The sequence below is a fragment of the Phascolarctos cinereus genome, unplaced genomic scaffold (assembly GCF_003287225.1).
Source record: "Phascolarctos cinereus isolate Bilbo 61053 unplaced genomic scaffold, phaCin_HiC Scaffold_1;HRSCAF=81, whole genome shotgun sequence".
Lineage (NCBI taxonomy): Eukaryota > Metazoa > Chordata > Mammalia > Diprotodontia > Phascolarctidae > Phascolarctos > Phascolarctos cinereus.
Window position 1 is genome coordinate 175,559,795 of NW_027555514.1, and position 72,089 is coordinate 175,631,883.

General features: G+C 37.9%; 1 protein-coding gene across 1 annotated transcript; it reads right to left on the reverse strand.

Annotated features, from left to right (window-relative positions):
• Window positions 1-24,924: 24,924 nt before the first annotated feature.
• Window positions 24,925-56,801, reverse strand: CMAS (cytidine monophosphate N-acetylneuraminic acid synthetase). Its single transcript, XM_020994264.2, has 8 exons — window positions 56,434-56,801; window positions 37,967-38,109; window positions 37,444-37,599; window positions 34,402-34,535; window positions 31,357-31,451; window positions 30,606-30,777; window positions 29,567-29,720; window positions 24,925-25,560 (listed from the first exon to the last, which is right to left on the reverse strand). Exons 1-8 carry the CDS (start codon window positions 56,685-56,687, stop codon window positions 25,373-25,375), a joined length of 1,296 nt encoding a protein of 431 aa, XP_020849923.1. The 5' UTR covers window positions 56,688-56,801; the 3' UTR covers window positions 24,925-25,372.
• Between the last annotated feature and the right edge of the window lie 15,288 nt (window positions 56,802-72,089).

Sequence of the window (72,089 nt, forward strand, 5' to 3'; positions counted from 1 at the left end):
GAATTTCTTTCAGAAGGTGACCAGTCATTTTTTTTCCTATTTTTTCTGATAGTTTTCTTGAAATATGATATGTAGGCTTTTTTTTTTGGTCATTTCTTTCAGGTAGACCAATGCTTCTTAAATTATTTCTCTTCTGTTTCTTTTCCAGGTCAGGTGCTTTTGCTATGAGATGCTTTTATGTATTCTTTCATTTTTTTAGTATTTTGACTTAATTTTTTTTTGTTATCTCATGGAGTCATTAGCTTATATTTGGTCAGTCCAATTTTATGAGAGTTCCTTGGGTAAGTTTTGTGCCTTTTGTGCCAAGCTGTTATCTTTACAATTAATTTTCCATAGCTCTCAATTCTTCTCCCATTCCCTTCCCCACAACATCGCACTCTCATTTGATTCTAAACTTAAAAGAAAACAATTCTTGCTTTTTCTCCTCCAGGAATTTGAGTTGAACTCATTCCCAAGTTATCTTTTTCTTTGAAAATTTTCTTATAGATATTTGGAGCCATTCTCTTCTTCTGGGTTTTTTTTTTTCTTGAGCATTCCTGTCACCACAGCTCTTTATGGCAGGATTCTTTTTCATTTGTTCATTCCTTCAGCTTACTTCCTGGCTTTGGATTTTATGTTAAGGCTGAGCTACTTACACTTTGGGAAGGGATATTTGAATTAACCTTCTGTCCTCTTGAGTTATTTTGCAGCTTTATTGGGGTAGTTATTATTGGGGTTGTGCTATTCCAGTTCTCAAGGACAGGTCATCTGGGTACCTGCAAGCTTTCAGTGCTTCCCAAGTTGTCTGATCTAGGGCAAAGTTCTATCACTACCTTCACTTACTTTCCTAGTCCATGCTGTGTGACTTTCTGATCTTGGTTTGATTTTGGGCTACAAGCCCATGGGCTTGTCTCTGGTTGGAGTTCCAGTAGACTACTACTGGACTCAGATACTATTAGCCAGCTGTAAAGCTCTGCAGGTTTAGAGTGACAAAGCTGTTGGCTCCTCTGTGGCCTGGGATTCCTGACTTATTTATCTCTCTCAGGCTTTAGATTGGGCTGGAGGCTGGAACTGAGACTCCACTCCATGCCTATAGTCATTACCACACAGTTGCTGCAGCTTGCTTCTGAACTTCCTCCTCAGTCCACCCTAGACCTATGACCCAGAACTTGGTAGTGTGTTATATAGGTACCAGTTGGTAGTAGTTCCTGCAGTCTGCAGAGAGTTTGACCCCTCTATGTGGGTATAGGATGTCTTTTTGCCCTGGCATACAGCTTTAGTCCTTTTTCAGTTCCTATTCTGGAATGTTCTGCATTTTTTGCTGTTGTTGTTATTCAGTTGTTTCAGTAGTACCTTACTCTTCATGACCCCATTTGGGGTTTTCTTGGCAAAGATACTAGGGTGCATTGCCATTTCCTTCTCCAGCTCATTTTACAAATGAAGAAACTGGGGCAAAGAGGGTTAAGTGACTTGCCCAGGGTTGCACAGCTAGTAAGGCCAGATATGAACTTAGGAAGATGAGTCTTCCAGATTTTAGGCCCACTAAACCACTTAGTTGCTCCCAACATTCTGCATAGCTGTTTCTAACCAGACCACATCCTCACTGCCTACAAATCTTTTTATCTCCCTATGAAAACATAAGATGGTAAAATGACTCACTGTGATTTTTTAATATGATCTCCCAATTAGGACTCAATGTGGTACATTTTCTAGCTCTTTGAGGAGGATTTGTGGTGGGGAGCTCAGCTGTAGTTTGTTCTGTTGTTGGGCCATGTTGGCATTTCTGTGCATTTTTACTGGCTCTCCCCCATGCTTTGAATGTTCCCCCTCCCTCCCTCCACCTCCTGGCTTCCCTGGCTTACTTCGAGTCTCAGCTAAAATCTCACCTTCTGCAAGAAGCCTTTCCTAGTCCCTGTTAATGCTAGTGCCTTCCCTCTTAGGTTACTTTCCATCTACCCTGTTTATATCTTATATGTTCATAGTTATTTGTATATTGTCTCCCCTATTAGGATGGGAGCTCCTTGAGGACTATCCCCAGTGCTCAATACAGTTCCTGGCACAGTCAGTACTTAATAAAAATGCTTGTTAACTGACTGACTAAGCACTTCTGTATTAAAAATGAAAGTTGTGCAATCTAATACCTTTTTCTGTGGCTGAATCTCTAATCTGTCCATCAAAATGTTCCCTTACTAATCGTCAAAATACATAGTAGATTATATTCTGTCAAAATACTGCTCTACTCTTTGATGGATTTGTATGCAACAATTTCTGAATTCTTTTGTCCAAAATGACTGCCTGAATGCAGACAGACCACCCAACTCCTACTACTAAAACAAAATCCTGAAATTCACACTAGATTGAATTATGATAAAGAAAGCTAGTGACGAGCTATGACAGATAGCTTCTTCTACCGCAGTGCTACATCAAAAGTCAGCTAGAAGTCCATGAACCCATGGAAAGGGGCCCACCAGCAAACCAGCACCTGTGCTTACGCCAATAAGTTAATAGTCAACCAGACCAAACAGAGATGATCCAGAAATATTTGTAGAATGCAAGGCTCTATACCCAAGGGAGTAGCAAGGGATGAGGGCTTCCTCAAGAAATTCTGTTGGGAGGAGGATTCAGAAAGACCCGGAGTGTTCAGAAATCCACGGTGGAGACCTCAGAAGTCATAAGGCAGCAGGGACCAGTGGCACAAGATTATTCAGATGGAGACAGCCAATATACCCAGGGTCTCTGATGTACCTAGCACTCTGTCCCAAGATATCACACAGGGTCACAAAGATTTGGTACTCTGCTCCTTAAAGATCTATGTAGAATTCTAACATAGAAAGTGGATGTTAGTCCAGGAACCCAGGTGAACCAGTGTGAGAACAAGTAGAGCAGACCACCCCAACCAAAAGTGCAAGAGGACAGACTGACCATAGCACAAAGCTCCAGTTTAGGAATTAAAGCTGGAGACATGAGTAAATCACAAAATGCACCACTAGTATCTGAAAATAACTGGAGATATAAAAATGCCAAAAGTCCAGTCTAAAAGGAGGTAGTAACTTCATAGACAACTGAAACATAGACTTGAAGGAAAAAAATGGCATTTCCACAAGGACTACATTGATTACCCAGAAGAAATGAAGAGATACAAAATAAAAGGGAAGTTCTGGAAAAAAAAAGAATTAAAAGCAGAAAAAAAAGCCAAGAAGAGAAAGCTGTAAATATTTCCCAAATAGCTGACTCCCCTAAAGCTCAAATAGAATAGAAATCAGTGACTCCATGAAAGGGTAAGAAATAGAATAAAATTGAAAAATTGAAAAGACAAAAGGAAAAAAAAACCCAGAAAAGTTAAGATATCTGAAATAAAAAACAACTGACTCCAAAAAATGATACTAAGGAAGATCATTTGGGAATTATTGGACTCACAGAAAATCGTGACAAAAAAGCCTAGACACTACATTTCATGAAATCATAAACTTAGAAGCAGAAAGCAAAGTAAAAATAAAAAGAATCCACTGATTACTTCCTGAAAGAAATCCAAAAAGGAAAAGTTTCAGGAATGTAATATCAAAACCTGTAGAACTTATAGCAAAGGAAAGATACAGAAATGCATCCAGAACAAAGGAGTTTAAATACCAAGGGACTATATGCAGTTATGTTAACGTAAGACTTGATGGTTTCTACTGTAATGAAAGGACATTTTGGAACATAATATTCTAAAGGGCAAAAAGATATAAGATTACTGTGAGAATAATTTAACCTGCAAAGGTGAGTATAGTCCAGGGGAAAACCATGGAATGTCAATGGAATAGAAGGCTTTTAATAATTTCTGATGAAAGGAGCAGAGCTAAGTAGGAACTTTGAAATACAAACAGAAGAGACAAGAAAAATTTAGAAAACCAGAAGTAACTAGAAGGGGCTGTATGATGATGTGCTAACATTCTAATAGGAAAGCAAATGTGTTCCTTCAGGCCCTTGTTTTCTTCAAAGGGTATTGAGAGATTTAAATGAGAAAAATAGAGGAATACATTAGTGTAGAGAGGGGAATGAAGGAGATAGAATCTGTTATTTTTCATAACTGAGGTTAGACTGTACAAACATGGGCATGAGACGAACTTAGATCTTATTTGCAATGAATATAGAATGGTTGAAGGCAATGTGGTGTAGTAATACATCAAACTTAACTGGGAAATCAGTAGAGCAAGGCAGGGTGGTAAAGAGGGAAGATAATATTGGGGTATATGTGAAGGAATACAAAGTCACAAACAAAACTGATTTCCTGATCCTGAAGAGGTAATTAAAAGGAAGAAAAATAAAAATAAAAGTACACCATAATCTAAGGAAGTACTCATCAACTGGGGAGTATCTAAACAAATTATAGTGACTATAACAGAATAATATTATGCCCTAACAAATTACCAGTTAGATGATTTCAGGGAATCCTAGGTAGTACAAACTGATGCATAGTGAAGTGAGTAGAACCAGGAGGAAAGTGCAATAGTGATGCCAAAAAAGAGAGCCATTAGAGCATTTTTAAAAAATGAACATAAAAGAGGGGAGAAAGGGAAAGGGTAAACATTTATCAAGTGCCTATTGTGTACCAAGCACTTTGCTAAGTATGTTACAAATATTTTCTCATTTTATCTTCACAACAACAGAAGGAAGTTCAGAAGTAGGTACAGATGCCAGTTTTGAAATTAATGTGCAATTTATTGGTTTTTTTTTTAAAAGCAGGCAGTATGAAATGGAGATTCACAATTTTACATAAAATCTTCTTTTTGTATTCTGTTGTATATTTGGAAACACTCTTTTTTTAAATTCAAGTTGAAAATAAAAAGGTTTTTTTTTTGAGAGCGAATTGCTTGGGACATTTTCAGGTTCAGTGACTAGTCCATGTTCACAAAATACAGTTAGTTAGGAATTCAACTCACTGTCACTTATACCACAAAGGAATCAACTAACAAAACTAAAAAAAATTTTGAGTGTCTAATTATAGTCAGATTTCATAATTTGTAATTTTCCAGCAAACTTTCAATAATACTACAATTTATCATCTCTATACTAGACTTTGGATGAGTTTTAATTTTAAGTGACTGCAATAGATTGCGAAGTATATAACCAGGTTTCTCATTTCACTCCTTTCATTTTTCCATATCCCTCATTTAAGAGATCTTTATAACCACTGACAAGGTAATTAATTGGGTTTAAGGATGGTGCCTAGAATGGTGTACACACTGAAAAAAAAAGTATGGGCTCTTTTTATTTGATGAAAGATGTCAACTCATATATAACCAGTCAATTGTTCTGCATATATTTAAGGGAATTCTCTTCTCTGCTATATTATGAGTAGAATTTTTAAAAACTGTACAATCGTCTAATAGAAGATGGCATGATTTCCCACCTGGTAATTCTGGTAAAGCTCTATTTTGATGTGTTATTTTAACACAGAAATATTATAACAATATAACTATTATTAAAACATTTTCATTTATCCATTGCTTTCTCTCCACATGCAGTAATTCCAAGTGTTTATAATGCTCATTTTATTTTTTTTGTTTGTTTGTTTTTGGTGAGGCAGTCGGGGTTAAGTGACTTGCCCAGGATCACATAGCTAGTAAGTGTCATGTGTCTGAGGCTGGATTTGAACTTAGGTCCTCCTGACTTCAAGGCCAGCGCTCTATCCATTGCACCACTTAACTGCCCCTATAATGCTCATTTTAAAAGAAGATTCCAAAATTATCTGAGAAATGTACATCCATATACATATATACATATATAAATTCATTTAGAACCATTAACACAATATAATGCTGCTTCTGTTTAGCTTGTAGAGATATTAAAAATAAAGATCATGTATCTATGCATGCATATGTATAAACATTCATACATACACATATCCACATAACAGACGTATATGTATGTACACATATATAAACATACATACAAATGTATATACATACGTTGTTACTGTCAGTCTTTCAGTTGCGTCCAACTCTTCATGACTCCTTGGACCATACTGTCCATTGAATTTTCTTGGAAAAGATATTGGAAATTTTTACTGGACAAAGGTACTTGCAAAGTTTGTAATTTCCTTTTCCAGTGGATTAGGGCAGACAGAAGTTAAGTGACTGCCCAGTGTCACACAGCTAGTAAGTGTTGGAGGTCAGATTTGAACTCAAGTCTTGACTCCAGGCCTAATAAAAGTAGTTTAGAACCAAGGGCACAGGACTAGGCACAAAGACAAGGACTAGGAGTCAGAGGAACTTGGTCTGGGACCCAGATCTTTGTAGCAATTGTATAACCTTGAACAAATCACTTAACTTATTAGAGCCTCAGTCTCTTCATCTGTAAAATGAGGACTGATTATCTCACAGGGTTTTAAGGAACAAATGAGAGAATGTACACAAAGTACCTTGTAAACTTAAAAATTAATTTGTTATTATGATGATGTCATATTTCTTCTCTGTAACTCTCACAGAACCTAAATTCTGTGAGAACCTGGTTCTAAGCATATAAATAGAAGACAATTAATGTATACTTGTTGGATCATAGGTGAAAGATATTTTTCTGTATGATTAACATAAACATTTTAATATGAAAAAATTGTTTCAAAATGTATACATAAACAGACATGTCTCTGTTACTGCATTAATGAAAAGGAGTAATGGTATGAATGAATAATACAAAACTGTGGATATTTTAATGCTCACAATATATAGGCAGTGCAAACTATTAGGGTAGCTACAGTGTTGAAATATTCATACCACCATGGATAATTAAAATTTGATTTTTTACTGGGGATTGAAATGCATTACATAGGTCTCTGAATTTATCCATCTATATGGAAAATGAAGGGATTGGTATAGATAAAGTCCCTTCTGACATTAAGTCCATGATGCTTTGTTCATTTTTCTATTTGTTCAAGAAACATTTTTAAAGTGCTTACTGCCTGAATTACCTTTCTCAAGTTACTTATCTCTCTGGGCTCAGTTTCCTCTTCTGTAAAATGAGGGGGTAGACATAGATGGCCTCTGAGATAACTTCTAACCTTTAACACAATCCCTGACAAAATTAAAACCCTGGAAGGAGAGAAGAAGGGGGAGCATATATTAATGTGTGTGCCAGGCACTGTGCTGAGCACTTTACAGACACTATCTCATTTGGTCCTCACAACAAACCGGTGAGGTAGGTGCTATTATCATCCCCGTCTTACCAATGAGGAAACTGAGGCAGTCAGAAGTGAGACACTTGTCCAGACAGTTGCACAGATTTACCCAGCTAGTAAATGGAGGCTGGATTTGAACTCAGATCTTTCTGACTGTAGACCTGAATCACCTAGCTGCCTGGAGAATGATAATGCTTCAGGTGCCCTCCCAGCATCTTTCCTCCACCAGCTTCCACAGGTCTGCCTGCATCAGGAGCACAAGCAAACTTATATTCTTGTATCTAGAGCCTGTCTTAGAATCCTTCTGTAGTGATTCTGCAGGAATATTCCTTCTCCTAACCCACATCTCATCTCGTCAGAAGCAGCAGATACTGCTTCTGTTCAGCCCCAAGAATGAAAGAATGCCAGCTATGTCCAAGGCAGTGGGGATACAAACACGTGCAGTATAGTACAAGGACAATTAAGGAGGGAGAGTGTGAACAATGGAGGAGATGGGGCTGGGCTTCACAGAAGTGGCCCCTGAGACAAGATGAGACAACCGAGATGAGAATTCCAAAGGTAGCATTAAGGAAGGGGTCCATGCCAAGCATGGGAATTCAGCTTATGTGAAACCCTAGAAGAATATAAGGTCCAAGGGAACAGCTAGTATCACAGGGGCACAGATCTAGACCCAGATGGGACCTCAGACACCATCCAATCCTTCCCCCCCATTTTATAGATAAGAAAACCAAGGCCCAGAAAAATGATTTGCTCAAAGTCAAAGGGAGAGTATATGTCAGAGGCAGGATTTGAACCCAGTGCCTTTTATGATCCAACCAGTCTAGTAGTCTCATTGATATTGAATGTAGAGTTTGTGAAGCAGACCAGCAGAAGCCTGGAATTATATGTAGGTGGGAGCCAGGCTCTTAAGGACCTTAAATGCCAATCTCAGGAGTTTGTATTTTATCTAGTAGGAAGGGGGGAGTCAGGGAAGGTTTTTGAGCAGAGGGAGGACATCTTAGTCATGTGAATTAGGAAGATTGTTTTGGCAGCTCTGTGGAGGAAGCACTAGAGTAGGGAGAGACAGCAGCTTGTTGAACATCATTTAGGAAAGGAGTGACTAATGAGCTTTAAAATTAGTCTGTGTAGCTCACACAGACCGCTAACGTTTCACCAGCATGAAATACTTGATAAAGCCATGCTGGCTCTTTGTGATCACAGCTTCCTTTAATTTGCTGCCCCCACCAGCCTAAGCACAAACTGCCAGGAAATCTTCTTCTCCAAAACAAATCCATTTATAACCTTTCTCTGAAAAAAAAATGCTAGTTTAACATCTCAGATTTTGTCTTGTACTTCACAGATCTGTGACTTCACCGGTATGGGTGAAATCCCTTTTCACCAAAACAGATAGATGGTTTTTATATTTCACAATTGTAGTGGATGGAAAAAAAATTATCATTTGGTGGATAACATACTTGCAATGAGTCTCTCTGAACTTATCTAAGAGAAGTTGTAACTCAGGTAGAACCAATGACACTTTTCCCCAGCCTGGAAAATCTAGGAGTCCCAAACCACATTGTCCCATGGTTTGCTTCTGATTCTGTCCATCTGGCTTCCATTTGGAAGCAGTGGCAACCTCATTCTAGGGTTAACTTTCCTCCCCCTTTAGCAATGTAGAAACCTCCCAACCTTCTGTTTCCCCTTAGGCCTCCCCACACTCTGACAATTCTTCTTATCTGTCTATCTCTCCTTGTCCCTCTGTCTCTCTCGGTCTTTCTCTGACTCTCTCTCTGTCTGTCTCTCTCTAACATACATTCTCTCTCTTCCTTAATCATTCTGTCCACTCTTTCCCTCTCATTCTCTCTGTCTCTGCCTCTCATTTTCTCTCTGTCTCTCTCTGTCTCTCTCTCTCCCTCCCTCTCTCTCTTCCCTTCTGTCTTTTACATTCTCCTTCTCATTCTGTCAGTCAGTAGATAAACATTCATTAAGCACCTACTATATGCCAGGCACTATTCTAGGTGCTGGGGATACAAAGAAAGCAAAAGGCAGTCCCTGCCCTGAAAGAGCAAAGAATCTAATAGGGTGGGGTGGAGGAGACACCTAGAAGGAAGCTAAAAAGTGGTGGGGAAGGCGCTCAGTGTAGAGTGCTGATGGAGTCCAGAGGAGGGCAGCCAGGTAGGGAATGAAGAGATGGCTGCCCTGGGCACTCCCCTTAAATGACAGATATGGGAGGAGCTCTCCATGGTCTCCCTTCTCTCATTCTCCAGATACTAGAGTTTCCATTGCAAGGTTGTGTGAAGCCCTTTCAACTTGTTAGGAGATGCCAAAGATTTTATCACATGATGTGATTCATTGTAAATATAGGAATTTGCTTCAGGAAACCTATCTTGTACTTCATTAATGCATAGTTATAACAGAAAGGGGGTAAATACAGAGACAGGATTTATTCCTTCAAGCCATACTCTTCTGGGAAGGAATCATTTTTTATACAATTTCCTTTTCTTAATCAAACTTGCTATTGATGTACAAATAGAAGATGCTGTCACCATTTGAAATGTTTAAGTAAACAAATTAAAAATGTGGGTTAAACCTTTTGTACCCGAGAGCAGGATGTTTGCACCTGAATAATTGAATATGACAGTCATTCTGATATTCTTTTGGTGATATCTTATATGCTCCTTTTTGTAATATGCACTTGCTTTTTGAATTAAATTTCAACTAGTTTCAACTGTTGGTGATAGATTGTCAATATGTCTAAATAAATTATATTTAGCAAATAATTAAGTGCCTATAAGACATTTTTTAAACTTAACATATTCATTCAATAAGCATTTATGCTGCATCTCCTATTGGCCAGCTTGAGAATATGAAGACAAAGACTAAGTATCTCTTCCCTCAATGAACTTACCTTCTATTGGTAAGAAGACATATGTACACAGGAAAACACATACAAAGTAAATACAGTCATGGAAAGGGGAGGGCAATAGCAACTGGGAATGTTGAGAAAAACTTCATGAGCTAGGTAGCACTGGAACTCAACTTAGAAAAAAGCTTGGGATACAAGAGTCCAAAGTGAGGAAGAAGTATATTTCAGGAATGGGGGGAGGTGTTGTTTTTACATAGGCACAGAGATTGAAGATAAAACGGTTAGTAGGACATTTTTGTTCAGTATAGGAAATGTTAAATAGGCCAGTGTGTCTAAACTTAGAATGCACGAAGGGGAGTAATATAAAAGATAGATTGGAGCCAGATTGGGAAGGGCTTTAAATACCACAGTATTTGTAAGATAGCCTAGAAGCAATGGGAAGCTCCTGAAACTTCCTGATCAGTGAAGTGACATGGTCTATGCTGTGTTTTAGGAAGATAAATTTGGAAGCTCTTTGGAGGATGAATTGGAGAGGAGAGAGAAGGGAGTCAGAGACACCAATTAAGGGAATATTAAAATGGTCTCTTTGAGAAGTGGTAAGGTAGATAGAAGTGGATAGGTTGGAAAGAGAAGTCATGGAAGTAGAATTTATAAAATTTTGCAATGGATTAGATATTGTGGGGAATGGTGCTGAGGGAAGTGAGGCACTGCGGAGTACAGAATGAGTTCAAGGAGACTGGAAGGATGGTGGTGCTTCTGATAGAACATAGAAATTTTTAAAAGGAGTGGGTTTGGGGCAGCTAAGTGGTGCAGTGGATAGAGCACCAGGCCTGGAATCAGGAGGGCCTGAGTTAAAATCCAGCCTCAGACTGGACACTTACTAGTTGTGTGACCCTGGGTAAGTCACTTAACCACAAGTGCCTCACCCCCCCCAAAAAAAATATAAGGACTGGGTTTGAGGGGAAAGATAATGCTTTCTCATTTAGATATGTTGAGTTTGAAATGTCTGTAGGGCACTTAGTTCATAATATTCTAGCAAGGTTTGAACATGATGGGTTTTTTTTGAATTTATCATTTTTTAAATGTGAAGAAAATCTGTATCTTAAAAAGTTCATTCCCACCAGGCTGATTTAAACATATGCTGAGTTCTGAAGAGATCTCTTAGTAGAACATGAAGGATGCTTAAATTTAAAAGGCATGAAGACCCAGCTAAGCTGGAGGGCCTAAACCACTGTTTAGTGCAATTATCTTCAAGGTAAAAGTATTCAGGGGCAGAGAATATATTCGTATTGTTCTCTCCTTGCTGAATTTCCACCAGAAATTTGTTCTCTAATATTCAAGAAGTGGAGATTTCTTCTTAAGAAGTAACCATGAGAAGCATCACCAAAATTACCACAAGAAGCAGCAAGGCCAATTAAGACTTATCTTCTTCTGCACTGCCCATCCACCACTTGACAGAGTTCATTATGTTCCAATCTGGCAAGACAGCACCAATTGTTCTGGGCTGAGCCTAGCTTGGGCCAGTGGCCCTGGTAGTTTTAGTTTAATATTGGAACAAGGTGAGACACTTGTTGATCATTCAACAGTTAACAAAAGGACCTTTGTTATGCCCAAGTTTACTTACCTATTGCAAGAGAAGGATATTCAATAAGTCAACAGTCCCTTAGGCCCCTAAGCCATTCAAGTCTTAAGGAATGTCTAGGTACCTTCTAAGGAAAAACTAGTCTAACCTGCATGGGGGGGGAGAGGTTAAGATTTTAATCCTATTACAATTATCATATATGTAATACGTATATTGCCAATTTTCAAAGAATTAGAGAGCAATAAAATGCATGTAATACCCAAACTATGTAGACCATAATTCAATATTTCTTTGCTTTTGTTGAAACGCATTGGAAGAGAAGCTCTTCATATAGCTAGTTGTGTGACTTTAGGCATATCACTTAACTCCTTCAGAGCCTCAGTTTTCTCATCTATAAAATAAGGAGGTCAGACTAAATGATCTCTGAGGTCTCTTCCAGCTCTAAATAGTCTTATGTTGTTTTCTGGGGAACAGAAAAGCTCCCTCTCTACATCAGCCAAGAAATCAAATACAGAGATTTTCAAATAGACAGTAATGGATACCTTCTACAAGGAAAACATCCCATAATTGCTGTTCTTAGTTTGGAAGAAAGTCACTAATGAAAATCTAATAAATAAAAAAATAAGCTGACTTCTGATTCTAGGAAGTATAACGGTTTATATTGGCTAACCTCCAAAGAAACTGAAAATAGTTATAGCTGGTAGGTTTTGTGAATTTGAGAGAAAAATAATGTTGGGTCTTTTGCTACTGTAGAAACAATTTCACTATGTAGTAGCATTAGAAAATACTGTTATGGGAAAATCAGGCTCAGACATAATAAGGAAAAACATCAGAGTGGAGAAAAATCCTTTTATACAGGCAATTTCAAATCGGGCAAATTATTCTTATTAACCTAATCATAAGGAGTAAATTGAGCATCCAAGGTTAGAGTCCAAGTAAATTGAATATCCAAGATACAGAGAAATCTGAATGACCCCATATCATCAAATAACCTGAGATACTGTGTTCCTTATAAGGCTTCTTGATAAAACGTTCATTACAAAACTTTGGAATTTTTTTTCTTTAGGCTAGTGGATAGGTATGCACAGAGTATTTGCATAAACATATCCCAATGCTTCAAAAAGAATTTTGGTATATGTTGTTCTTAAAATTTGTATTAAGTAAAGTATAATCATATTTTTAAAAAATAAGTTTTAAGTTTCTTTAGTTTGATGAATAAAAGTAATGTCATTTATGATTGAATATTAAATAAATATTCAACCCTTAATAGGTAGACACAGTAATACAACTTTATTTTTTTTACAAATGAGGAAGCCAGAGAGAGGTTAAATAACTTAGGCTGATCGTACATTCTTGTCATGAATGCCAGTAGCAATTTACAGGAAAGATTTCAGGACCCATTTAGGTACAGAAATATGTAGGTGCTTAAGTGAATTTCCATCCACACCTATAAAAATTATATTAAAATGCGAGAACACAGCAGATAACCTACAGGTCAATTCCTTAGCAGAGAAAGGAGAAAGTAGGTCATGTAGAGTGATCCAAAAATTCTAGTTTCCCCTCTATGAATCTATAAAATTCAAGGATTGAACTAGATGATCTTTAAAGTTTCTTCTGTATCTAAATCTAAGATCCTTATACGTTACGTGTAATATATATGTTGTTGATGATGCATGAGTTATTAAGATATTTGCAATGTAAAGATGGGAATGGAATGTTGCTTTGACACTGCAGTGTCTCTGTTGTAAAGCGAGTCACAGATAACAATATAACTTAAATTTCTGCCTAAATTAGAAGTCATTTTTAAAAAGTCTGGCTAACAAGGTTTCAAACATTAACAGAATAGATTCTAAACAGGAAATGTGGCAAAAGGTAATGATAATTATAAATAATGATAACTAGTATTTACATAACTCTTCAATGTTTGTGAAGTATTTTACAAATATTATCTCATTTGATCCTCATGACAATACTGTGAAGATACCGGGGAGGGAGATGCTATATCTCCATTTTACAGAAAAGGAAACTTAAGCAGATAGAGGGTAAGCAATTTGCCCAGGTATGCATAGTTAGTATGTGTCTGAGACTGGATTTGAACTCAGGTCTTCCTGACTTCCAAGCCTAGCACTTTAGCCACAGGATTGCAGAGTGGGAAAAAGTTATTATTATTTTTAAAATGAGTCAATATAGCTTTTAGGGTAGAAAGTGAGAAGAGAACCTGAAGTGCAGCAGGTGAAAGAATATTTTCTGTAAATATTTTTTTCTAAGTGATAGAATTTGGCAAATCTGGCTTTTTTCCCCAAAGGTGACACACCTATAAGTAAAATCCTCTTTTCAGATGAATCACTATATTAGTGTAGATGACTTCTAAACCTGATATACAAAATACTATGATATATAACAGTTTATAGTTATATAGCATTTTCTTTACAATAATCTTGTGGGTCCTCTCTTTAAGTACTTGGTGCTTGACATGCAGTAGGTACTTAATAAATGTTTTTAAATTAGTGGAGTAGAGTATTATCCTTATTTTTCTTTTCAAATATATTTGTATTTATTTCGTTAAATATTTCCCAGTTACATGTAAAAATTGGGATTTTTTAAAATTAAAAAAAAATTTTGGATTCTAATTATTTTTCTCCCTCCTGCCCCCTTCCCCCATGCTCTAGAGAAGGCAAGCCATATGATATTGATTACACATGTGAAGTCTTACAAAACAGATTTCCATATTAAACATTTTACAAAAGAAAACACACACACACACACAAGAAAAAAAAATTTTTAAGTATGCTGCAATCTGAATTCAGAGTTCATCTGTTCTCTCTCTGGAGGTGGATAGCATTTTCCATCATGGGTCCTTTGGAATTGTCTTGGATCATTGTCCTGATCAGAGTAGTTGTCTTTCACAATTGATCATCCTTAAAATATTGCTGATGCTGTGTACATGTTCTCCTGGCTCTGTTCACTTCACTTTGCATGAGTTTATATAAGTCTTCACAGGTTTTTTCTACAACCATCCTGCTCATCATTTCTTATAGCACAATACTATTCCATAACAATCATATACCACAACTTGATCAGCCATTCCCCAATCGATAGGCATCTCTTTGATTTCTAATTTTTGTCATCATAAAAAGATCTTCCATAAATATTTTGGTACAAATAGGTCTTTCCCCCTTTGATCTTTTTGGGATAGAGACCTAGTCACTACTATTGGGTATGCACTGTTTGAAAGCTCTTTGGTCACAGTTCCAAACTGTTCTCCAGAACGGTCGGACTAATTCATAACTCCACCAAAAGTGCATTAGTGTCCCAATTTTTCCACATCCCCTCCAGTATCTGTTATTTTCCTTTTCTGTAATGTTAGCCAATTTGATAGGTATAAGGTGGTATCTCAGAGTTGTTTTAATCTGCATTTCTCTAATTAGTAGTGATTTAGAGCATTTTTTATGTGACTATTGATAGCTTTGATTTCTTCTCCTACAAATTGCCTATTGATATCCTTTGACTATTTATCAATTGGGGAATGGCTCATATTTTTATAAATTTGGCTCAGTTCCTTATATATTTGAGAAAGGAAGCCTTTATTAGAGTAAATCTGTAAATTTGCTATACACTACTGTAAACCCACCCACTTCCCCATTTCCTGTTTGTCTTCTAATTGTGGCTGCATTAACTTGGTTTGTGCAAAAGCTTTTTGGTTTCATGTAATCAAAATTATCCATTTTACTTCCCAAAATTTCCTCTGTCTCTTGTTTGTTCATTAACTCTTCCCTTATCCATCGATCTGACAGGTATGTTTTCCCATGTTCCCCTAATTTACTTGTGCTATCACCCTTTCTGTCTAAACCATTTTGACTGTATTTTGGTATTTGGTGTGAGATGTTGGTCTATGCCTAGTTTCTGCCAAACTGCTTTCCAGTTGCCCTAGCATTTTTGTCAAACGGTGAGTTCTTACCCCCAAATCTTCAACAAGGCATTTGAAATATAGAGAAGGATGAGTGAAAGCTTGTGGAAACAGTTATATATTCAGTTTGCTAATTAATAATTGGTAGGTGATAAGAGTTAATTAATTATCAAGATCATACATTTCTATGAATTTATAAGGAAACATCAAAGCAGATTCTATTGATTGCTTTAGAGGCCAGGATGGGAATTAAAAAGGAAAATGGACTAGTGGTACTTAAAACACCACTCCACTTGGCCATACATTGGACTAGTTATATCTAATCCAGTTACATAAGTATGTATGTATTACATGTGCACATATCTACTATGTAAAAATATGTATAATTATATATGATAATATATTGTATGTATGTAATGTACATGATTATATGCATATTCACACTTGTGGAATATAGATTGCTAGATAGATAGATTCATATATAAGGAAACACTAGAAACTACAATGATCTCTTAATAGTCATTCTTATTTGAACAGTTTTTGGTGTCTATATGAAAATATTCTCTGCTGTAATAATTCATGGCATACCCATAGACCATGCCAATGCATGGTTTGGTCAAGATATAAATAGCTATAGACTCGTTACAAATTACAAAAATTTGAGGATTTTAATGAGAAAAGATGTTAAAAAGAAATAATTTCTTGTTAGATTTTCATAAGTTTGGTCTCAATTATATTTATTTCAAAACAAAGGCAGTTCTATTCTGAAACCTTATCTTGGCCCAATTTCGACAAATATGCTTTAGTTTCAAATCATCATAATCCTCTAGCTGAGAAAGGAAGGCATTCTATAACAAAATCCTCATTATAACTCAGTCTTATTTAGTCAGGCTATTTTTATAGCCCTATACCACAGCCCCTGAGTATCATAATGAAGTTTCAATGTACTTACCCTGGGACTGTTTCATAAATTGTCAATTTAAAAAAGGATATCTATGAGTCATCACTTAACTTAAGACTCAGTACAAACTGAAAATGAATATGTAATGGATACTGGTCTGGAGTATACTAATTGCAAATGACTTTTTAAATTCTGTGATCCTCACCTATGTTCTTTCTACATGACTCCAAAATAATAGGCTGAATTGTTCAATCGATTCATAATGATCCCTCTCTTTTCTTTTCTTTTTTTTATTTTTTAAGGCAATTGGGTTTAAGTGACTTGCCCAGGGTCACACAGCTAGTAAGTGTCAAGTGTTTGGTCTGAGATCAGATTTGAATTCACGTCCTCCTGACTTCAGGGCTGGTGCTGTCTCGGCTGCGCCACCTACCTGTCCCAGATCCCTCTCTTTTCATAAATTAAAAAAAAAACAACAACCAAAAAACAAACAAACAAAAAAACAACTGCTAATACTTACGGCCATATTGTGTTCAAATCAACTTAACGTTTTCTTTTTTTAAAGATAGGTACAGAAGATGACAAAATAAGGTAATGGAAAATGAGCGTATGAAGAATGACAGTGTGGGTCAGTTCTGTAAAAATAATCACAGGAATACTAAAACACAGAAAGAGATGAACAGGTAAGGAAAGAAAAGGACCACAAAAGGTTAGGTTTTTTAAAAGCCATCTTGACAAAAAGAGGAGGATTAAATAAGAACAGTACCCCTGTCTGGGTTGGATGAGACAATGATAATAGACAAGGATAATAAAACAGCTCAACTGCACTTTGCTTCTGCTTTCTCTGTCAAAAAGATCTTTGGCGCAGTGTAAAGAAGCTCCTCCCTTCATTTAAGGAGGGCACCAACCCAATCCATCTCTTATTTTCTACCTAGCTGCACTCATTTGGAATTCTCCATAAAATCTCCCCACCCCGGCAGGGTACCTTCTCCGACTCCACCCCTTTCAGCTTCCTCTTGGGTGTTGCCTTGCCCCCATAAGATTGTAATCACCCTTGAGGGCAGGGACTATCTTCCTTAATTTTTTGCTTGTTTGTTTTTTGTATTTGTATCCCCAGAGCTTAGCACAGTATCTGACATATTGTAAATACTTAATAAATGTTTATTGACTGACAATTGATTTGATTTCTGTGCCCTGAGCAAGAAGTGAGAGGAATAAGGGAAAGAAATCCATATAGCCACAGGCAGATGGCAAGATGGCCTGCGGAGAGCTGACTACCAAAATATCAACTGTAATCTAAGGCCAGCCAGTAGACAGTGGCTGAAGACTAGTCTATGTTCACTCCAGTATTCATAAAGAAAGCTGGAACCTGGGGGCAGAGCCAAGATGGCAGAGTGAAAGCAGCAATTTGCTTGAGCTCTCCCCCAAACCCCTCCAGATACCTATAAAAAGGCTCTAAACAAATTCTGAGGCAACTTAACCCACAAAAAGACAGAGTGAAACAAATTTCCAGCCCAAGACAACCTGGATGATTTATCAGAAAGGTATATCTCCCTGGGCTGGAAGCAGAGCGCAGCATGGCGAGGGCAGGCAGGCCGCAACAAACCTGGAGCAGGCCTCAGAGGACTGAATCTCGGGCAGCTATGGCGGTTTCCAGACTCCTCAATCCACACATGCCAAAGACAGCTTAGAAGGTCAGTGGTAAAGTTTGTCTCTGTGGTGCTGAGAGAGGAAGGTAGGGTCTCAGGTCTCAGCTCCATTCCCCAAGAGTGTGGCCCTGCGGTGGGCAGCTACTTCCTGAGCTTCTGGCCCACACACTGAGGGGGAATCAAGTGGCTGATAAGAGGGGGATTGCAGGAATCTCTCTGCTGGTGCTGAGGCAGGAATCTCTTGCTTTGCCAGTGCTTGGATCTGGGTCACAGTTCTGGATGGGGTTACTGGGGTGAGGAGCACTGGCGTGGTGGAGCTTGTAGTGGCTGTGGACAGGAAACCTTCTTCACAGTTCCAGGGCAGAAAGGAGTGTTTGTGGTCACTAATAGACCACAGTACAGGCCAGGAAAGGAGTAAACACCTTGCCCCTTATTATACCACCTTGTAAGAACTGAAAATTTACCGGTCCCTACAAGTATCTCTGAACACAGCTATATAAATCCCCCGAAGCTTGGGACAGTACATTCTCCACATTGGAAGCAGACTCTTACCTTAACAAAGAGTTTAAAACTCAAGTAATTGGCTGGGATCATGAGCAAGCAGTGCAAAAAGAGTCAGACTATATTATCTTACTTTGGTGACAAAGAAGATCAAAATATATAACCAGAAGAAGACAACAAAGTCAGAGCTCCTACATCCAAAGCCTCCAAGAAAAATATGAATCAGTCCCAGGCCTTGGAAGAGCTCAAAAGGGATTTTGAGAAGCAAGTAAGAGAAGTAGAGGAAAAACTGGGAAGAGAAATGAGAGTGATGCAAGAAAATCATGAAAAACAAGTCAACAGCTTGCTAAAGGAGACCAAAAAAATACTGAAGAAAATAACACCTTAAAAAATAGCCTAACCCAAATGGCAAAAGAGGTCCAAAAAGCCAATGAGGAGAAGAATGCCCTAAAAAGAAAAATTGGCCAAATGGAAAAGGAAGTCCAAAAGATTACTGAAGAAAATACTTCCTTAAAAATTAGAATAGAGCAATTGGAGGCTAGTGACTTTATGAGAAATCAAGACACTGTAAAACAAATCCAAAAGAATGAAAAATAGAAAAATGTGAAATATCTCATTGGAAAAACAACTGACCTGGAAAATAGATCCAGGAGAGAGAATTTAAAAATTATTGGACTATCTGAAAGCCATGATCAAAAAAAGAGCCTAGACATCATTTTTCAAGAAATTATCAAGGAAAACTGCCCTGATATAGTAGAACCAGAGGGCAAAATAGAAATTGAAAGAATCCACCGATCTCCTCCTGAAAGAGATCCCCAAAGGAAAACTCCTAGGAATATTGTAGCCAAATTCCAGAGTCAAGGAGAAAATATTACAAGCTGCCAGAAAGAAACAATTCAAGTACTGTGGAAACACAATCAGGATAACACAAGATTTAGCAGCTTCTACATTAAAGGACCACAGGGCATGGAATATAATATTCTGGAGGGCAAAGGAGATAGGATTACAACCAAGAATCACCTACCCAGCAAAACTGAGTATAATCCTTCAGGGGAAAAAATGGTCATTCAGTGAAATAGAGGACTTTCAAGCATTCTTGATGAAAAGACCAGAGCTGAATAGAAAATTTGACTTTCAAATACAAGACTCAAGTGGAACATGAAGAGGTAAACAGGAAAGAGAAATCATAAGAGACTTATTAAGGTTGAACTGTTTACATTCCTGCATGGAAAGATGATATTTATAACTCATGAGACCTTTGTCAGTATTAGGGTAGTTGGAGGAAAAAATTATATGTATGTATAGTAGGTATAGATAGATAGATAGATAGATAGATAGATAGATAGATAGATAGATAGATAGATAGAGGGCACAGGGTGAGTTGAAGATTAAGGGGTCATATCTGGAGAATAAAATTAAGGGATGAGAGAGGATTATATTTGGAGAAGAAGAAAGGGAGAGGTAGAATGGGGTAAATTATCTCACAAAAAAAAACAGAAAAGAAAATGCTCTTACAGTGGAGGGGAAATGGGGAAGGTGAGAGGGAATGAGTGAATCTTATTCTCATAGGATTTGGCTTAAGGAGGGAATAACATACACATTCAATTGGGTAAGGAAATTGTCTTACCCTATGGAAAATAGGGGGAGAAGGGGACAAGAGAACAGGGGGATGATAGAGAGGAGGGCAGATTGGGAAAGGGGGTAATCAGAAGTAAATACTTCTGAGGAGGGACAGGGTCAAAAGAAAGAACAGAATAAATGGGAGGGCAGGATAGGATTAAGGGAAATAGAGTTAGTTTTTCACAACATGTCTACTATGGAAGTGTTTTGCATAACTGCACATGTATAACCTATATTGCCTTTTCAATGAGGGTGGGTGGGGAGGGAGGAAGGGGGAAGATTTGAAAGCTAAAGTTTTAAAAACATATGTTTAAAAAAAGTTTTCACATGCTACTGGGAAATGAGAAATACAGGAAATGGGACACAGAAGTCTGTCCTGCCTTATAGGAAAATAGAAGGGGAAGGGGATAAGAGAAGGGGGGAAGAGATAGAAGAGAGGACAGACTAGGGGAAGGGATATTCAGAACGCATGCCATCTTGAGGTTGGGGGGAGGGGTGAGATGGGGTGAAAATTTGGAACTCAAAATCTTGTGGAAGTAAATATATAAATTTACTTAAAAAAAAAAAAAGAAAGAAAGCTGGAACCTAAAGTGAGAGTTCCAAAGATAAGTGGATTCCTCAGGGACTACTGGGGGTCCTGGATTCTAGAGGATTAGGTCCAGGAGTTCAGGTTCAATGAAGAAGATGCTGATCTAGGTGAAGTAAAGTGTAATCAGAGGAGCAGACAGGAAGCAATTTAGTCTGGGAAGACAACTATACAGCTGGATAGGACGTGAACAAAAAGTATGGTCTGGGAGTGACTAGACTGATTGATAAGGGGAATTCTAAAAGTAAGTTTACCAAGACTTTAGCAAAATCTTTGACAATTTGTTAAAATCATGTAAGATTCCTTAAAAACAGATGTAACCACAAAGATAACTTAGACAACTGTCTAATGATACACCCTAGCAAATGATATACCTTACCTACGATATACTATACTTATGATATACCTTAAGCAAAGCATAACAGAGAATGATACTTATCAAATGTTTTTCCAGTGCCATGGAGAAGATTAAACATACAGCCCAAATGGAAGAGGGATTCCCTATACATGGAGAAGGCCTCTAGAAAGAAGTTCTATTTGCAGATGATAATGGGTTGATTGTTTCAAGTCCTGTAATATTACAAAGCCTTCAGAATGAAAGCCTTTATCACATAAAAAAGTTGTTCTGACTATCCACACAGGCAAAAATGAGTGAATAGCACTTGTTTTCCAGACTTATATGCAAGTGAATAAATAATAAATAGTTCATAAAGTAAGTTCAACAGTAGGTGTTTCTTGGATAGAAAACTGTCATGTAGCACAGGGCCACTGGGGCTTTGTCCTAGGCTGCCAAAAATTCAAGTACAGATGGGCTTCCTCAATGCAACAGTCAAGCTCTGCGGTTCAGGGTCCTTTAGAGGACTGTGAGATGTGGAGCAAGTCAGTACTCTTGCCCGAGGAAAGCACACCATTTCTTCCTTCCACCCTCTGAGGATCCACACTGCTCTCAGAGGTCTACTTTCCCCTACTGCTATACTTGTATGACTGTATCCTATTGGGGTAAGCTGCCCTTATGCCACCTGGGCTGGGATCCTACCCAACATGATGCACCCAGGATTAGTGGTGATAGTGGCAAATACTGGCTTTGGGTTGTTCTGAGGTCTGTCTTTCATGCCAACCTCTCTGACTCAAATTTGCCCCAGAATTCCTTCTTACATTAATGCTTGGACAGACACCACAGATGAACAAATAACTGGGCTCTGAGTTGAAGAGGAAGTTAGTGGGCTGGACTATAGTTTTGGTTTTAATGATCCCAAGTTTTTCCCTGAAACAAAGGACCATCTTTTTAACACCAATATTGTCCCAGTGATGCTATCTGGTTACAAAGCTGCAAATAGCAGTTTCTTAAGAATTTAATTGCAAGATCACTCAAAAAATGATGAAATTCATTGTGAGGATGAGAATGTTGCCTCTCAGTTTCTTTGGGGTTTCAAACCTGAATGATTGAGGATGGTTTCCACCAACAGAAATTTTTGAGGGTTAATTTTTGAGAGAAAGATTAAGTTCAGGTTTGTGTGCAGTATCACAGAATTTAGGGCAAGAAGAGGCCTTAGAAATCACTTTCTAGACCAGCGGTGTCAAACTCAAATAGAAATGGGGGCCACCAATCTATACATATACTGGGGTCCACATATTGACAGTTTTAAAATGCAATGTTATCTACATTTTATTGTATTTTTACAATTTTTTGTCCCAGTTAATTTTAATCTGGTTCAGACAACACTCGGGAATGTTATGGGCTGCATGTACATTGCTCAGGGAGTGTTTGACACCTCTCATTTAGACTAACTCCCTCTAAACAGAATTTGAGTGACTTGCACAGGAAGGAAGTATACAGGGATTTGAACTCAAATCTTCCAATTTCAAATCTAATGCTATTTGTGTTATACATTGCTGTTGAATTTGAGGGGCAACAAGGACATCCTGGTGTTACTATCCAGTAGGCAGTTGGGCATAGAAGTAGGGAGAGAGATTTATGGGTAGAAATATTGGTTTTGGTGACATCTACATGGTAGTGATAACTGAATCCACAGGAGTGGGCAAGATCACCAAGGGACAGAGTGTGTAGATCTTCTCTTCCTAGTGATATTATAGGCTACAATTTTGCCATATACTTCATCTGTATCCCTTAGTAACTATGATGTATACTATAAATAGAAGGTCCTTAATAAGTGCAGTAAGTCAATGACCTATCAATGCCTCTATATCTATCTTCTTAATCTCTGTGTTTTCCAGACTCAAAACTTTGGAGGCCTCTTTGATTTCTTGCATCTCCCTTGTGGCTTTTACCCAATCACTCATCATTATGTTATCTATCATATAGCTTATCACATCAATTCATATACATACAAATCAAATCATGATCCACGAACTATTAAAATCATACACAATAAATGTCCAATATAACATGGTTATTAGTCCACCAATATCAATATTAGAAAGGAATTCCATTGAAACAAAATTCAGGACAAATATGGGACTGAGGACTCATTGCTAAAAGAAGTGCTTTAAAGTGATGCTTGCTTTTTTTAAATATTGGAAAGATAATGTATTCAGTTCACACATACTCTTTTTAAAATTATATCAAGGACACCAAATGTTACAGTATGCAAAAACAAAATAATTCACCTACATTTTTCACCTTGCTGACATAATTTTAGAAGCTATTTCTCAAATGTTGAGATAATGAATCAAGAAATGGTCATTCAAATATGAAGACAAGCATAAGGAGCTTTCACTTCTAAGTTTTGCAGTGACTAGGGAGCACTGTAAATCTTTCACACTGGAATCGTCCATCTGTCTTGCTCCTTTGGTTTTCCCTCATTAAACAAGCAAACAAAAAAAACACAGGCACTCTGTAAGATGCCTACTAAATGTCAGCTACTAAAGAGGTCTAGGATCTAATTTGAAAATGAGGAAATTATTTAAATTTTATGCAACTATGGGTTATTTAATTTTATTCATTTATTTATTTATTTGTTTGTTTTACTGTTAGTCAACAAATAGAGGCAGTTTGGAATAAAAGTAAATCTCTAAATATAATTATTTTATCTTAGGTACCAAACATTATTTCTATTGTATGACAAAAATCAGAGCAAAGCTAAGAGATTTTTGTGGCTTAAAAAAACCAGAGAACGAGGGCAATTTTGTTGATACTCCATATAATGTCTTATTCTAGATATTTATATATATATTTTTAAATATAAAAATACTCTTTTAACAGAAGCATATAAACGGACAAGAAAAACATGTTTCCTGCTTCTCTCATATCTAATCTAAATGTTCAGACCTCTGAGATGTTATGTTCAGGACTCAATTACGTAAAAGAGGGATTTCTTTAAGTGTATAGGTGTAATTGTAGCAAAATATGGTACATAAAATTAGGATGAAAACCACCTTAGAGATAAGTACAAGTTGACTCACCGGTCCATCTTCCTCTCCCCATCCCAATTACATATCCAGTTCTAAGTAAACTTAAATAAAATGTAAGCTTTTACACAAATCAAGTTTTTGAGTAAGGTCTTTGAGATTAGGGAGAGTCTTATTTCTATCTTCTAGTGAGTAACACAATGTAACATACACAAGAAGTATTTTAGAAAGTATCTGTTGAATGAGTAAATGCATAAATAAAATCAACACTTTGTTAAAATTTTCACAGGATCATAGGTTCACAAAATTAGATTTGAAAGGCACCTTAATGGCCACCTAGCTGTTAGCCACCCCTCCGCCTCTCATTTTATAGATGAGGAAACAGGTGTAGAGAGATTAAATGACTTCCCAGGATCATACAGCTAGCTATTAAATGCCTGAGATAAGATTTGAATGCAGATCTTCCTGAATCAAGTCCACTACACTACACTACACTAATAGTGTCAAACTCAAATAGAAATGGATCACTGCAGGTCACATATTGACTTAGAAAACCACAAATCCACATCATCTATGCTGCATTGTATTTTCGTCTTGTAAAACATGTTCCAACCAGATTTTAATCTAGTTTGGGCTGCGTTTGGGAGTTGTGCCACTGGCTTTCAGCCAATTGGCCGTGAGTCTGATACCTCTTGCTTCACAGACGTCATGCTGCCTCCTAATTTGTAACTGATTCTAAAATGTATGGTCAAGCGGCAATCCGAAATGCATTTTAGGAATAAGGCAATGCTTCTGTTACCCTTTCTTTCCTACAATAATGAGATAGCTCTAGTAAAGTTTGTGCAATATAGTTTTATTAATTGATAGTGCAAATCTTACTAGACACACAGTCCCATAATAAATAAAACTCAAGGATCACTTGAATCACATGAACATGCAGTCTTATTTGGTACAATGCAAAGCTTTAATCTTTTGACAATATTGCAAATTGTGTTTAACAAAAATCTGGGAAAGACTGGAAGCTACCTTAGAGATGAATTCACATTAAGGTAACACAGATCATTCCATTTCTACAACAGGTTTTGGGCTAATGATTTCAGAAATTTTCATTTTAAAGCTATTTAACTATACCACAGAGCAAATCATATCTCTGAAACATTACACCATGGAAGTAAAACCAATAAAATAAAAGCAAAGTGTTCGAAAAGGGCTATAGTTTCATCTTCTTTTTTTTATCATCATCATCATCATCAACATTATCATAATCATCACATTATGTTTTATTTTTGGCATGAATTCACTTTTTCCATCAGTAGGAAGATGTGTTCTGCAAACTCTCGGATGGCACCTCGGCCTCCATTGCATTTGCAAATATACCCAGAAGCCTTTTGGGCAATGGAGCAAGCATCAGCAGGAACTCCGCTCATGCCAGCTTTTTTCAAGCATTCTTCATCAGAAACTTCATTTCCTAAAAAAAAAAAAAATACATACATATATATATATATATATACACACACACATATATATACATATATATATATATATATATATATATATATATATATATATATATATATATATATATATGGACATGGCAAGCCATTTAAATTCTGACTTCCAATTTAACTGATCCTTAAGTTGCTTTCATTACCTATATGAGGAAACTGGTGCTAAGAGAGGTTAGGTCACTTGCCTTGGGCTGCACAGCTATTAAGTGTCTCAAGAGGAGTTTAAACTCAGTACTTTCTGACTCCAAGTCTATTGGTGCTACACTGCATGGATAATAGGTCCACAAAATCTTGAGATTTTAGAGATGATTGGGGAGGTATTATAATACAGTATAGGGAAAAGAGTGCTGAATTTGAAGTAGTGGGTTTGCGTTCAAATCCTGCCTTTGCCATTTACCCTGTGATACTGGGTAAATCATTTCATGTCTCTGGGCCTCAGTTTCCGCATCCATAAAATGAAAGTGGTTTTTGCTCTGGAAGCATATCTACTCAAATTTAAAACTGAAATGATAAAGAGAAAGATTAGTACGGCTCATATGCAAGGCTGGCTCAAAAGTTCATGAAATCTTCCAGATTGCTGTTTTAATGAGACTGTATACCAGATGACCTCCTAGGTCTGTTCTGAGCTAAATCGCTATGATCCTTTGATCCATTTCCAACAGATGTGTCACCTGATACTGAGATACTTGCCTCAGTGAGTGAGGTCAGCTGGGTGGGAGGGACTGACAAATGGGAGTTACCTGAATTTAAGCTTTCATTTCTCAATGGATAATAGAGCCTGTAGTGATATATGCAGAAGATATTTCAAAAGTAATTTTAATAACAATACAGTGTAACTTCAACAAGCTATGGAAGTACACACATATCTGGAGGAACAGGAACACATTATTTTAGACATACACATGATAAACATCCATATGAATATAACATGGGCCAGGGACACTTAACTTTTTTGTGTGTGTTAAGCAATCCTGGTGAAGCCTATGGAATTCTTAAAATAATGTTTTTATTTGTATTTCTCTAATCAATAGTGATTTAGAGCATTTTTTCATATGACTATAGATGGCTTTAATTTTTTCATCTGAGAACTGCCTATTCATATCCTTTGACCATTTATCAATTGCAGAATGACTTGTATTCTTATAAATTTGACTTAATTCTCTATATATTTTAGAAATTAGTCCCTTATTAGAGACACTGGTTATAAAAATTCTTTCCCAATCTTTTACCACATCACACCTATCAGATTGGCCAACATGACAAAACAGGAAAATGATAAATATTGGAGAAGATGTGGGAAAATTGGAATACTAATACATTGTTGGTAGAGTTGTGAAATGATCCAACCATTTTGGAGAACAATTTGGAACTATGGCCAAAGGGCTATAAAAATGTGCATACCCTTTCACCCAGCAATAGCACTTCTAGGGCTAGATCCCAAAGAGATCAAACAAATGGGAAAAGGACCCACATGTACAAAAATATTTATAGCAGCTCTTTCTGTGGTGGCAAAGAATTGGAAATTGAGGGAATGCCCATCAGTTGGGGAATGGCTGAACAAGTTGTGGTATATGAATGTAATGGAATACTGTTGTGCTATAAGAAAAATGATGAGCTTGAAGACTTCAGAAAAACCTGGAAAGACATGTATGGACTGATGCTGAATGAAGTAAGCAGAAGCAGGAGAACGTTGTACACAATAACAGCCACCTTGTACGATGACTAACTTTGGTAGACTTAGCCCTTCTCAGCAATGCAAGGATCTAAGACACCTCCAAAGGTCTCATGATGGAAAATGTTATTGACATACAAAGAAAGAACTATGGAGTCTGAATATAGATCGAAGCGTACTATTTGCTATTTTTTTCTTCTGTTTTGTTTCCTGTCTTTGTGTGGTTCCTCCTATTGATTCTAATTCTGCCTTACAACATGACTAATGTGAAAATATGTTTAATAGGAATGTATATGTAGAGCCTATATCAGATTGTGAGCCGTCTTGGGGAGGGAGGGGGGAGAGGAAGGGGAGAAAAATTTTAAACTCAAAAGTTTATGGAAGTGATTGTTGATAAATCAAAATAAATTAATATAAAAAGGAATAATGTTTTTAAATGCATAAAGTCAGGGGCAGCTAGGTGGAGCAGCGGCTAAAGCTCTGGCCCTGGAGTCAGGAGGACCTGAGTTCAAATATGGACTCAGACACTTAACACTTAACTAGCTGTATAACCCTGGGGAAATCACTTTACCTTGACTGCTTCACCAAAAAAAAAAAGGGAAAAAAAGGAAGCCAATACACTGAAATACAGTTATCAAAATATCAAAGAAAAAGTTCACGCATCTGATATTAAGAACTCCTGGAGAGGAAACAAACTGAGCTCTAAATTTTCCCCAATATAATTCAATCAAATTGGTTCATAGGAAATGCTAATGAGTAAGAATGTAGGGTTCTGGTTTCCAAATGCCACAATTATCATACATAAATCTTATGTGTAAATCAGTTTTCAAAGAATTAGAATAAAATACAGCCCGCACATTGATACTCAAGGCAAAGTAAACTTTTAGTCATTTAATTTAGTAACTGACTTCTTCTCAATCTCATGACTATCACCTTCTCTGCCTGCCTGCCCCCTCAGTCACCTTCTCTACCAATTTGTTCCTCCCCTGCTCCCTTCAGCACATCCAAGTATTTTTCTCTACTGTAGAAAAACATTCATTAAGACTAGTCGAGATCCTTTCAAGTTGTCATCCTACATTTCTCCTCTCTTTCTCAGCCAAACACCAAAAAAGCCATCTATGCTCATTGTCTCCACTTCTCTTTCCCTTACACATTTTTCAACTCTTCGAAATCTGGCGTGAGATTTTGTTGCTTGTCTGAAACTATTCACTCCAAAGTTACTGATGACTTCTTAACTGCCAAATCTAATGGTAGTTCTTTAATCCTCATTCTTTTTGACCTCTCTGAAGCATCTGACAATGTGAACCACTCTCTCCTGCCAGTCAGTAAGTTAGGCAATGAGCATTTAATTCTGGAATAACCATTCTAGTGAGTGGGACATGTAAAAGGATTGCTTTGCTGCCCAGTCGATTATGTAACATAAATCTGTAGTGGATCAAATCAGCATCGTCTTGTGATTCCCATCAGTTCTAGTCAGCTCTGTGTGAACAGCATTGAAGGAGATGGAGTGGGACACTGGGGTTTGGAAGGTGTGACTGGTAATAGGACAAGGAGTAAGGGATTCAAGAAGAAAATGTAAAGTTGAACCAATTTACAAAGGGTTCAAGACAGTGAGGAGAAGAGAATATCCAGTGAAGGGGTGATGGAATTGGAAGGAACTGAAGGATGGAAGGATTAGTGGTCACAGTAAAGACAAACAGGGACAACAGCCACAAGGCATAAGGAAATACGGAATGATAAAAGATTATGATCAGATAAACTTCAGAGCTCATGAACTCGGAAACAGAATACTTGTGGTTGTTAGTAAGATCAAAAGTATGACTATCTCTGCATGTAGCTAAGCTGGAGTGGAGAAACAAATCATTAAAGCTCAGTTATTGAGGAACTGGGAAGTTGTGATAGCTGAGGAGGCATCAAAATGTAAACTGAAGTTCCCTGGTGCATATGAGGGCAACAGGAGTTGGCATGGAGCCAGTCCAGGCCCTGAACTCACTGAGGAATGAAGGAGAACATACTGAATGTCAACAGAAAATGGTCACAAGGATCTAGATTGGGTGATAAATTTGGACAATGTGAACCTCAGAGGAGGAGAGGCTTGCTGAGTGATGGTGACAGAAGGAGAGTCTGGAAGTAGCACTATGAAACAAGGAGTATTCTGACTCCTCTGCCATGAGTAGTCGCGATGTATAAGTGATCTTTCCTTATCTATAAAATGTACAAAATACCCAGAGATTCACGTGCGAAAGATGAAATCCTATTTCCATTTTATTATGACTGAATAACAAAGTACCCACCTAGATATGCCACTTCTTTCCAACATAAACCCATTTCTTTTCTCCATTCATCCACAACTGCTAGCTTATTGGATATACCAATTTCCATCCTCAAATCCAGTTTTAAAGAAGACAGTGTCTGTTTTGAACAGGGCCTTTCAGAGATTAGCCTCACCTGTGGAAAAAAGATGAAAATATTATAGTGTTACAAATTTTTAAAAAAACAGAAAAATTCTTTAAAAATAACAGCTCCAGAAATATAATACAAGTCAACAAAATGAATAGTTATTTGACATCCTGAGATATTATTTTAAGCAAAAAGAAATAATTTCATATTAAAAATGTGATTACTTTAACATTTTTTCTAAGTCTAATCTAACATTGAAATGTGGTACTTCCACAGAGTAAAAGACTTCAGGGTAAAAATGATATGTAAACTATCCCATTCTGATAAATAAGGCAGCTTCAGCATCCAGAACATGGGAGGCGATAGCTCCACTGTGCTTTGTCCTGAGGAGACCCCATGCGGAGTACTTTGTTGAATTCCTGACGCCATATTTTAGGAAGGTGACTAACAACTTGAAAAGTATACAGAGGAGGGTGACCAGAATAGTGAGGGGCCTTGAAACAATGGAATGAATAACAAAAGGAATTGTGAAAGTTATCCTAGAGAAGATTTAGGTAAAACATGGTAACTATCTTCCTGTGTATAAATAGTTATCATATGTTAGAAGATTTAGATTTTGGTTGGCCTTAATGGACAGATGAGTAGAAGGTGCAAAGAGGCAGATTTAGGCTCAATATAAGGAAAAATTCCCTAATCATTGGGGCTATTAAAAATGGAATGGGCTGCCTTTGAAAGTCTACTAGTCAGGAACTCTGTAGAGGGTATTTCTTTATAGGGAAGAGTTAGACAAGATGGCTTTTGTAGTCTCTTCCATATTTTGAGATTCTATTACAAAAATTTTAAATCTCAGGGTTCTCTCCTCCAATTTTCTGCAAAACTAAATAAAAATAAATGTTATGTATACATAATAAATATAATTCAGTGGGTAAATACCTCAATATTACTCTTCTTTAGTAAACTGATCCCAATTGAATCTCTAACATCATAAGATATTATTTCTTCTTGGTTTCCTGATACATAAATGTGACCATTGGTGAGACATCCATCAATATTGCAAACTAGGAGCTTTATTTCCTTAAGCTTCTCTTTGCCAAAATAACCATATCTGAAAGAAACCAAATCCAAATTTGACAAGGTCCTTCTGAACCCAAATATAACACTCTCATGTTTAAAAGCACTTTACATAGATCATCTCATTCGAGCCTCACAATAACAACCCTGAGGGAGGTATTATAGCTAATATTATCCCAGATGAGAAAACTGAGGGTCAGAGTATGCCTTTCCCTTGGTCAAGCAGCTAATGCTAAGGAAGGATTCTAACACATGTCTTTCTAACTCCGAATCTAGCACTTACTAACTCTTACAAACAGCCTCATCCTCATTAGTTGTCGCCTGTAAATTTAATAAGAATGTTATCTACTTAATTTTGCAAGTCACTGGTTATATTAAAGACTATCATACACAGACACCCACATAAATGCATAAATTCTCATACAGGCTAAAGATCAAGGGAGGCTAAAACGGTATCATTTTATGGAACCTTACCAACTATATTGAATAGCCTATAACCTACAAGTCATTCAGAAATTTCCATCTGAACACTTCCTTGTAATGTTTTAACAATCATAGAATTTGGTTTATTTATTAAAAATAAATATACTCAGCTCTAATTAAATGCTCTTACCTCAATACTCTTTGTTCTGCAATAGGCCAATCAATATCAACATCAATATCTACACTGTGTTCAGCTCGCATTTCATAGTAGGCCATCTTCCCACCCTACAGAAAAAATTAATGTCAAAAGTACTCTGTTTCAGCATCAAATACAGTTGTTCCTGTCCCAGCAAAAAGTTTTTAATTAATATTATTTATTTTTTCCAATGCCTCCCTTTGAAAAATTTAAAAACAAAACAAAAAAACCACTTTGTAATATATTTGCATACTACAATAAAATAAATACTCACATTGGCCAGGGCCAAAAATGAATGAATCATTCTACATTTTAAGCCCATCACCTTTCTGGCAGGAGGTGGGTAGCTATATTTCATTTTCAGTCAGTCAGTCAGTCAATCAGTCAGTCAATAAACCTTTATTAAGTACTTGCCATGTGCCAGGCACCGTGGTAAGCACAGGGAATAGAAAGAGAGGCAAAAAACAGTCCTTGCTTTTAAGGAGCTCACAGATTAACGGGGAAGATAGCATGCAAACAACTATGTACAAACAAGCTATATACATGATAAACTGGAGATAATCAACAGAAGGCACTAGAATTAAAGGAGAAATGGGAGAGAATTCTCAAAAATCCAATGGGATTTTAGCTGGGACTTGGAGGGAGCCAGGGAAGCCAGGAGGCAGAGATGGGGCGGGGGGCGGGGGCGAAGCATTCCACGCAGGAGAGACAGCCAGTAAAAATGAATGAAGTCTGGAGACGGAACGTCTTGTTTGAGAAACAGCAAGGAAGCCGATGTTACTGGAGTATATGAAGGCTGGGAGTGGGGAAAGGCTTAAGAAGAATGGAAAGGTCGGGCAGATTATGAAGGGTTTTGTATGCCAAATAGAGGACTTTATATCTGACACAAAAGGTGACAGGATGCCACGGGACTTTAGTGAATAAAGTAGGGCTACATGATCATACCTGAGCTTTGGAAAGATGACTCTGACAGCTGAATGGAACATGGATGGGAGTGAGGAGAGATTTGTGCTAGGGAGACCAACCAGCAGGCTATTGTAATCGTCCAGGTGTGAGATGATGAGGGCCTGCACCAGGGTGGTGGCAGTGTCAGAGGACAGAAGGTGGCATATTTGAAAGATATCACAAGGATAAAACTGACAGGCCTTGGAACAGATTGGCTATGGGGGATGAAAGAGAATGAGGAGTCAAGGATAATACCCAGTGTGTAAGCCTGCATGACTGAGAGGATGGTGGTACCCTCAACACTAATAGAGAAGTTAGGAATAGAGGGGAGTTTGGGGGAAAAGATATCATTACATTGATCAGCGTTCTAAAATTTTGCAAAGTTTTTCACTATAATGTTGTGTCAATGTTTTCCTAATTCTGCTCACTTTACTCTGCATCAGTTCATAGAAGTCTTCCTAGTTTCCTTTGCAGCTGTCCATTTCATCATTTGTTATGGTACAGTAATATTCCACTGTATGCCTATAGCAGAATTTGTTTAGTCATTCTCCGACAGGTTAGCACCCCCTGAGTTTCCTATTTGCTATTATAAATATTTTTATACCTAGCAGTGGAACAACTGGGTCAAAACGTATGCATAATTTAGTGACTTTCTAGAAAACAGTTTATTACAATGCATGCAACTTTTTTTACAAGTTACTTTTAAAAAGGATTTCTAGAGAACCACAAAAATGTAAGACATTACTAACATAAACCAATGAATTTTTAAACCAAATGATTTGGTGGGCCTTTTTTCTCCCTTTATCAAAACAAACATGCCAAGAAGCTTAGAATATTTCCAAATATTGTTGATGACAAAATTCTCATTTTTTTCCTTTAAAGTGAAATTCTGCTTTAATACTTAAATAATTATAAATGACATTCTCTCCCCCTAATATTATGGCCAAAAGGACAGGTAGATAAATACTATCAAGAAGCAATCTCTAAGGCAGCCTAGGGAGAGAAAAAGACACACAGAGCCCTACAGATCGCTCTTTTTTCTACTTCTCTCCAATTCAGGGGCAGTTTAAGAGTCCCTATGATTTTTGTTCCAATTATGACACAAGAGAAAATGGAGGACAAGAAAACTTACAGTACTATTGAACTTTATTTTATTTGTGGAAATTCATACAGAATAAATAGAAGAACTAATATTTAGCCTTAATTTAAAACTCCCAGTCAAGGAAGCACCTTTGTGTGTGTGTGTGGGGGGGGAGTGTGGATGTTTTATTATCATTAAAACTTGTTGGTGTCAATGGGAGGGACTATGATTTCCTATCTTAGCAATTATGTGGATGACAAGGATCATTTTCTATAAAGATGGACTTCCACTTTCACAATTAATAGTCAGTCTATAAGTCCTTGTGTCTCATTCCTACTGGGCAGAGAAATATTGTTTTCTTCCAAATCTTAGAATATGGTTTATGGACCATGTCTCAGATGGGAGCTTGTAAGAAGAATCTGTACCTGATCAGTATGATTTTTCCTAAATATTTGATCTTTTGTGTAAAATTTGTAGACTGGTAAGAAGATGAAAAACTTGTTTTCTTTCCAAACATAGTGTTTTAGATAAACTAATGGTGATATGACGGAACTCCATGGTTTTCAAGTTTTCTTTTCAGGATAGCTTTCATAACAAAGGGGCAATTACTAAATAGTAATGCTATAAGTGAACAGTAACTAAAAAATGGATGCAAAAATGTTAGTATTTTTAATAGAATAACATGAATGTTGCAATAATCATTTTATATTTGAGGATATGTCTGTCTGAAAATCATTATACGCAGAATATCTTTACGTATAGCACACCATACATATACTGAAGTATAGTATGCATAAAGAATTTTATTCTAGTGATCAGTACCAGAGAATGAACATGAAGGGCAATGCCTCATACAAAGCAGTTTATCAGTGATGGTCTAGCCCCCTTAATGTCGACATTTGATATAATTTAGCAATTCTGCTTCTCTTGTCATTTCTCAGGAATTAAGACATAAACATAACTAAAACAGGGTGCACTTCTTTAGAGGGTTTTTGTCAAATGACTATACAGACCTGTAAGTAGCCCATTTCTATCAAATGTCTTTTAGCAAAATAAAAGGAGCCATTTTCATATAATTCTCCATCCCAGTCTTGCCGACGAGGGCGTTTGGCTGGATTCAAATTCAGAGGCTCTGTCACATCACTTACTGCAAGTAAAAGACTACAATCAATTCAAAATGGCTGCATATCTATTAATAACACATCCCAATAACCCCATCTTTGCTAGCAAGAATGATTCTATTGGAATAATTCTGGACAAGAATGGATGTTATATTTAAATTTGTGGTGGTTGTCATTATCAAATGAGAATTGGCCATAAAAATCTAGAAAATCTTCCTATAACATATTAGTACATTGTTGAAGGACCTATTCTAGTTCCCAGTAATTGCTGGATGATCCATGTTGCAGACACAAGAAACCCCTAGTTCAAGTTCACATCCCTGGAAGAGTCTAGATTGTAGTGTCAAACTCAAGTTTGAGTTTGTATTTGAATTTAATTTTTAATCAGATGGTGATTTTAAGAGAAAATATTTGTAAAGTACTATGCAAACCTTAAAAGTACAATATAAATGTTAAATTGTTAGAAAAGTACTTTTGCAGCTATCTGATTCAACTCTACAGGAATTACTAAACTTCAATACTCAAAAATTAATAAACTCAATAGAAATGGGGACCACTAATCTATACATAAGGATGCCTGTGGGTCACATGTTGACTTGGTAATGTTATCTATGTATTTTTTTTTATTTTGTTAACTATTTCTCAATTACATTTTAATCTGGTTTGGAGTATTGCAAGATGCTGGCTGCAAATTTGACACCTCTGGTCTAGAGGGCCCCGGTAATAACCCTGGGTTATAACCTCAGGCATGCCAAAGACAATATGCTCCAGGTAGGGCACATGCTACAACTATAAGATGCCCCTCCTGCCCAGTTTCCCTGGCACATTCTAATTATTCACATACTAGAATAATTTAGTATGTTAAAAAGTAGATGAAAATATTATATGTCATTCGACGTTTGTGTGCACCACAGTATCACAGGATACATTTGGATGGAGAGTTTCTTTTAACAAAGCAGTACTGAATGGTATGTATACAAGCAAATTATATCAATCCGATGGTGATGTTATAAGATGTTATTTGTATAGTGCTCTGCAAACCTTAAAAATGCTATATAAATAGTAGCTATTATCATTATTCAGTAATTGTTGGAAAAATAGTTCTGCAGCTATCTGATTCAACTCTACAGTGAACATTAAAATTTTAAAAAAATTGATTTAAAAAATACCACACCCTCAGAAACGCTTCATTGCTCTTAAACTGTAAGTGTTCAACCACTTCACCTTCCTACTACCATGCAATCAGATTGGTCAATGTCAGTACTACGTAGTAAAAATAGCATCATATCCTGCATACTTTTAATCTAACGATTAGTTTTTCTTTTTATTAGTTAGGTTCCTCCTACCAAATACTCAGGTTTAAGTAAGAGTATGTCTACTTTGCCTACTTTGCAGAGATAGAGGTCTGTGGGTGTGTAAAATTGTTACATGTTTTCTGATTAGCTTTGCTGAACTTTTTTCCCTTTTGTTTTCACTCTGTAATAAGGGATTACTCTTTGGGAAGGGCTAGAGAGAGGAATAAATTGAGAAATGTGACATAAAAATAGATATTATCAATAAAATTTTATTAAAAAATATACATTTTTTAAAGCTTGTGTCTGATCTGGAGAAGTCCTCTAAAGGAGAAATGACTGTAGAGATAATTTTGCCATTTATTATTTGAAATAGGCTCTCTGAGTTTAGCAGTCTCACCAGCAGAAAGGAACCTATAAATGTAGCACTTCATGTACCAAAATAACTTTAGTAGTTTGAACTGGTCAAGATGGAAGAAAAAGCATAAGAGCATAAAAAAATTCCCCAGTGCCCAAGACTCCTGATCCTTCCAGCTCAGTAGTCTGTCTGTATTAATTCTGACATCTTACAGAAGGATTAGTCAATCTTAAAAGTTTAAATAAATATTGTCTGTCCTCCCCGCTCCATGTCCCTCATCCATTACCCTGTGCCCCAAAATTCCTACTTTACCTTAAAATACCTTTCTGGATTTGTCATACAGAAATGTTATTCAATCCCTCTTTAAATCTATTTATATTTTACCATCTCTTTGAGTAAAATCTAACATTTTAACATGTTAAATCTTACTTCCTAAAACTTATCTTTCAAGTTTTAAGGGGAGGACAATTCTAGGCTTTGGTAAATATCCCCATGGTGTGTCCTTCATTATTTTATTAGCTTTTATTTTACTGAAACGTTATTTTCAGTCTTCTAGACTGAAGAGTCCAAACATTTGATTTATTTTTATCTAATTTGCCAAGAACTAGAATACTAAGGTCTGGAATATTTCAAATATTTACCTTGTGCTATCTGACCTAATGCTTCTGACTTACTTGTTTTTGAAAATGATTTTAAATATTTCCTTAGTCAGATTAGAAGAAAAGCTAAATCAAAGGCTCTCAGTCCAGATGATCATGGACCACCGGAATGCAAGGGATCCATTTTATTAAGTAATTCCATGTAATAAATAAACATAATTTTCACTGAATAAATAACATACGTATTACTGTCCTGATGCCTCTCTATATACATGCTCTCATAATCAAAATAAAAATTTTTTAAAAACTATTAATGAATTCACTGCAGCTTTTCTATTTTATAGTCAATGGACACTAATAATATAACTATTATCATATGGAAGTATCATATGGAATTAAAATTTTTTACATTAAAAATGAGTCCTTTTACTTGAAAAGGCTGGGAACTGCTAGTCTAAATATATTATTTGGTACTATCACCTCACTGTTAATAATAAGATCAGAGTTTTACAAACAGAAATCATAAACCATAAACTACTGTATCATTTCTACTTTGTTACTGTTTCCATAATTCACACTAAGTATTGTATATTCACCTTCACTTCTCATAACACACCTAGAGAAGAAAACATTTGAATCTTGCTATAATCATTTAAGACTAGAAAGAATGAAAATGTCAGGTTACCTCCTTTCTGAATTTCACTCCACCGAAATTGATGACGCCTCACAACAGAGAAAACTGAATCATATCCATCTTCTCGGATCATTTCTGCCACTTTCTGAAGGTCAGAAGGATGTAAACATGGAGAAGTAGCCTGAATATTTCCTACAATATCAACCTCTTAAGACAAAAGATGAAGAAAACATGGGTCACAATGATTTAAGCAAAAGAAAATTGAGTGTCAATGAAGAGATTTTTCTAACTTATATCTAATTCATTTAAAGTAAATCAGGTTATCAAATAATTAAATATAGCAAAATCCCATCCCCAAAACAATAAAATGAACTTTGTTTTTGAAAAATAAACAAGTAATTGGGGCAGCTAGGTGGCACAATGGATAGAGTACCTCCTGGATTCAGGAGGACCTGAGTCCAAATCCGGCCTCAGACGAATCTGGCTGTGTGACCCTGGGGAGGTCAGTTAACCCCACTGCCTAGCAAAAACAAATAAACAAATAAACAAAATAAACAAGTAATTAAATACATACCATTATGATAACTTAGAAACTCTGCTATGGCATCTAAAGAAGTAGAACTGTCTTTTGAAACTTCTGAACTTCTTCGATGAACTTGTGCTCCACATTGCTTGGCAACTTTCTCAATTTCATCATGATCCGTAGAAACCCATATGCTATACATAGATAAAAAACACCCCCCCCCAATCATTAGAGAGCTTTGTTATGAAAGTTAATAGCTTCAAAAATTTGTAAAGTTACTGTAAGATCAGTGAAATTGATGAAAGGTAAAAATAAACACTATAATTTGGAATTTAGTTTTATAATGCTAAATAATAGCAATTCAACAAACAATATTCACATTACGAAATAACAAATTAAATATTGCACAAGAGCAATTTAATGAAGAATGGATATAGAGAAAAAAAATGTTTCCTGTTATTTTCAGTGGGAACTTGTAACACCATGGCTCTGAAAGAATATTGTATGCCTTATTAACATCTTCAAATTAGATGTGAAACTACTTAAGCTAATCTCAAAGCATCACTGAACATGGCTAGCTAATTAGTTGATATGGCCGAGCTGACTGTCAAAACACATTCATATTTAAGACTGCCCCAAAAGGTCACGTAAGGAAACCTCATTTTATTTTTTAAAATTATTTTTAGTTTTCAACATTCACTTCCAAAAGCTTTTGAGTTTTAAATTTTCTCCATCTCCTTCCCTTCCCTCCTCCCCAAGATGGTGTGCAATCTGATATAGACTCTACATATACATTCTTATTAAACATATTTTCACATTAGTCATGTTGTAAAGGAGAATTAGAACAAATGGGAAGAATCACGAGAAAGAAGAAACAAAATTTAAAAAAGAGATCTGCATTTAAACTCCATAGTTCTTTCTCTGGATGTGAATAGCATTTTCCATCATGGGTATTTTGGAGTTGTCTTAGATTCTTGTATTGCTGAGAAGGGCTAAGTCTATCAAAGTCAGTCATCACACACTGTGGCTGTTACTGTGTACAGTGTTTTCTTGGTTCTGCTCACTTAACTCCCTTAACTTCTCCTCCAAGAATCTGGATGCTGTACCACTTGGTGTATATATGTTTAGTAATGATATTACTTTACTGTCTAAGGTGCCTTTTAGCACCTTGTCTCTTTCCTTCCTTCCTTATCTCTTTCAATTAGATTTTTGCTTTTGCTTTGTCTGAGACCAGGATTGCTATCTCTGCTTTTTTTATGCTTCAGTTGAAGCACAACATATCCTACTCCAGCCTTTTACCTTTACCCTGTGTCTATCCGTTTCAAATGCGTTTCTTGTAAACATATTGTAGGATTATTGTTTTTAATCCATTCTGCTATCCACTTCCATTTTATGGGAGAGTTCATCTCATTCACCTTCACAGTTATGATTACTGTGTTTTTCTCTCCATCCTATTTCTCCCCTGTTTATGCTTTTTCTTTCTCCTTTCCCTTCTCAAAACTACTGCTTTTGACCACCACCTCCTTCAGTCTTTCCTCCTTCTATCAGCCCTCTCCCTTTTCTTTCCTTTTTCCCTTACTACTTCTTCCCTCCCTTCTAAACACCCCTCCCTTTTCTTTCCCCTTTCCCCTCATACTGCCTATAGGACAAGTTAGATTTCTATACCTGAGTATGTTATTCCCTCCTTGAGCCAAATCGTGTCAGAGTAAGGTTCAAATAATGCTTCTTCTTCCCACTTAGGGATGTAAATGGTTTGGCCTTATTGAATAAACTAATTTTTTTCTTTCCTGTTTACCTTTTTATGTCTCTCTTGAATCTTGTATTTGAAGATCACATTTTCCGTTGAGCTCTAGTCTTTTCATCACGAAAGTCTGGAAGTCCCCTATTTCATTGAATGACCATCTCCTTGCCTGAAAGATCATGCTCAATTTTGCTAGATCCTTGCTTGTAATCCAAGCTTCTTTGTGTTATGGAATATCACATTTCAAGCCCTCATTCTTCTGATTTTGTTTGACTGATTCTTGATGTCTCACAAAGTCATTAGCTTTCACTTGCCCAATTCTAATTTTTAACAAATTGTTTTCTTCAGTTAGCTTTTGCACCTCCTTTTCCATGTGGCCAATTCTACTTTTAAAGGAGTTGTTTTCTTCAGTGTTCTTTTTTTTCCCTTTTGTCCAATTGTATTTTTTAAGGACTTGTTTTCTAGTCAATTTTTGTCCTTCCTTTTCCAAGCTATTGACTTTCTCTTGTATACCTTTCCCAATTTTTCTTCTACCTCTCTCATTTGACTTTTAAATCCTTCTCGAGCTCTTACAAGAAGGCTTTTTGGGCTTGAGACCAGTTCATTTTCCCCTTTGAGGGTAAATTAACAATGCTCTCCTCTTATGAATTTGTGTTTTGATCTTCCCTGTCCCCACAGTAAGAATCTATGGTCTTTGTTTTTCTATGTTGCTTTTGCTCATGGTGTTTGCCTTTTTCCTAACTTTTAAAGTTGATCTCTGCTTCTGGGGCACAGGGGGCACTAGTCCACACTTCTTGTGCTGGGGGTTAGGAGCCTGGTCATTGGCTTTGTGTGCTGGGGTTTCAGGTTCTGGCAGCTGGAGGTTGTAGAGGCTGTAGCTTACCTGGTACTGAGCTGAAGCTGGTGGTGGCTGGTGTGTGCTGAGGCCAGGTGGGGTTTTTCTGTGTTTCTCTGGAGTTACATGAGTGGGGGTAGTCTAGCCGTTGGAGGATGCCTCCTCACCAGGGGCTGTGCCAGAGCACAGGTAGGCTCAACCATTGGTGGATGCCAATCCGCTGCACAACTGGTGATTCTCTGCACTGGTGTCTGCTAGTTCCCCTGGCTGTGCCAAGCCATGCAGGAGGTGGGGGAGGGGGAAGGAGATTCATGCTATTGGCGTTTGCCTGCTCCATCTCCCTGGGGCTCAGGATCTCGCTCTGGTTTGCTGAGGTGGGGCTTGCCGGGATGCCTTCTGTCCTGTACTGGTCTCCTTCAGCCACAGGAAGAGGGACCTTTCCTGTTAATCCCTGTAGCCTCATGAGCTAAAAAACTGGCATACCCTGTCTTTCCGCTGGCTCCTTTGCTCCTGGATTTTTCCTAGGGTGGTATTTTCTGGGTTTTTCAAGGTCAATAAGGGAGAGTGAGAGCAACTTACTGCTTATTCCACCATTTTCCATTTTGGTCCTAAACCTGGGCATAGTACCTATGTTGTTTACCTTTGGCTAAATCTTTACCTAGATCAAAATTATTTTAATTGTGAGGTATATAATTGTTATATAAAATGGTCTGTCAGTGAATTTTCCTTAGCAAGGGTAGAAAATATTTAGGTAACATTATTAGATTATGATGAAAATCAGATCTATATCATTCAGGCAACCTTAGCAACCTTGGGGTTGGGCTGGACAACATAGTATGCTTATTAATTCAAGTCACATGAAAAAAAGTTTACGGGGGGGGGGCTTAATTTCTGTTTCTCACTCGTTGAAAATGATTTTTCAGAATCTAGTAATGCTATTTAGCATTTTTATAGGTAATAAACAATAAGCATGGTGGAATCTGGTATTCACTATGCCTTTAGTCAATTGTATAATTATAAAAAAAGCTTTATTAGGGAATACTGTTTGTCAAAGTCTGCCTGTTCCCTTCTCATAATATGTATGTAGATTATTCTCATGAAATTTTTGCCTAGATAAATAGGAATGTAGGCATATGTATCTGTAGTTATTGGTATTCTTTCAGTTGCCTTTTTTGGGGGGTAGGGGTAATATAAAGCCTTTGGTGCCTTCCCCTCTTTCTGATACCTTAAGAATCGATCCCTAAATGCTCTCAAAATTGTGTGACTTAAAGCCCTGCCTTCTTCTGTGGATACTTGATCTAGTCCAGCTAAATTTCCATCGTTTTCATCAGTCCTAATTCTACTTCATTAGGCAGTACAGTGGAACTTTGATGCTACAGTTCAAATATGGTGGCTCCATTATCATTCATTGATGGTCTCTCCTTACTCCAATCTATCCTCCACTTAGCTGCCAAGATCTGACCATATCACCACCCTACTCAAGGACCTCCTGTGGCTTTCTTTTAGCTCAAGGACCAAAAAAGCAATACTACTTTTGGCATTTAAAGCTTCTTAAAATCTGTGCTCTATCTTTCTTACACCTTACTCTCCTTCACACATTCTATAGTGTAGCCTGGCCTACTTACAATTCTCCAAACACAACATTCTATTTCCTTTCTTTTTGCCTTTGCACTGGCCCTTATGCACAGAACAATGCTCTGTCCCATCACCTCCACTTCTTTAGTTTCCCTGATTTTCTTCAAGACTCAACTCAAATTTCACTTTCTGCAGGAGACTTTTTCTGTCTGTGCTTCCACCCTCCAGGTGCTAATGTCTTTCTCTTTGAGATTACTTTCATATGCTCCCCCAACAGGGGAGACATGAAAACAAATAGATACAAAGCCAGCTATATACAAGATAAATACAAAATGATTAAAAGGGAAAGCAGTGGAATTAAGAGGGGCAAGATAAGGCTTCCTGTAGGATGGATTTTAGTTGGGACTTAAAAGAAGCTAGGGAGGTCATTAGTCATAGTGTAGGAGAGACAGGATTTCCAGTCAGAGAAAATGCCCTGAACCAAGAGATAGAATGTCTTGTTTGTATAACAGCCAGAAGGCCAGTGTGACTGCATCAAAGAGTACATGGTGGGGAGTAAGATGTATGAAGCCTGGAAAGGTAGGAGAGAGCAAAGTTATGAAGGGTATTGCATTTTTCACTTGTTCCTAGAGGCAATGGGGAGCATCTGGCATGTGGTGGAGTGAGGGAGCAATCTGAGCGTGTATGTAGGGGGTAAGGAGTGAAAGGGATAATGTGATTGGACCTGCCTTTTAGGAAAATCACTTTAGTGGCTGTACTGACAAATAGCTGATTCAGGAATGACCCTCACATCAATAACTAACTGCTTTCTGCCAATGGAACAATAGTAAAACTAAAACTAGCAATTTACTCCTAATTGTTTTTCCACTGTTTATGGAATTTGGCAGTAGCCTCACTGACTTTAAACTCTCATTTTCTATTCCACTAAGGGCTCAGTTCTGCAACTGGCCAAGAGGCAAACGAAGAGCAGTCAGGAGACCTGATATTCTAGCCTTGACTATGCCACTCATTTTCTGTGTGAACTTAAGACAAGTCACTTACCTCTCAGTACCTGGATTTCTTCCTTTGTAAACCAAGGGTGTTGATGCAATGCTAGCTTTAGAGCTGGGATTGACCTTAAAAGTTATCTAGTCCAGCCTCCTCACCTTATGAATGAAGTTAGGGAACAAAGAAGTTAGTGACCCACCCAAGGCAGGAACCCAGGATCTATAAGGTTCCTTCCAGGCCAAACAGTCCATAATTCTAAGTCACCTGACACAATTTCTATCTCCTTTGTGGATTTCTTCAGTTCTTTATTAGAAATGTAGACTGTCACCTACAAAATAGTTGGTCTTTATTTTACCAAAAGACTTTTTTTTTGTTAAATGTGATATTCTTATCTAATTATTCTAAATTTTCCAAATCCAGGAAGGGACTGGTAGAAGGCTACATACTATGCCTTATGGAGTGAGTACAGCAATATTGCCTTAAAGAGACATACCAGATTTATGAAACCAGTAAACACTGACTGAGTATTTGACTGGGTGTGAGCACTATGCAAGACAAAAAAGAATGGTCTTTGCCAAGAACTTATCACCTAGTTGTAGGCAATGAAATGAAAATGATTGGTACAGAAAATGCTGATGAACTTTGTAAGTTGTTTATGCTTTTAAATGCATTTTTGCCATAGTCTTATAGATTAATACAGGGAAACAGAAAAACTAGTCTGCTTTATTTCCCATCATTTATTTATATTTCCATTAAAATTTCTAGACTCCCTTTTTTGTTTTCTCAGAAAAACTGTTTTAAAAGGATTCTGGTCCCAACCCAGGCCATAAAAATAGTATTTTATTGCATTAGGATTCATAAGATCATAGAACTAAAATTGGAGGACTTTAGAAATAATATTGTCCAATCCTTTCATTTTACAAACAAGGAAGTTAAGGCCCAAAGAGGTAAAATAACTTGCTCAAGGTCATCCAAACAGTAAGTGGCAGATTCAGAACTAAAATCCAATCCCACCGGCTCTAACTCTTCCCATTGATGTCTCTATAGTGCCAGTAGGACAGTCTTATTATTGATGAGTAATAATGAACTTCTGTCTTTTAAACATATTTGAATGATATACTAATTTAGCATAATATCTGCTTTAATAATTAGACATTTTTGAGACTTTAAGAACTTAAAACATTTTAGAAATGGTCAAATGGTAACTATCATTGGATAAACAAGGAAAACACCTTAAGGTAATAAAAAGGCATAGTAAATCTGGGATATTAAAGTGAAAAATAAGAATAATAATGAACTTCTTAATGCTCCAGGCAATTCTTTAAGACTTTAAATTTACAGGAGCAACTAGGTGGCACCATGGATACAGCACTGGCCCCGGAGTCAGGAAGAACTGAGTTCAAATCTGGCCTTAGACACTTGACACTTACTGGCTGTGTGACCCTGGGCAAGTCACTTGACTCCATTACCTAGCCAAAAAACAAAACAAAACAAAAAAACAACTTTACATCTACAGCAGGTGTCAATCAACACTGGCATATACTCTTCACCAGTGAAGTCACAGATGCAGCTTTCCCCAAAGGAATATATGCCATATTAATAACTGAGAAATGTAAAAGTAGCCCAACCATTTTATTTAATATTAGGAAGACTGAGTAGATGATTTTTAAGGTTCTTCCTAATTGTAAAAGTGCGAGTCTAGGTACAATGGAAATTTGACATCTAAGAATACCTGAATATTCTGTGACTAGTACTTTGCCAAATCACAGGCTCACAGAATGTCAGAGTTAGAAGGGCCATCAGAGGCCATCTAGTCCCTCTGTATCTCAAAAGGAAACCCCCCTACAATATAGTTAACAAGCCCTCATCTAGCTTTTGCCTGAAGAGCTCTAGGGAAGGGGAGCTCAACCACTCGGCTTATGGATCATTCTGATTGTTAGGAAGGTTCTTCTGATGTATTTAAATTTGCCTCTGTGCAACTTGTAGTCACTGTTCCTAGTTCTATGTTTTGGGGCCAAACAAAACAAGTCTAATCCCTGCCCCATGTGACAGCCCTTCACATACTTGAAGACAAGTAACCTGTCTCTGTCCCTCCACTTCCAATTCTTCTCTTCTACTGAACATACACCTCCATTTCTTTCAGTCAACCCTCCTATGGCCCATACTCTCCAACTATTTAGTGATCCAGTGATATTGGCCTCACTATTCCTTGAACACAGTACTCTGTCTCCAGACTTTGTGTCTCTGGACCAACTGATGCTCATGCCTGGAGTGCTTTCTCTCCTCACTTCTTTCAAGATTTCTGCTCAAATCGCACCTTCTCCAAAAGGTCTTTCTCAGCCTCTCTCCACCCTCCACAATTACTTGTGTCTTTACTTTAAGATTAGCCCCAAGTTGGTGTCTTTGCTTTTTTTTAAAAAATTTTTTTTATTAATTTATTTTTAGTTTTCAACAATCACTTCCATAAGCTTTTGAGTTTTAAATTTTTCTCCTACTCTCTCCCTACCTCTTTCTTCAAGATGGTGTGCAATCAGAGAAAGGCTCTACATACATATTCCTATTAAACATATTTTCACATTAGTCATGTAGTAAGGAAGAATTAGAATCAATAGGAGGAACCACAAGAAAAAGGAAAAAAACAAAACAGAAAAAAAGAAAGAGCAAATAGTATGCTTCGATCTGCATTCAAACTCCACAGTTCTTTCTCTGGATGTGGATAGCATTTTCCATCATGAGACTTTTGGAGATGTCTTAAACCTTGGAACTGCTGAGAAGAGATTAAGTCTATCAAAGTTAGTCATCATACAACGTAGCTGTTACTGTGTACAACGTTCTCCTGCTTCTGCTTACTTCATTCAGCATCAGTCCATACATGTCTTTCCAGGTTTTTCTGAAGTCTGCCTGTTCATCATTTCTTGTAGCACAACAGTATTCCATTACATTCATATACCACAACTTGTTCAGCCATTCCCCAACTGATGGGCATTCCCTCAATTTCCAATTCTTTGCCACCACAGAAAGAGCTGCTATAAATATTTTCGTACATGTGGGTCCTTTTCCCATCTATACATCTCTTTGGGATACACCCCTAGAAGTGCTATTGCTGGGTCAAAGGGTATATACATTTTTATAGCTCTTTGGGCATAGCTCCAAATTGCTTTCCAAAATGGTTGGATCATTTCACAACTCCACCAACAATGTATTAGTGTTCCAATTTTCCCACATCTTCTCCAATATTTATCATTTTCCTGTTTTGTCATGTTGGCCAATCTGATAGGTGTGATGTGGTACCTCAGAGTTGTTTTGATTTGCATTTCTCTAATCAATAGTGATTTAGAGCATTTTTTCATGACTACAGATAACTTTAATTTCTTCAATTTGAAAACTGCCTGTTCATATCCTTTGACCAATTGGGGAATGACTTGTATTCTTATAAATTTGACTTAGTTCTCTATATATTTTAGAAATGAGACCCCTATCTGGCCCCTAATACACTCATTGTAAAAATTCTTTCCCAGTTTTCTGCTTCCCTTCTAATCTTGGTTGCACTGGCTTTGTTTGTGCAAAAACCTTTCAATTTAATGTAATCAAAATAATCCATTTTGCATTTCATAATGTTCTCTATCTCTTGTTTGGTCATAAATTCTTCTGTTCCCCATAAATCTGACAGGTAAACTATTCCTTGTTCTCCATAAATCTGATGGGTAAATTATAAGCTTGCTTATAGTAATCAGCCTTTACATCTAAACCATGAACCCATTTTGACTTTATTTTGACATATGGTGTAAGATGTTGGTCTATGCCTAGTTTCTGCCACACTTTTTTCCAGTTTTCCCGGCAGTTTTTGTGAAATAGTGAGTTCTTATCCCAGAAGCTCAGTCTTTGGGTTTATCAAATAGTAAATTACTATAGTCATTGACTACTGTGTCTAGCATACCTAATCTATTCCACTGATCTACCACTCTATTTCTTAGTTTTGATGACTGCTGCTTTATAACACAATTTAAGATCTGGAATGGCTAGGCCACCTTCCCTATTTGTTCTTCCAAATAAATCTTGTTATTTTTTCTAGCTCTATAAAATGATTTTTGGTAGTGTGATTGAAACTTGCTTACTGGCACTGAATAATTTCGGAATAAAATTAGTTTAGGCAGAATTGCCATTTTCATTATATTAGCTCGGCCTACCCATGAGCAACTGATGTTTTTCCAATTATTTTGATCTGACTTTATTTGTGTGAAAAGTGTTTTGTAATGGTGTTCATATGGTTCCTGAGTTTGTTTCGGCAGGTAGACTCCTAAATATTTTATAATGTAATGTCTATAGTGGTGTCTTTGCTTTTGATTCTTCCCCGCTCTAATCCATCCTCTACATAGCTGCCAAAATGATTTTTCTAAATCAGAGATCTCACCATGCTACTCCCTGGCTCAAGAATCCTGCTGCCTTTCCATTGCTTGTAAAATAAAATACAAACCCCTCATCAGGAATTTAAAGCTCCTTACAGTCTGGCTCTACCCTGCTTTCCCACATTTGTTTTACATTGCTGCCCCTTACATATTCTATAGTTTAGCCAAACTGGTCTACATATTGTGCCCCAAATATGACAGCTCATCTTCTATCTCTGTGCTTTTGTACAAGTTGTCCCTCACACCTGGAATGCTTTACCTCCTATATCCTGGAATTCTTAGCTCAAATGCCATCTCCCATAAGAGACTTTTGTGATTCCTCTAGTTATTAGTGATTTCTCCTATCTCCTAAAATATCTTTGCATCCCTCTTCATTTCTGTGTCTTAGCTCCTTAGCTTCTTTAAGGGTCCAGAGAGGTGCCACATCCATGGGAGGCCTCTCCTGATTTCCTGAGTGGTTAATCCTTTTTTTCCTCCTTAAACGATCAAGCACTGACTTCTCTGCATAAATGTTGTATTCCTCCAGTAGAATGAAAGTGCCTACATAGCAGGGACTGATTTTTGTTTTGTCTTTGTAGGGACTAGCATAATGCCTTGCATGCAGTAGGAATTCAACAAATGTGTGCTAAATTGAATTTTACTTTATCCCACAGACATGTATCTGATGATAATTGACAATATAAGTCAAAATGAAATCAATTATAAAACAGAAATGTTATTCAGAACTCAAAGTCATCAACACAGCTTTAACAATGAACACAAATTATAAAAGCAAGGTTCTGAGGATAGACCCAGTATTGACACTATGTGTGTCAACTAAGTATTGGCTCAGCTAAAATTAGAGAGGGTCATCACCATTTTGGCCATCAGTTGATTAATTTTTCAGCCACAGCAACTTTCAAAGACAATCAAGATGCTGTAATCAGTTGGTGGTGGGAGAGTGCAGCCTGACAAAATCACAAAGCCTTGAAGTACATGTTCACATGTAGACAATACTAATATTGGGAAGACTAATTGGTACATTAATTAAAAAATTTATTTCACCCAGACCTGGGATTTCATCAGTACTGGAAATGCTGATTCCTTGGTCCTTTCTAAAACTTCCATCTACCAATGTAAATCTGTGACTCAGAAAGATGCCAAGGGCATTGATAAGTGACTTGCCTAGGATCACACAGCCGATATATGTTAGAAGTCTGATTTCCTGACTCTGAGGCTGTCCCTCAGTCTATTGCATGCTTTCTCTAGGGAATTAGTCTTTTATTTTTCTTCATTTTTCTGCTCCAATCATTTGTTTGTTAGAAATTAATTCTTCTGCCTTCTTCATAGGCATTAGTGCTGATTGGTAAATAATAACATGCTTGAATTTCTCCAACTATGTTAGACTCATTTAACTCATCTAAAGGAGATAGTCAATGATAACATTTTCATGGATTGCTGCCTGTAAACAAAGGCTTTAGGCAACAAATGGTTATCAAATACAAATATAAACAATGCTCTGTTAACATCACAGTTCTAGGAAGGGATTTGGCAGTCCTTCCTAGCCAGTAAATCTTGAGATGAGGAGCCAAGAGATGAAGGGATAAAGATGAAATTCCCTTATGTGCTTTCCTCGACTTCCAATCTAGTCAGGTCATCTTTCTTCTTGCTGGAATTTTAAAGCCTGCTCCTTAACACCTTCTGAGGACTGGAGGCAAAAACACAACTTTTGCATTCCAAGTTTTATGGCAGATCTGAGAGTTCTTGGGAAGTGCTGTCCCTTAATAAGGGAGAAGTTTATTTTGAATGGAGGAGGTTCAACCCTATTAACAATAGTCCATTCACGTGACTTGTTGCTGCCCCCTTTTCTAAGAACTACTGGTCTGGGCTACAACTGAATACTGCAGAGATGAATCTTAATGTCCTCTCCCCACCCTCCAGTATTTAGAAAGTAATGTGACAGCCATTGATAATGATAATATTGCCAAGGATAGCTAAGAAGCAAAGCCCCTAACAACAGAAGGATGATTTTGAGATTGATTTTTCAAAGAAACCTACCAGAACTTAAAAACCTATAATGTCATTAAGGTATGGAACTCCTAATATGAAAACTCCTTGAAGATTATTACGGGTAACTCACCTGTAACTTATTAGTTTTAGAGAGTTGCATAACTTATTAGTTTTAGAGAGTTGCCAATTAGCACTGAGAGATTAAATGACTTGCTTAGGGTTGCACTAGGATGTGTCAGAGTTTGGGTTTGAGCCCTACTAAAGGTTAAGAAACTATTATATTTAGTACATTCTGTTTTAAGCCAGGGATGTCATATAGCACTTCAGAAAGATTTATATTAGAAACAGTAAAAAAAAAAAAGCTTTAGGATTTCAAGGAGTAAGCTTCAATAATCTGAAAAATTAACTTTTATGAAAAAACCCATTCCATTAAAATTAGTTATTATCAGATTTACATTTTTCCATTGTTTCAATGTCAACTCTACTACATATCAGGTCTGTGGCCCTGGGAAAAATCATTTGCCTGGAACCTAATTTCCTCATCTGAAAAATGAGGCAGTAAGACTATATGTTCTTTTAGGTTTTTTGTAGCTCTAATATTATTCATCAGGATGGTGAAGGGCCTTGCAATCATTCCATATAAGGATAAAATGAAGGAACTAGGGATAATTAGCCTGAAAAAGAAGAAACTGAAGAGAAAAATAGGGGAAAGGTGGCCTGATAGCCATCTTCAAATATTTGTAAGCTATCATTTGGAAGGGAAATTGGATCTGTTCCTCTTGCCCTCAGATAACTAGGGAAAACGGGTTAAAGTGAGGCAGCTTTTAGGCTTAACATAAGGGAAAAATTTCCTAAAAGAGATGTCCAAAAGTGAAATGGGCTACCTTAGCAAGAAGTGGTTTGCTTTTCACTTGATGTCTTTAAACAAAGTACTGATTATTTTTCAATGACTTATCAGGTAGGATGTTGAGATTCCTCTTCTGGAAGGTAGCTGAAAAATGGTTCTGAAACCCCTTCCTACTCAGAGACTCTGTAATACTTCATTTACCCCCATCTATAGCTATAAAGAGGAAGCCACAGTCATTCCCTTATCTCTCCAGTTCATACTTCAAACACCTTCATATCTTCTAGTGTCAGCTCCTATTTCTGCTTGGCTCTATCTATAACTTTCTTTAGAGAACTGTTGTTTTGGGAGGCCCAAACAACTCAAAACACTGGCAAAGGAAAAAACACAAACACTTTCCTTTCAAACATAGAACTTCCAGTGCTTAATTGGTTGAATAAAAATTGCTAGGTTCTTTCTAAAGTAGGGTTAGGCAGCTGTCAATAGCAAGGGGTTACAGCAATAACTTGGGCTATAGCAATAACAACTTGTGCCATGGTTCATTAAGTCAATAACAATTTATTAAGTCTTTACCACGTGTAGAGCACTATGAGAGGCATTGGGGAACATACAAAGTTTAGATAAGATAGAATGTCAGTCCTCACAGAGTTTACAATCTAGTAAGGGGATGACACAAATAAAGGTGAATAGAATATATATTACATGATTAAAAGGAATTTAAGTTGAGTTTTAAGGGGTAGGAATTCAACAGGAAAGACACTCTAAGCTTAGAGGACAGTGTGAGGAAGGAGCAGAGGCAAGAGATCGCAGGGTGTATTTGGAGAGCATAGTCCAACTAGGCTGGTATGCAGAGTTCATGGAAGGGAGTAATGTGAAACAAGCCTGGAAAGGTAGGGTGAGCCAAACTATGACTGACGCTGAATGCCAAGCAAAGTAATCCAAGCTTTACTTGGCTTACAGTCACTAAAAATTATTGAGCAGAGAGGCGACATGATACATACATAGGAAAGGTTATTTCGGCAATAATACAAGTATGGATTTGGAGGGTGTGAGATGGAGAGGTGGGAAGACCTGTTAGTAATGTATTAGTAACAATTGAGGAGAGTAGTGAGGAGGGCCAGAAATAGGGTGGTAGCAGGGGGAAGAAAGAAGAGGGCTGAATGTCAAAGATATTGCAGAGATGGAATCAATTGGTAATCGAATGGCACTGAAAGGTTTAGGAGGGGAAAGAGTCAATTACTAGGCCTAGGTTTTAAATATGGGAGGCTGAGTAAATATTGGCACCACAGAGAGAAATAGTTAGGTGAGAAGAAACGTTTTTGGGAGGGAGAGGTGACGTGACAAGCTCAATTTTAAACATGTAGAGTTTAAGCTGGGACATACAGGTGGAAATGTTCTACAAGTGGTCAGGTTTTCTAAGTCTGGAGTTCAGAAAGGAGGTCAAGGCTGGAGATACCAATTTGGGAGCCACTGGCATAGAGGTGGTAATTGAGGGTATGGAAAAGAAGTGAAATTGACAAGGGAGAGAGTGAAGATAGGTGGGAAAGTGCTACATTTATGAAGCACCTAGCCTGTAAAATGATTTCCTCATAACAATCCTGTTAGTAGACAAAGCAAATGTTGTTGTTCAATATTTCTCAACTCTTTTTGACTCCATGGACCATATATTCTCCATGGGGTTTTCTTGGGAAAGATTGTGGGGGTGGTTTGCCATTTCCTTCTCCAGTGAATCAAGGCAAATAGAGATTAAGTGACTTGCCCAAGGTCACACAGCTAGCAAGTGTCCGAAGCCGGATCTGAACTCAGGTTTTCCTGACTCCAGGCCCAGCACTCTTTCCGTTGAGCCACCTGGCTGCCCCAAAGCATTCTCCCATTTTCTGGAAGAGGAAACTGAGACTGACACAGGTGAGAGGTGGGACTCAAACCCACGTCTTCTGGTTCCAAATTTAATGCTTTCCACTCTTCTCAAAGTTTTTAGAGAAAGCTAAGACTGGATGCTTCAGGCGAAGAGAAGGTGAAAAAGGCATGATGAGAGAGGCAGGAAAACTAAGAGACTGCTGCCTCTGAAGCTGAGAGAGGAAAAAGTATAAGGGAAAGCACAACAGTGTCAAACATTACTGACTGAAAAGCCCACTGGATTTGATTTTTAGATCACAGGTGACCTCTGAAGGAATATTTTTTTTTAATTTTAATTTTTAAAATAAGTTTTTTATTGATACCTTTTAGTTTTAGAATACCTACATTTTCCTATATATCCCTCCCTTTTTCTCTTATTACAAAGAATAAATGAGAGGGAAGAAAGCAGTGACAAAACTACCCAACATATCAGAGTTTGACATTCTATGCAGTGTGTCATACTCATAGTTGACCACCTTCACCGAAGAGTGGAGGAAGGGGCCTTAAGTGGTGAGTGGTCATTCTGGAAAGGGTTGAGGAGAGAATGGGTAGTGAGGAAATAGAAGCACTAGATACAGAAAACTTTTTCAAGACATATAACAATGTATTGGCAGACAGCTGAGACAGTAGCCAGATGGAATATAGGTCAAGGGAATTTTTTTTGAGGTGAAGGTTGGAGAGACCTGAGCATATCTGTAGGTAAATCAATTATAGACCACAACATAGATCTAGAGCTGGAAGCTCACTTAGTTCAACTCCCTCATTCTATAGGTTTACATGAGTCGCCCAAGGTTACACAGAACTAAGGGGGGGGGGTACAGCCAGGATTTGAGCTCAGGTCCTCTAACGTGGAACTGAGCACCTTCCCTACACAACTGCAAGTTGCTTTCCCTGAGAAATAGGTGAATGCTGGAATAATAAACAGGAGAAGATGGGAATAAATGGGATAATAGTGCAAAGTAGAAGACTAACAATATCTCTTATTCTGTGAATGATTGGCAAAAGGAGGAAATAGGTCATGATGCTGAGAAGTTCTGAATAATGGAAGAAGGGGGCTTAGGAAACGTAGGTTGCTTCAATTACAGTAAAGTTGGAGACAAGATCACAGGTATAGCAGTGAATGAAGTGTGGAACATGAAATCAGATAAGACCTAGATTCAAATCCCATCCATCTCTGACAGTGGCTAGAAATTTGACCAGGGACCTCAAGCTCTGTGAGACTGTTTCCTCATGTATAAAATAGGACATCTATAGTACCTATCTCATATGTTGCTTAAAAGCTCAAATGAGATAATATATGTGAAGTACAAAGCACTTAATTTTCAGAAATGAGATATGGTGTCAATAAGAGTAGACGGGACTACTGAACAGCAGAAATCAGTATGTACTAATAGCCTCAGCTGTTGTGGTCTCAGCTCTGCTACCAAATAGTGATGTGTCCTTAGATAAATCACTTCATCTTTTGGGATCTTAGCTTCCTCATCTGCAAAATGTGGTTTGGACTAAATGCTATCTAAGGCTCCTTCCAGTTCTAAAATTCCATAATTTACAGATGTCACATACATCCATACACACATACATACATATATACATACGTATACACACACACACACACACATATACAACCAAAAATTACCTTTATAATATACCCAACCCATAGTCATCCAATCTTTTCTTGACAAAAAGGAAACTACTACATTTTGAGATATTCTTTCCACTTTTGGGTGGGCCCTAATTTAAAACAAGTTTTGCTTGTTACACATTCTGTGTGCAGTTTTATAAAAACATTTGAAGTCACAGTTTTGTCTTTTTTTTTCCCTAGCCTTTTTCTTGGATTTTTTTTTCTTCTGTGAATGAATTTATGTGCATTCCTATTCTCTCTACATAATTTAATGTCTCTATTAGGGATAGAGACTGGGCCTGTGTTTCATTCATTTAGGAAGTTGCTGGGTGAGGAAATTCCTCTGCCAAGAGCACCTTTATAAACCACTTGAATTCATTTAATGAACAAACATTTTTCAAGCACCAACTCGGAAGTGTCAGATACAGAGTCAGGTGTAGAATACAGACTACTAAAAAGTTGGAAAAGAGATAGGGACTGGGCCTATGACTTCAACAGTGTATAGATCTCCTGATGAACTTCCTGTATCAACGCTGCTTGGCACCTTCTCTGCCATTTGTATTCTTAGGGAGTTGCCTAGAGCATTGAAAAAATCAAGTGGTTTGCCCAAGGTCACATTATCAGTGTGTGTCAGAGGACGTGAGGACAGGCCTTTTGACTCCTCTTCTCTATACTACTTCACTAGGTGATCTTATTAGCTTCCATTGATTTAATTATCATCTCTCTACTTGATTCTCAAATCTATCTATCCTGCCCTAATCTCTCTGCTGACCTTCAGTCTCAAATCTCCAACACCTTTCAGACATCTCAAAATGGATGTCCAGTAGATATCTTAAAATCAACGTATCCCAAACTGAAATCATTATCCTGCCCTCCAAATCTTCCTAGTTTCCTTATTACTGTTGAGGACACCCCCACCCTCCAGGTCACGTAGGCTCACAAGCTATGTGTCATCCTCGATTTCTCTTACCTCTCTGTAACCTGTTGTCAAGGTCTTTTGATTTTATCTTTTTAACACCTCTCAAATATATTCCCTTCTTTCCTCTGTCACCACCCTGGTGCAGCCCCTCTATCACTTCATACTTGAATTACTTTGATAGTTTGCGGGTTGGTTTCCCTGCCTCAAGTCTCTTTCCACTCCAATCTTTCCTCCATTTAGCCATCAGTAATTTTCCTAAATAGAAGGTCTGACCATGTTATCTCACCCCTCCTCTCTTCAATCAACTCCACTGGCTCCCTTTTATCTCCAGGATCAAACATAAAGTCCTCTGGCATTCAAAGACCTTCTTAATCTAGCCACCAAATACCTAGAAAGATACTATCACTCTTATACCTTACACTTTCCCACATACTTGACAATCCAGTAACACTGGATTTCAAGAGAAAAATACTTCATCTCTCTCTTCTAGGCATTTTCTTCAACTGCCGCCCACCTCATGCCCTGGAATGATCTTCCTCCTAATTTCTGCCTCTTGGCTTCCTTCAAGACTCAGATAAATCCCACTTTCCTCAAGAAGCCTTTCCTACTCCTCCTTTAGTGCCATACCTCTGAGATTATCTCCCTGTTATTTCCACGTATAGCCTGTCTACACATAATTCTTAGACGGTGAGGTCCAAGAGAGTAGGGAGTTTGTTGGGGCCCTTAGCACAGTGGCTGGCACATACTAGGCATTTAATAATAAATGCTTATTGACCAACTGACCAACAGCTCTCAACCCACTACACCAGGCCACCTCTTCACTAAAAAACCGAAATACTGCAATTCCCACAGCAAAACATTTACATGCAATTTCGCCACTATCTGAGGTTACAGCAATTCACTTCATAATTACTAAGAAATATTTCCTCCTTTCCCCTTAGTCATCTGTGAGAGTCTATCTCCTTGAACAGCTGGCAGGAACATCTTTTACAACAGGCCCAGCAACTGGAATGTGCATTCCAGATGCATCAAGGGCCAAGGATAGGCCATTCTCTGAACATGGCAATGTTCAAATTTAAATGATAAAATCATTTACAAGAATATTACAATAAAACTATCAAAGCTGTGTACTATAAATATTCCGTGTATCTTTCACCTTTGCATAAACATTGGCTCCACTTTAGATAGTGCTGACTCACAGGAAGAGGACGAGGAAGGTTGCTCGAAATTGGGAATTAAATGAAGCCTGGATGATCTCAATTTCACTCATTCCTGCACCCCTTTGTCACCCTTTTCAGTAAGCAACAAGACATTGTCTATGGGGTTCAATTAACTCTTGTAGGTCCTCTAAACCGAGCACCTATTGCCTCAGATAGTATTTGGCACATAGTAAGTTCGTTCATTCGTTCATTCATTCATTCATTCATTCATTCATTCATTTATCGCATTATTGTGAGTGGGGAGAGGAAAAGGGTAAGCAGTGGGACAAGCAACCAATTTCCCCATTTTATAGGTGGGATAATAGAGGGGAAGGTCTAAGCACTACCCCGCGTTATCCGAAGGGGCTAAAACCCTCTTCTCCAGGGAGCCGGGTCCCCGAATGCCAAACCCTTTCCACCCCCACTCGTGAAGGCTCTGTCAGAGGGAGGAAGCTGGCCCCCGCGCCCCTCCCCCGTCAGCCTGGGCCCCCTCTGCGCATGCACACCTCTGGAAGACCCCGGCGTCCTGGGCTGCGCGCAGCACCCAGCCGATGAGCGGGACCCCCGCCAGGTGCTTGATGTTCTTCAGGGGGATGCCTTTGCTGCCTCCTCTCGCGAGAATCAAGGCCGCCATATGCGGGGTCTTCTCCCCACCTTTGCCCACGCCATTGCGGGCGTTGCGCTGCAGCTTCGGGGGTCTACCCCGGGGCGGCCGACCTCGAGGGGAGGAAGTGGCGGCTGCCTTCTCGGAGGAGTCCATCTTCAGCCCTCCCCTCCTCTTTCTCCGCCGTCGCCACTGGGGCTCTGCCACATCCGGGATCGCTTCCTTTGCCACCTCAGCACAGCCTGGGCTCCGTCCCCCGCCCAGCCCGCGGAGGCCGCGCGGGGAATGCTGGGAGTCGTAGTTCTGGCTGCGCTTTGCGGACCACGAGGTTCTTGGGCTATCCCGGACCCCGGACTCTTGTGGATTGGGCGGGGCGGAGGGTGGACTGTACGTGGTTGTTTTGCTTTGTTTTGTTTTAAAGTCAGGAAACAGAGCCCGGAAGGTGATGCCCGAAAGACAATGGGATTTAGTGAAAGAACCTGACTCTGTTACCTTCTTCATGACTTTGTTTCCTTGGGCAAGTCCCTTCCTGCCCTGCCTCCGCCCTCCACCCCCGGGTTTTCCTTCTCTGTGAAATATCTCCAGGTGTTTTAATCCAATCGTCAATAAGTAATCCTTTACCTATCCTTTATCCTATCCTATCCTAGCCTATCCTATCCTGTCCTTTTATCTATTATGGGCTAAGTGATGCCGAGATACAAAGACAAAAAGGAAATAGTCCCTCTCATTAAAGGATTTTTCAGTCTGGCCTCTGAACTGAAGTAAGAAAGATTCAAGAGATCCTGGGATTTAGTGAAAGAATCTGCCTTGAAACACGGGCTCAGTTGCCTTCCTTGTGACCTGGGCAGGTCACTTATTGGGCCCCAAGATTTTCTCCTCTGTGAAAAGAAGGCATTTCACTCAATCATTAGTCAATCAACAATTATTTTTTAATGGCCTTTTATGTGATGGATGCTGCCAGCATACAAAGACAAAAAGAAAATAAAATAGTACCTCCCCAGGAAGGATTTACAATCTAGCCTGAGGTGGGGCAGTGGATAGGGACTGTGGGTTTGGAGCTTGGAAGAGCGAGTCTAGTCTCTAACTTTGCTTGCTTCAGTTTCCCCTTTTTGTAAAGTGCTTTGCAAAACTTAAAGCAGTATACAAATGCTATTTTCATTGTGAATTAACATGTACATATAAAAAATAAATACCAAAGGGATGACGAGGGGGAGAGGAAAGAATGGACATTAGCAGCTGTGGGGATAAGGAGAGGCTTCACGTAGAAGAGACAGCTTGAGCAAAGCCTTGATGGAAAACTAGGAATTCTTAGAAGAAGAGGTTGAGTTCCAAAGCTGGAACAAGATAGCCAGGGTAATGACACAGAGACAGGAGATGCTGTACTATAGATGCATAACAGAAGGCAAATTTGGCTGGACCATGGTGGGTGGGAGGAAGGGGAATAGGCACACCTAGGCACACATTCCCATATACCTCTTCATTCTTTGGGGACAGTGGGCTCAAACTCAAAGTCAGTCAGTCAATGAGCATTTATTAAGGGCCTACTATGTTGCAGGCACTGTGCTAAGAACTCAGGATTCAAAGAAAGGCAAAAGACAATACCCACTCTTAAGGATTTCACACTGTAATGGTTTGAGGCCAGCAAAGGAGTATATATTTGGTCCTAGAGATAACTGGTGTTTATTATATATAAGGAAATGACAACGGTGTGCCTGAGCTTTAGGAAAATCATTTTGACAGAAGTGTGGGGGATAGATTGTAGTACAGAAACCACTGAGGTCAGGAGACCAGTTAGAAGCCTATCACAGTAGTTTAGGGTATCAGTTATTGTTCATCCATCTCAAAGAGGATAGTGTCATCATGGGTTAATGTTTTGACTTAAATAAAGCAGACTTAGGTAAAGCAGAGTTGCACGAAATCTTCAGCCTAACTTTCTCTTCTAGAATCATTATAAGTCTAGTGGCAGAGAGATAAAAGTCAAGACAGCTGGAGATATCCCAGGATTCAGTGTGGCACAGTGGATAGAATGCTGGGCCTGAAGTCGGGAAGATTCATCTACTTGACTTTAAATCTGGTCTCAGACACTTCCTAGCTGTGTGACCCTGGGCAAGTCACAACCCTGTTTGCCTCAGTTTCCTAATCTGTAAAATGAGCTGGAGAAGGAAATGGCAAATTGCTCCAGTATCTTTGCCAAGAAAATCTCAAATGGGGTTATTAAGAGTAGGACATGACTGAAAAACAACAAAACAGAAATTTAACATGGTGTCCAGTTGTCTTCTGAGTTTATTGAGAGCCTTTCTTGAGGCTATCAGTATGAGTGGAGAGAAAAAAACAGATAGAAATATTATAAAGGGAGATTATTTCTAAGGCCCCTTCTTGCACTCGGATTTTGTTTATAGTTTTGTTGTAAACATATAATGTTTTATTTTAAAATGTGCTTGTTTACATGCATGTCTTATCACCATTACTAATTGGTAAGCTGTTTAAAGTCAGGGATTGTTCAATTTAATTCAGTACAATTATTTATCATTGTTTCTGCCAGGAACTGAGAATATTGCCTTGAGTGCTTACATCCATGGGATTTTAGGATTTAAGCATAGGAGGAAATTTAGAAATCACTTAGTCTATTATCCTGATTTTACAGATGAAACCTAAAGAGATTAAGTATTTGAAAGGTACTTATTGAATGAATTTCATTACAGAAAGGGAAGCTATAATAAAAGCATAAGGGGAATATGTTACACAGTCATAGGATCAGAGAACTAGAAGGGAGTTTAGAGATTATATAGGCCTAAACTGTCATTTTAGAATTGAGGAAAACGGGCCCAAGGAAGGTAAGTTAATTTTCTTTGCATACAAGGTGACAGAGCTTGTATTTAAAAACATTTTTTTCTCCAAATTCAAATCATTTGATTCCCAGTCTACAATGCTACCTTTTCTGCTTTTAAAACAAAACAAAATTTCAGACTATGCCAAAAACTATAGGAGGGTGTCCATTTTTTTTAGCCAATGAGGAAACTGGGCCCCAGGGAAGTAAAGTAACTTCTCCTAAATAATACCCCTGACCAGTAGCAGAACCAGAACCAGAACCAATGTCACCTATATCTGAAGCCAGGCCAGAATTCTTTGTACAATTTCATTTATTTATTAATGGTTTTATAAGGACCCATCATTTCAATTATCATCTCTGTGAAGATGAATCTCAGCTCTACTTATCTAGCCCTACCATCTCTCCTGACCTCTAGTCTCTCATCTACAATTGTCTTTTAGATATCTTGAACAGGATATTCCCGGACATCTTAAATTTAACATATCCACAACTGAACTCATTTTCCCCTCTAGAACTCTGCTCTTCCTAACTTTCCAATTATTATTGAGGGTAGCACCATCCTTTTAGTCACTCAGGCTTGTAACCTAGGTGTTATCCTCAACTCCTCTCTCTCTCTCTCTCTCTCTCTCTCTCTCTCTCTCTCTCTCTCTCACCCCTGGTATATGATCAGTTGCCAATTCTGTCACTGAAACATGTTTTATATGTGTCCTGTTATTTCTTATGACACTGCTGCTGATGGGGGCGGGGCCCAAGCCAAGATCTTGGCCCTTTGCCCCAAAAGGGAATCTGACTCACAGGCCCCAGACCCTCATCTCCCTTTGAAAGCCTTAGGCTCCCTTTTGTCTACAGGCTACAGAAAGGCCTTCTCTGGTCTCAAACTGTTCCTTATCGACTTCCTTTATCTCCTTTTGAAAGTCCTAGCCCCACCTTGATTTTGTGCAAATGCCTTTCAAACTTCTGCCTTCCTGTTCCCTCCATTATCTATTCCCATTGTCTATTCAATCTCTCTGACCTCCCCAATTAGAATTCTTACCTAGACCTTTTTCCCAACCCCCTTCTCTGGCCACCCAAAGTTTACTTTAGTATTTAAGATCCACCTTGGCCCTCATTCAGATGCTGAGAATCTCATGCTCAAAAGGCTGAGAACCTCTCATGCCCGCTTGTCTTTATGGGCGTCACCCAGCTGAGAATCTCACTCTCAAAAGGCTGAGAACTTCTCATGCCTGCTCGTCTTTACGGGCGTCACCTGGTCAATGTGATTTATCACTAATAAACTTTTTCTCTGGCTGAAGAAAATTTGAGTTGAATTCATTCAGCAGGGTCCGGTACCGCGATCTTGGGGTCCCAGCACCCCAGAACCCCTAGACCTCTTCACTACCACCCTGGTGCAGGCCCTCATCATCTCACACTTGGACTAGTGGAATGGCATGCTGGTTGGTTTCTCTGCCTCAGATCTCCCCACTCCAATCCACCTTATTAACCATTAACATGATCTTCCTGAAATGCAGGTCTGACCATATCACCTCCCTATTCAATAAATTCCAGAGCTTCTCAGTCACCTCCCAGATCAAATATAGAATTCTCTATTTGTCTTTCAAAGCCTTTAATAACCTGGCCACTTTAGGCTTCTTACACCTTACTCTCTTTCCTGTACTCTGCAATCCAGTGAACCTGGCAGTTACTCAAAAGTGACACTTCATTTCTCAATCCAGAGCATTTTTACTGTCTGTCCCTGAGGCCTGGAACGGTCCCTGTCCTCATCTCTACCTCCTGGCTTCCCTGGCTCCCTCTAAATCTCAGCTTGAGTTCCACCTTTTTCATGAAGCCTTTTCCAGTCCTTAATCTTAGTGTCTTCTCTCTGAGATTACCCATATTGGCTTCCCAATATGCAATATGATTGTGAGCTCTTTGAGAGGAGAGAATGATTTTTATCTTTGTACTCCCAGCCCTTAGCACAGCACATAGTAGGTGTTTAATAAATTCTAGTTGATTGACCAATACCCTTAAAACTGTTTCTTTTACACTTAAAATTACTTACTTTTTTAAAAAAATAAATATTTCTGTGGCTATTTATAACATTAAACTGTTCCAACATAAGTGAGACATCATTCCACTTCGTTAACAAAGAGATTGAGCCTGTTGAATTCACACTACAGAACATTTTCTCTCCAAAATTTTCTGAAACCCCATCTATAAGCTGTTTCTTCATACATGTTTTCAATAATTTATATTAAACCAAAATTCTTTCCCCACTCTATTAGGTATCAGAATGTTCTTCCGCAACAGAGGCAATACCTTATTACATCTTTTGATAATAATTACAACTGTCTTCCTTAAAGCAAAAATCCTCCCTCTCCTTTTTCTTTTTAACCCTTAACTGTTCCTTATGAAAAGAGCCTTTTCCCTTTTCCCTTTTCCATTTCCATACTAATTGAGCTCTGGAAGAGCTCTACCTAGAGTCGTAGGGGCAATTTTATTGTCAGATACAAAACTATGCTAGTCTGCCCATGAGAAAGCATAGATTTATTTCATTGTAAGTAAGGTCTTACCCCTGTAAAGGGGTCTTAGATAGCAGTGCCAAAATTGCTCAACTATTACATTCTCCAGTCACGTGACTAAAAGTGATAAGCTTATATTCCTATGTGAACTTTAAACTTCTCTGGCAGTTAGGAGGCACAATAGAGACAGTGCTTGGCCTGGAGACAGGAAAACCTGAGTTCAAATCCAAGCTCAGATACTAGCTGTGTGATCCTGGGCAAGTCACTTAACCTTATGTGCCTCAATTTCCTCATCTATAAAATGAACTGGAGAAGGAAATGGCAAATCACCCTAGTATCTTTGTCAGGAAAACTTTAGGTAGGTCATGAAGAGTTGGACAGGACTGAAACTACTGAATAACAACAACAGCACCTACCTCATAGGGCTGTTGTGAGGATCAAATGAGATATTAATTGCGAAGTCCTTGACACAGTGCCTCGTACACAGTAAAATGCCATATAAATGCTAGACTCCTCTGTCCTCAAAGTAAGACAACTTGCCGCTTGAAGATGAGATTCACCCAAATTTTCTTAGGACCTTGTGAACCTTATTATTTCATAGTCATACTACATAACCCAGCTTGGGAAGATATTAAAAATTTTCCCTCTGGCGCCTGGCACTGTATATTGTGAGGAGCCTGTTTAGCCTGATATTACAGAAGCAGTTAAAGTGTGAGTAACCTAATGCCGTATTCTTTTTATTTTGATTTGAAAATCACACTAATGCTATTTCCTCTATTTCCTGATTGATGTTAACAATCCATTGATGCTAATAATTTCAGCAATCTTCTTGGGAATAGACTATGTTTGAAAAGTTCATTTTAAAGTCATTTGTCAAGGACTTAGAACCTATTTTTTACTAGAAGTAATAGCTAGGTTCCCATAATAGCCCATAAAGGTTTCTGGCTATCAGTAGCCAAGGTCAGTACTCTGTTTTAAGGGACATCATAGCCTATGGAAAATTGTTTTATTTATATGGATGTTCATAAATAGGAGAGTATCCTAGATGGTGCAGTGGATAGAGCACTGGCTCTGAAGTGAGGAGGACCTGAGTTCAAATCTGACCTCAGACCAAACACTTGACACTTACTAGCTGTGTGACCCTGGGCAAGTCACTCAACCCCAACTGCCTAATAAATAAATAAATAAACAAATAAATAAATAAATAAAAATAAATAGGAAAGTATCTATAAGGCACTTAATTTAAAAAAAAAGCTTTCATATGTATTTCATTTAAAAATTCTTATAACAATCACAGAAAGTTCTCAGTTTTTTGACAAACAGGTTGGTTGTTGTCCTTCATTCTCGAAGAGGACCAAAAAGACACTGTTATGTTAGAGTCGAGTTACGGTGTGTCCAACTGTGGCTGAACAGACCAATACGAGCTTGGAATGCTCTACCACAGGTCAGGTACAAGTAGGCCATGTGAGCATTCTGGGTGAATTCTCTACATTTGGGCATCTTGGGTTTCTTTTGAGCTACTTCAATTCTGTTTTGCTTATGCAGCACAGCACTTTCTCTAATGTGGACATGCCATGCTGGGTGGTCCTGTGCCAGTGTCTCGCGTGTCACACAATCAATTCCAAAGTGTCCTTGTAATGCTTTTTCTGACCGCCATGTGAGCGCTTGCCCTGTATAAGTTCTCCATAAAATAATCTTTTTGACAAGCATAGGTTTGGCATTTGAACAACATGGTCAGCCCATTGGAGTTGTGCTGTCTGTAGTAGAGTTTGAATGCTTGGCAGTTTAGTACAGGAAAGGACCTCAGTGTCTGATATCTTATCCTACCAGGTGATGTTCAGAATCTTCTTAAGACAATTCAAATGGATGCAGTTCAGTTTCCTGGAATGGCACTGGTGTACTGTCCAGGTTTCACAGGCATGCAACAATGAGGTCAGCACAATAGCTCTGTAGACCTTCAGTTCGGTAGTCGGTCTGACACCTGTTCTCTCTCATACTTTCCTTTGTAGCCTCCTAAACACTGACCTAGCTCTTGCAGTGTATGCGTCAACCTCATTATCAGTATGTACTTCAGTGTGACACAGTGGCCACACCCCGATAAAAGACAAACAGGCACAGAAAAGCTAAATGGTTATGTTTAGATTGCTAGTTTGTGGTAGGACTGATTTTGGATCCTAGCTGTCCCACTCCTTCTGCTGTTTAGATGTTACTACTATACATTAGGTTAATATCCAACAGACTATGGCTTTCAACTTTGTGATCTAATGGGTTTTTATTCCATTCATCTAGTTGGAGTTGCCATTATCTTGCCATTAATTTTACAAGGGACTGGGTCCACCTAGTGGCCAACAGATATTTCAGCAACCATTTTCTCATACAAAGACTACCTACTCTCTGTTGGTGTTTTTGTTTTGTTTTGTTCAGTCATTTCAGTTGTGACTGACTCTTCGTGACCACATTTGGCATTTTCTTGGCAAAGATATTAGAGTAGTTTAATCATTTCTTTCTCCAGCTTATTTTATAGATGAGGAACTGAGGCAAACAGGGTTAAGTGACTGGCCCAAGTAGTAAGTGTCTGAGGCCAGATGAGTCAGCCTGACTTCAGGCTCGGTTCTCTATCCACCTCGTCACCTAGCTGCCCTGTATGAGCGTTACTTTCTCCCTAAAAAACTTGGATTTTTTTCTTACTCGTTCTAATGTCCAGCAGTAGGAGGGGCTTCTATCAACATCTTGTTGGCAGATCTGAAAGTCTGTTCTAAAATAAGCATGGTTAAAAATGTTCATGGGAGCCTCACAGTAGACAGACTCAGCACTTCATTGAAATCTAGGTTCCAGATTATCCAAGAGTGTTCTTTGACTATAGAGAGAAATTTTATCTATTTTGTCACTATAGTAGTAGTGTTAAGTTTGGAAGAGTTTGAGTCCTGAATTACCCTTGGGTTGGGAATGGGATCAGGGCAGAGAGGAGTAGAAATACACTGTACACTCTTAGAAATGAAGCTGTGGTTGTTTTCATTGATTTAGAATGCATTAATTTCCTGGTGAAGTGACTATCATTTTGAATATTATTTTATATATTTTTAAGATTTTAGTTTATGAATAAGTAAGAGATAGCCAAGTTAGGTGTATAAAATGGGTAATTTTCATTACATTAAACTAAAAAGTTTTTGTGCAAATTAAACAAATATAACAAAGATCAGAAGGAAAGCAGAAAATTGGGAAAACTTTTTATAGACAGTTTCTCAGATAAAGGTCTCATATCTCAAAATATATAAAGAGCTTTGTCAAATCTATAAGAATACAAGTCATTTCTCAATTGATAGATGGTCAGAGATATGAACAGGAAGTTTTCCAATGAAGAAATCAAAACAATTAATAATCATATAAAATTATTATTGATTAGAGAAATGCAAGAGTCCTAGACTTACATCAAGGTTTTTTTTTTTAACATTGTGTGTATGTGTAATGGATCTGTAGACTTTCTGAGAGTAATGTTTTAAAATGTATCAAATAAAATGGAAAATATCACACAGAAATCCAATCATAAAAATTCATGGACCCAAGATTAGGAAATCCTGACTTAAAAGCAAAACTAAGTTCAAGTCTTTAGTTTCCATATCTATAAAATGATGATATCTACAGTGTCTGCTTTACAGGATTATGAGATAAACTGAGTTTTATTTTGCATTTCTCTAATTATTAGCTATTGTCAGCATCTTCTTATGACTATTGATAGTTTAAATATTTTTCCTTAAAAACTGTTCAACTTTGTTTTGTTTTTGAAAAAAAAGTAGATGTCCTTAGCAAGTTGGATTTTATTTTATTATTATTTTTTAGGCAGTTGGGGTTAAGTGACTTGCCCAGGGTCACACAACTAGTAAGTGTCAAGTGTCTGATAAGAGGCCGGATTTGAACTCAGGTCCTCCTGAATCCAGGGCCAAGTGCTGTATCCACTGAGCCAACTACCTCCCCAGCAAGTTGGATTTTAAAAAGAAAGAAGAAAACCAAATTACCAGTATCAAAAATGAAAAGGTGAATTTACAATGAATGAAGAAGAAATAAAAGTAATTGTTAGGAGCTATTTCATTCAACTACATACCAACAAAATTGACAATCTAAATAAAATAGAGGAATACTTACAAACTATCAAGTGTCCATATTAAGAAAATAGGAAATAGAGTATTTAGATAATTCTATCTTAGAAAAAGAAATTGAATAAAACATAAACTAACCCCCAAAGCAAAACACAAAAACATCAGGACCAGATGGATTTGCAAGCAAATTCTACAAAACATTTAAAGAGCAATTATTTCCAATGCTACATAAACTATCTATCAAATTCCTTTTGTGATATAAATATGATCTTGATATTTAAAGCAGGCAGAATCAAAACAGAGAAAGTAAACTATAGACCAACATTCCTAATTATTATTGATGCAGAAAATTTAAATAAAATGTTAAGTAAATTATAACAACATATCATAAAGATCATATAATATGAGAAGACTGTATTTATTTCAGGAGTGCAGGACTGGTTTATTATTAGAAAAATGATGAACATAATTGAACATATTAATAAAAAACAAAAATCATATTGTTTCAATAGATGCAGAAAAATCTTTTGGGAAGCTATATCACCTATTTCTATTAAAAAAAAACACAAGAAAACATAGAAATAAGCATTTGTTTCCTTAAAATCATAAGTAGTATCTATCTAAAATCAAGAGCCAGCATTATATAGAATGGGGATAAGCTAAAGGTCTTTCCAATAAGAACAGGGGTAAAGCAATAATGTCCATTTTCACCATTACTATTCAATATTGTGCTTAAAATGTTGCTTCTGGCAACAAGACAATAAAAAGAAATTGAAGGAATGAGCGTAGGCAAAGAGGAAATAAAACTATACTTTGGAAGAATATATTATAATTTACTTAGTGAACCCTAGTGAATCAACTGAAAAACTATAAAAAACAGAAACAATGAAAAACTTCAGCAAAGCTTCGGGACATATGATAAAACACACAAATCACCAGCATTTCTGTATGTTGCCAACAAAAATCCAAATCTTTTTTTCCCTTAGTTTTCCTGCCAGTTACTTAGTCAGTCAAAAAGCATTTATTGAGTTCTATTAACCAGGCCTGGGGCTAAGCACTGCAGATACAAAGAAACAGGATATGGGGCCTGTTCTCAAGGAGCTTGTATTCTAATGAGGGAATCAGCCAGCAAATAACTCTGTACATGTAACAAGGCTATCTCTCCACATAAAGCATGGAGTGTCTTGATTTGGCTCTCAGGGGGCCAGAATTGAAACATCTCTAATGTTTCCTCTTCTCACTCTTCTCCAATTCCTGTCAGGAGAGGAAAGCAGGAGGTTGGAACCAGAAGCTTGGCCACTCAGTTCTCCTAAGAGTTAGTAGACTTTGGGCTAGAATTATATCTATTTGTTCCCCTAAATATTTTAAGTTTAGGGATAGGTTTCAGATTCAAGTTTAATTTTTGACCATTATTTCTTAAAGAGGCAGATGGCTCAGTGGATAGAGTGCTGGGCCTCTGGCCTCAGACACTAGCTGTATGACCCTAGGCAAGTCACTTAACCTCTGCCTTAATCCATTGGAGAAGGAAATGGCAAAAAATTCTAGTATGTTTGCCAAGAAAACCCCATGGGTGGTATTGGTGTGCTATGGTCCACAGGGTCATGAAGAGTCAGACATGACTCAACAATAGCAATTCCTTGATGGGGAAATATAAGCTTTATATTCTAAGGCTTGACTTCCTTTCTACCAAATACCAATTCTACAATGGGTACATGGAAGAAATAACAAGGAAACCCACTTTTCCAAGTTAATAATGAAACAAACCAGAGAAAGTGAAGGAGCTCTCCTATTGGGAGTGAAAGTAACAGCTCAACTGAGAGAGTACCAGATATCACCCAAGATGAAGTTCCCTAAAGTCTCTAGTGTAGAAAGCTGGGAATGGAGACATGATCAAGATTATACATGTCAGCTTTTTCTTAGTGTCTTCTCTCTTTTTTTTTTTTTTTGCTTTATTTTCAGCAACCTGAAGTAGGGTTGAAATTCTCAATCTTCTTTCTTGGAGGTGGAAGTCAGAATAACCCAAGGAGACTGAAGAGCCCAAAGAGACTCAATTTTTCTTCTCTTCTGTTGCTAACTCGTGCCCCCATCCAAGCACTTGTTTCCATCTTCGCAATGAAAAGAGAATCCCATGCTAACGGACTTTGGGGCTCAGGTTACATAATACATTTATAGTGTAAATGGAAGGTAATTGCAGAGGTAAATTGGGAAAGAAAATGGGAAAGTCTTCTCCAGAATGTGAGATTTCAGCAGAGTCCTGAAGGAAGCCAGGAAAACAAGGAGGCAGAGGTGAGGAGAGAGAGCATTCCCAGCACAGGGGATAGCCAATTAAAAGGCACAGAGTTGGAAAACTTCAGTGTTGAATGAGAAACAATAAGTAAACTAGGCCACATGGTGTGTGGAAGGGAAAGAAGTATGAGTATATTGGAGAGATAGGAAAGGTTGGATTGTGAAGGACTTTGAAGGCCAAACACAGGATTTTATATCTGATCTGGGAGATAATAGTGAGGCACTGGGATTTATTGAGTAGTAGAATGACATGGTGAGACTATGCTTTTGGGAAATCACTTTGGCAGCTGAGTGGAAGTTAGATTGGAGTGAGGAGAGGCTTGAGGCAAGGAGACAAGTTAGAAAGTTTTTACAATAATCCAGGTAAGAGGTGATGAGAGCCTGTATAAGGGAGGTGGCTTTGTAAGTAGAGATAAGGGGACCTACATAAAAGATGTTGTGAAGGGAAAATGACAAGAAAGGACAACAGATTGGATATGTGGCCTAAGTGTGGGTGATGAGTTAAGGATGACACCTAAGTTGTGAGTCTGAGTGACTAGGAGAATGCTGATATCCTCTATAGTAACAGAAAAGTTGGGAAGGAAAAGGGTAGATTTTGGGGAGAAGGTTATTGAGTTCTGTTTGGGGCATATTGAGTTTGAAATAGTTACGGGACATGCAGTTTAAGATGTGTGAGAGGAGGCTGATGATGTGGTACTAGATCTCAGGACAGAGCTTTGTTGCTGTTGTTCAGCTGTTCATTCATGTCTGACTCTTCAAGACTCCATGGACCACAGCATGCCCGGCCCTTCTATCTTCCACTATATCTCCAAGTCTAAGTTCATCTTCATTGTTTCCCTGACACTCTATCCATTTCATCTTCTGCTGTTTTCCTTTCATTTCAATCTTTCCCGACATCAGGTTCTTTTTCAATGAGTCCCATCTTCTCATGAGGCCAAAGTATTTAATCTTTAGCTGCACTATTTGATCTTAACAGTGAGTAGCCTGAATTAGCTTCTTTAAGTATGGACTGATTTGATCTTCTTACTGTCCAAAGGATTCTTAAAAGTCTTCTCCAGCACCACAATTCAAAAGTGTTGATATACATCACTACTGGAAAAAACATATATTTGACTAAACGGACCTTTGTTGGCAGGGTCATATCTCTGCTTTTTAGTATGCTGTCTATTATTTGCCATAGTATTCCTTTCAAGGAACAAGTGTCTTTTAATTTTGTAGCTACAGTTGCTGTCTGCAATGCTCTTTGAACCCAAGAATATAAAATTTCATGCTGCTTCCAGTTGCCAAGATCTTAGGTTTTTTTTTTTTGATATTAGGTTTCAAGCCAACTTTTCCACTATCCTCATGGACTCTAGGCAAGAAGAGGAGAGATAGTAGTTGATAGCTAGAGGGGGGATTATAGTAGTGGCAATCTGCTGGAAAAGATGGTAGGATGCAATCAAGGATAAATGTATAGGGCTTTGTCTTAGCAAGAAGGGCCACCTCTTCATGCAAGAGGAGTAAAGGAGATTGTTGGGAAAGTTGTCTGAATGATTTGAGAAAATGAAGGAAGGAGAAGAGGGAGCTTATGGCAAATGACCCTAATTTTGGAGGATGAATTATGAAGCAAGCATCTCAGCTGAGAGTATGGGCAGATGCTTTGGGTGCCTGGAGGAGGAATAAAAAGGTTTGGAATGGCTACTGTGGTATTAGGATAGCAAAAAATTTAGAGAGATATAAAAAGACTTTTGTCACAGTAAGTACCCAATTGAGATTATGTAACATAATTTTGTAATGGATCCAATAAGCCTCATTTCATGATTTCTTCCAGCAGTAAGTGAAAAGGAGTGAATGAGGTAGATAGGGGAGTAATTCATGGTTGAAACGTGCCAAGGTATTATCATTGACAAGCAAGGCAGCAAGGAATTAAAGGATAGTGTAGGGTTGAACTGATTACCAAAGGGTGAAGATAGAGAAGGAAGTCTTGCCCCTACTATATGCAACTAGGTAAATGACCATTAAGAGTCCTCATAATTCAAACCCAAGTCTATTTGACTGTAGCAGGTGGGACCAAAATAACCTACATAGACACTCCAAAGTTGCTACCTTGCTTACCTTCCTATCTCCCCTCCCCAGTCTCCTGCAAATGTTACTTTGACAACATCTATTTTAGAGCATACTTTTGCATTTTCCACCATGGGTTGACAAAAGCCCCTGATAATCTCAAGTATCAGCTCCAGTAAGACCAGTTCCAGAAAAGTAATTTAAGAATGAATACCAATACATTCTCTATGCGTGAGAAAATAGTTGCTGAAACATCTATCAGCCACTAGGTGGCCCCATTCTCTTATAAGATTAATATTGGCAATAAAACTAGATAATATCATTGTGGTTGTGTGGTTTGTCCTTCATTCTCGAAGAGGACCGTGACATCAGAGAGATGATGGCATGACTTGCAATTGAATTTAATTTGAGTGAGGGAGGGCTATGCAAAGACACCAGCCTCACTTTTTTCTCCAGAGCCATCTGGGTCCAGTGGCCAGATATCAATCAGGATGACTAGAGATGGTCCAGAATGCAGTGGGGAACCTTGGCCTTCTTAAGCTAAGATCTCTTCAAGTTCTCACTTTGATGACCAAAAGTAGGAAATTACGTTTATTTGAATATAAAACCAATGTATGGTAATATGTGATCTAGTGGAAGGAGTAGGAGATTTGGCTTCCCCAAATTGGTTCTCCCATAAACTTGCAGATTATGATATGTAATTAAAAGGACAGTAGAATAAGTGGTCTATCAGTATATAGACCTTAGGAAGACACAGCAGATGGACAGTGAACTGAATAGGAATAGGAAAGTGTGTTGGTTTGGATTTGGGAAATTATACAGTTCTTTTAAAGGATTTCAAGCTCCCTGAAAGAAAAAAAACCCCTCATCTTTTTTTATACCAATATTCTTCTGATATATATAGAATATGAGTCTCTGAAAAATTAAAATTTGGAGGTACCCAAAGAGCAACAGAAGATCTATTTTGTCTACAAATAGGCTATATCGTATTACCAATGAAGAAATACACATATAACAACGTAAAAAGAAACCAAAAATGTGTGTGACCTGAAAATGAGGTTGGCTAGTCATATAGCAGAAGTGAGAGATAATAAATGGACAGTCTGGGAGCCTTATTGATATACCCTTGATGTCAACAAACCTGAAGAAACTCCCAGCACCATGATGGGTAGATATTCTATGGCAGACTTATAGAACACGAACAACACTTGTCATGCACAATGAGAAGGTTTAAATGGAATGCCATCTACATCTACTGGGGTTGGTAGCCACATCATTATGATCACAGATAAGTCAAGTCAATAAGCATTTATTAAGCATTCATGTGTTAGGCACTGCAATACAAGTATAAGCAAAATGAAAGATAGTCCCTACCCTCAAGAAGTATACATTATAATGGGGGAAGACATATAAAAGGAAGCTGAAAATGGGGGTGAGGTAGCTGCACAGAGGTTGGTAGAGAAAGAAGTCCAGAGATTCAGAAGCGGATCCTAAAGAAGAATGAAAGAGTGAACATAGATGCTTTGAGTACTTCCTTAAAATGGAACCTCTGAGAACAGCTGACCAGTCAGAGGGAAGGGCCACATCTGCAGAATTTTTCTAGTGTGAGAAGATTGCTTGGGAATCATGATAGAGGCATCTTTCAGGGTGAGAAGACCACGGGGTGGGCATCTTTCAGATTTCTAAGTCTGAAGATGAAATCACTGATTCATTTCCAGTGAGAAATGGATAAAACATTATTTTTTATCCTGTGGTAGCTATTAGTGTATACTAAACCAGGTCACCTAATTCTCTTCATGAAACAATA

Excerpts from the sequence above, each read along its gene's own strand:
- CMAS (XM_020994264.2), bottom strand. The coding sequence starts at position 56,687 with ATGGACTCCTCCGAGAAGGCAGCCGCCACTTCCTCCCCTCGAGGTCGG. Across the intron at positions 37,600-37,966 it reads GTTTCTAAGTTATCATAATG|AGGTTGATATTGTAGGAAAT; the intron begins GTATGTATTTAA and ends TTTTGTCTTAAG. Across the intron at positions 30,778-31,356 it reads GCAGAACAAAGAGTATTGAG|ATATGGTTATTTTGGCAAAG; the intron begins GTAAGAGCATTT and ends GGTTTCTTTCAG.